At 37.8% G+C, this 72089-nt stretch overlaps 1 protein-coding gene across 2 annotated transcripts; it reads right to left on the bottom strand.

The window, feature by feature from the left end:
* Positions 1-49961: 49961 nt before the first annotated feature.
* On the bottom strand, positions 49962-63195 carry LOC129360506 (fibroblast growth factor 18-like). 2 transcript variants are annotated; one of them, XM_055030796.1, is made up of 5 exons: positions 61703-63195; positions 61477-61513; positions 58348-58516; positions 54924-55030; positions 49962-51669 (listed from the first exon to the last, which is right to left on the bottom strand). In XM_055030796.1, the coding sequence occupies exons 1-5, from the start codon at positions 61732-61734 to the stop codon at positions 51391-51393; spliced, it is 624 nt and encodes a 207-aa protein (XP_054886771.1). In that variant the 5' UTR covers positions 61735-63195; the 3' UTR covers positions 49962-51390. The 2 variants fall into 2 exon arrangements, with proteins under 2 accessions (XP_054886771.1, XP_054886769.1); XM_055030794.1 differs by having other exon boundaries at positions 49964-51669; positions 58339-58516.
* Positions 63196-72089: the final 8894 nt, after the last annotated feature.

Here is a 72089-nt window from a genome sequence, read left to right as displayed (position 1 = left end):
ATTTTGCTTCAAATTGTGAATTTCATTCTGTATGTAGAGTATTGTATATTTTTTTTTCTTGGGGCACAAAGTTCCTGGTATTATTTTTGAAGTTTACTATCTGTCTACTCTACCCACCTGTGCTTCACTGAAAATGGAACAAACATGTTTTAAACAAAAATGCTCCAGATGCAAGCACAAATGTCTGGTGGGATGTCCTTTTTCATTAGGATAATGAACAAGTTTCAATGTTCTAATGAATAATGAAATCAAGTGAACAATACCAGATACAGCAATAGTAATGTCACTGGAAGTACTTTACCTTGTTCTAATATGTACATTACCTACTTTGAAAGGTTTATGTGGTGGAAAACGTAGATCTTTAAATGTGGCATCTGACAAAATTCCTTATTTTTAAGGAGGTGATTTGTTTTTACTGCAGTCTTAGACTGCATTTGTTTCATTGATATAGTCCTTTACTTTCAGCTTATTTTAGGATTATTAATGGTAACCTCTTCCAACCTGCAATGTAGAACAACATCTTTACCAACAACAAAAATAGATATTTTCCTGCTTTGATCTGATGTTAAGATTAAAGCAGGAAACAAGAATTTTTCACTATTGTGAAAAGTGTAGAATGCATTTGTATTCTGGTTTTTCTTCCCGCTCTAATTTTGGGGTTTTTGTCCTACTGGAAGATAAAACTCCATCCCTAAATCAAGTCTTTTGAAGCCTCCAGTAGGTTTCCTTTTTGATGTGCCTTTTTCCCTGCTCCTCCAGTAGAAAACATCCCAAAAACACGAGCTTGCCATGACCATCGCAAAAAGTGAAGATGATGGTTACAGAGTGAAATGCAGCATTTTGCATGTGGGCCAAAAAGTTACATTTTGGTCTCATTTCATCATTGGACTTTCTTCCATATATTTGCTGACTCCTAAATGATTAATGTTTTGAAAAAGCTCTAGAATTTTACTCTTCTTTAAACTTCCCCACAACTTTTTCCCTGATCCGTCAGCTGTTCTCTGCCTGTGATGCTTTTCGTTCACTGTTGTTCTCCGACTCAGTGTTTTTCAATGTGGAGGCGGCATTCCCTTCGGTGGCCACCAGGGTGCGATAGGGAGACAACAGAAAGTTGGGAAAATAAGAAAATAAATGCAAATAGAACAACTTACTCTGATATACTTTTTAATGATACATTGTTGTTTTTTTTTTGTTTTTTTGTTTTTTTTTTTCAGAAAATCTAGTTCGTTTTTCTATCATTACTATACTTCACACAGTGAAATAACCTATTGGAATCTTTTTGATTGTGCAATTTATCAAGCTGGCATAGAAACTTGAAATCCCTGCGCTAATGAAACTCTGAGGTCTCCCCTCAATGGCTTATTGCAACTGAGGGTGCATTTAGTAAAGCTTGAGCAGTAAAGATGTTACCTACAAAAAATCTGACACACACAAAGTGGTACATTTGAAACACCCAGAGTGTGTCAGAAATCTGAACAAAGAATCTGTGAAGAATTAAATCAAGAACAACAAAACAAAAACAACCAAAACAAAACACAAAAACCCTGTACACTACCAGTGTGTCGCTATCTGTTAATTTTGAGCACGGACATCTGCCGTGGACAAATAACTCACTCATATGAGAAAAAAGACATCAAGGTCAGAATCTGAAATGATTTTACAATGCCATTTAGACTTAGACTTAGACTTAGACTTGACTTTATTGATCCCTTGGGAAGACTCCCTCAGGAAATTATAGTTACCAGCAGCTCACAGGCAAAAATGTGGCACACAGTAAGCATACACAAAAGAATACAAAAAAATACAAATTAAGTACAAAACAAAGAATATAAATACAACACAAAAGGCAATTATAGCAATTTGGTGGATAGATTGACCAGTGATATGGTATTGCACTGTATGGTTTGGCCTGATAAATATGGAGTTCACATTTGTAGAAAAACTACTCCTTCTTCCCTCTGTCCTGTGTCACCTCCGACCCCCAGTGAGGAGTTGTACAGTCTGAAGGCGTGGGGGACAAAGGAGTTCTTGAATCTATTGGTCCGGCACTTGGGAAGCAGCAGTCTGTCACTGAACAGGCTCCTCTGGCTGCTGATGACGGCGTGTAGAGGGTGGCTGCTATCGTCCATGATGTCCAGCAGTTTGTTCAGTGTCCTCGTCTCTGCCACCGTCACCAGAGAGTCCAACTTCATGCCGACCACAGAGCCGGCACGCCTGATCAGTTTGTCCAGTCTGGACGTGTCCTTCTTGGATGTGCTGCCTCCCCAGCACACCACGGTGTAGAAGAGGACACTGGCGATCACAGACTGGTAGAACATCCACAGCAGTTTGCTGCAGATGTTAAAGGACCGCAGTCTCCTCAGGAAGTACATCCTGCTCTGCACCTTCCCGTACAGGTAGCTGGTGTTTTTGACCAATCCAGTTTACTGTCCAGCCACAGCCCGAGGTACTTGTAGGCCCACGACCTCAACCGCCGTTCCCTCTAGTACGACTGGTCTCGGCTTTGGTCTGGACCTCCCAAAGTCTATAACCAGCTCCTTTGTCTTAGAGGTGTTGAGTTCCAGGTGGTTTGTGTGGCACCAGAGAGCAAAGTCCCTCACCAGACAGCGATATTCCTCCTCTCCGTCCGTCCCTGATACATCCGACTATGGCTGTGTCATCGGCATACTTCTGTATGTGACACAGCTCCGAGTTGTAGTGGAAGTCAGAGGAGTACAGGGTGAAGAGAAGAGGGGCCAGCACTGTGCCCGGAGGGGCTCCTGTGCTGCTGACCACAGTGTCAGACACGGTGTCCTTCAGCCTGACATACTGCGGCCTGTTGGTGAGGTAACTATGGATCCAGGTGACCAGGTGCGGGTCCACTCCCATGCTGTTTAGTTTATCCTGGAGCAGAAGGGGCTGGATTGTATTAAAGGCACTGGAGAAGTCCAAGAAAAGGATCCTCACTGTGCCACTGCCCTTATCCAGGTGGGAGTGGGCCCGGTGCAGCAGGTAGAGGATGGCATCCTCCACACCAACATCTGCCTGGTAGGCGAATTGCAGGAGGTCCTGAGCATGTTCCACCTGAGGTCTGAGGAGGCCGAGGAAGAGCCGCTCCAACGTCTTCATCAGGTGTGAAGTGAGTGCCACGGGCCGAAAGTCATTCAGCTCGCTGGGCCTGTTCTTCTTGGGCACTGGGACGATGCAGGATGTCTTCCAGAGGGTGGGCACTTCCCTTAGCTGCAGGCTGAGGTTGAAGATGTAGTGGCTCTCCCAGTTCAGCAGCGCAGGTCTTCAGCAGCCTTGGACACACCTGGTCCGGCCCTGCTGCTTTCCTGGACTTGAGCTTCCTCAGCTGTTCTCTGACCTGGTCTGTGGTGATGTGGGGTGGAGGTTGTGCTGAGGTGTGTGGGGGGTTGTCAGTGTTTTGTTGTCTGTGGGGAGGTGTGTGGTAAGGAGCAGAGGTGGCTGCAGTGAGAGAGGGGTTGGGGGGGCACAGACTGGTTGAACCTGTTGAAGAAGTTGTTCAGTTCGTTTGCCCCTCTCCATTGTTCCCTCAACGACTCTGGTCTTTGTGTTGAGGCCAGTGATGGTCCTCACACCTTCCCAGACCTCCCTCATGTTGTTCTCTCTCAGCTTCTGCTCCACCTTTCTCCTGTAGCTGTCTTTTGCTTCCCTCAGACACTGCTTCACCTCCTGCTGTGCTGCCTTCATGGCCTCCCTGTCTCCTCTCCTGAAGGCAACCTTCTTCTTGTTGAGGACAGTTTTGACTTCCCGCGTTACCCAAGGCTTGTTATTAGGGTAACAGCGGACAGTCTTAGCAGGGGATACCACATCTGCGCAGAAGTTCAGATAGTCCGTCAGGCAGTGTGTCAGCCCCTCTATGTCCTCGCCATGCGGGCTGAACAGTGCATCCCAGTCCGTGGTGTTATAACAGTCTCTCAGAGCACTCTCCATCCCGGGGACCACCTCCTGATGGAGCGAGCTGTTGTAGGCTGCTTTTGGACCAGGGGGTGTACAGTGGCTGTAGGTGAACAATGTTGTGATCTGACTTCCCTAGTGGGGGGAGGGGTGTTGCTCTGTATGCATCCCTCACATTGGCATACAGGAGGTCGATTGTCCTGTTATTCCTGGGGGGGCGTCAACAGCTTGGTGAAGTGGCCAAAGTAGAGTCCAAGGTCACATGGTTGAAGTCCCCAGAGATTATAATAAAAGCGTCAGGATGTTTTGTCTGTAGCCTTGCTGTGACAGAGTGGATTTTTTCACAGGCAGTGGTAGCGTCCGCTCTCGGTGGGATGTAAACGCAGATGATCACGTGACTGAACTCCCTAATTAATGTAATGAATCACCTGAGAATAGTGAAGAAACTTTTAATACTAGGCATGAAAACTGTCATTTGTCCTGGGTTCTTATGAAATTGTCAACACTCTTTCTGCTTTACATATATTATTAAAAATAGTAACTTATTTTTCTTATCTAATAATATTCTTTAAAATATAAGCTCCCCATTTCTCAAACCTCACTGAGAAGGCAATGGCTTGAAAGACTTTGCACACAGTTTTTTTTTGTTATTCTCCTTGTATGTTGAATATCAAGCAAATTTAAGTAATTCAAATTTAATTTCCATCCATCCATCGTCTGCCACTTATCCGGGGTCGGGTCACGGGGGTAGCAGCTTAAGAAGGGAGACCCAGACTTCCCTCTCCCCAGCCACTTCTTCCAACTCCTCCGGGAAAATCCCAAGGCGTTCCAAGACCAGCCGGGAGACATGGTCCCTCCAGCGTGTCCTGGGTCTTCCCCGGGGCCTTAATTTTGTGTCACATGTTTATACAAATGAGGACAATAAATATAGTTAAAATAAATACATAAAAATAGTTAAACCATTTTGAATAAAATATACAACAATATTATCAAAGATTAAAAATACAGCTTATGTGACAAAAGAAGAGGATGCAATGTTCTGACTGAACATGTCCTAATTTCTTAATTTACAACAGACTGAATCACTCAAAATCTATGAGCTTTTATTCAAAACAGATCTATTTTGTGTTTCTTGATCTTTTATTCTTCTTGCTTTCTTATACTTGATCATTTTCATTTCTTTCTCCATACTTCAAAATTCCATTGTTTTAAATTTGCAGTTGGTCTTTATTCTGGACAACAGAGGGCGATAAAGTCATACAATTCCTTTTGATGTTGGCAGTTTTTTCTTGTTATCCAAAATTATTTTTTGGAATGCAGCCAAAGCTATCACAATCTAATATACCATTTGAAACTAAAATGTGATCAAATGTGAGATTCTCCTTTAATATTGAAATTTATTGCAAGTTAAAATATGATGTAATTAACATTCTAGTACAGGGTTTTTTATGTGCATGCACATAACAACAGGACTATGACTGAATATTTTTGCTATGTTATTATTATTATTTTTTTTTTGCTTAATTTTTGTTGGAAACCTGTTTTCTTTAATCAGTTAAAGAATTATAAAATTCATTTAGCTGATACAAGCTTACTTAAGAAAGTCAAGGGTAAAGTTTCAGAATTATATCAAAATCGGAGAAGATATAGTAACCACATAGTATGTTTTGCAATGTGAATCTCCAAGCTATGTTGCACAGACATTATTGAGGAAATGAAGGAATATTACAATATTAAATTTATTTCAAACATTTTAAGGTAGAGTTTGATAAAATCTAAACCAAAAGTAATGTTTAATAAGTAAATCAAGGACATTAAAGTATGAACGAACATAAATGAAACACATTTTAGGAGTGCACAATAAGCTAAATGCAAACAAATCAGTTTATATATTCTTGTTGCCCACTTGAAACTAATATCAATTAAATTAGTTTGAAAAACTCAATGTCATGAATGAAAAAAAAAGACAGCCAAACATAGTTAAATTGGCTTTACTTGTATGATCTTTGTAGCAGTAACCCTTTTATTTTGAGGAGCACTTCTAACTCAAGTGTTTGAACTCCCAGAACGTTTTGGGGGTGGGGTGGGTTGATGGAGTACTTTCTTCCCTTCACTGAACAATGACCACCAAGAGTCTCTTGAAAAAAGAACTGAACCATCATCTCAGTGACCAGCAGCAGTTTGTTCTGTGGTCAGTTCTGTGGTTGCTCTGATTATCTTCCAAACGTAACTCTGCTTACATTTGTGTCAAAATGAAGTTAAAATGCAAAACCAACCTGCTACTAACCAAAGCAGCTCAATGTTTTGTGGAAGATTGACAATTACCCATACTTCCTATGTGTTTTTTGGTATTTGTGGGATTAAATAGTGGTTGGACGTGATATAAAATGGGTTTGTACTGAAACATTGGAAAGATTTGGTTCATTTTTCCAATAACTATATACCATCACCTTTTCACAGAAAGAATAGCAACAACAGCCAGCTTTGTGGAAAACAATATTTTTGAATGTTGAATTGAGAGTGTGCTTGGGTTTTGGCTGAGCTGCTTTTGAATTAGTCTGTGCCCTGTTTCAACAGGTCTTCTTATTGGTATTATATGTGGAGGTCCCCCTGATCCCTCCCAGAGGGCTTCCAACCTGTGGACCACCCAAACGCTGCAGACCGTGAACAGCAACTCGCCTCTCATTCATTCTTTTGTAATTTCCCAGAGTTACGGAATGACTGAAAAGTTAGCCTTATTCCAAATCATCCTGGTGACTCTGCAGCAACCGTCAAGGTTACATGCAAGAAATATGTTGAGAACATTAAGTCTTGCATGAATATTCTGAATGTTAGTGATTACAGAGACTAGATTTTCTGCAAAGTTCTGGACCAGTTTTGACTAATATAATTAAAGATTACAAAAAGAGAAAAATGTCACTTTATAATCAGTATTTTGTTTGCAGAAAAGAGTTGTATCATCTTGCACAAAGGGGTTTTATTCTCAGGATAAAATTTCTGTACAGGCTCCAAATCAGAGTCAGTCAATGTAAACCGATTGACAGACGAGACAGAAGCAATAAATTTTGGTTCATAGTGGCCTTTCGGAGTACGAGGAACTGTTGTGATCAGTCTCGCTTCACTGAGCCTTCACAGTCAGACCTTGTGTCCCGCTGCTGTCTGCCATTTCCTCTTGCCATGTAACATCTTATCTGCCGGGTCTGCGAGGTCACTGCTTATCTGATTGACAGAACTTTGACTCCAAACAATATCCAAATAACCAGAGGGCCTGGAGGATCACAGCAGCTAGTGGAGTCAGAACAAGCACTGAGAGAGGCGGCGAATGAGTAAAAGAGACGGGGAAAGATACCAAAAATAACTAAATCTTTTAATTTTTTTTACATCACGTAGTTATGCACACCCAATTTTATAGAGTGGCAGTTGTTTCCATCATCCTTCACTTCCATCAAAGATGATTACTTTATTTGATGGACCAAACACCTACCAAGACAGCAGAAATATGATCAATTTGAGGCTTTTCAGTCAGTGAATAATGAGGCAGAAAATAGTGCAATGTAAACTTATTTGCTATGTCGAAGTTGGATGTCAGTTATTATTCTGCCTAATTACTCCAAGTTTAAGGAAAAATATGTCAACGTGCATTAATTCAGATAAGCTGCAGAGCAGATAGAGACCCCATTTACCTCTCCGTCCTGGAAACCCTGTGCAAAAACTACCCCGCAATAGGAATCTACATTTTGCCATGCCAAAAGGAGGCCCCCGTCCTTCCTCCCTCTTCTTGCTCTCTCAGAGCAATCAGAGCATGCAGGGGTGGGCTGCAGCTTTTGTCTCCTTTGCTCCAGCAATTGGCCACCAAGTGGCAAGCAAATGATGAGAGCCTTCTTGGAACGGTTCCAGAGAAGTACAGCTTGTGCTGTTTGATAGGCAGGCATAATGAATGATGTAGTGCAAGCTCCTAGGCCTCTCCCTGGCACAAAAGTCTGACTATCACAATCCAAATTACTTCAAATGCTAGAAAAATGCACAGGAATTTGCTTCAATGAGGAAATTCTACCAAGTTTCTACCAAGTGCTTACAGTGTTGCAGAACTGCAGAGTATGCACCAACAAATCCAAAGAAACAACTAAAAGATGTGCAAAATCACAGCTGCTGAAATGCATTGGGTTATATAAACAGTTGTGTGAATTTATGAAGTTTCCATGTTAATTTATATGAGAAAGGCAGAATAATAAATGGAACAAAGGCAGAGCAAGTTTGGAGTCCTCAAAATTGCCAGAAGAGCACCCCATTGGCTTTAAAATTTGATCCCAAGCCTTTTTCCAGGCCAGAAGACACACACACACGCACGCACATGCACATCCACGCATACCCACACACACACACCTACACACATGCACATTTATATATATGTTCTCGAGAGTGATTTCAGGGTCTCCTCCTCATGGGAAATGCCCAGAAAACCTCCAAAGGAAGGCTCCCAGGAGGCAATCTGATCAGACTTCCAAATCTCCTCAACTGGCTCCCTCCAATATGGAGGAGCAATGGGTCAACTTCGAACTCCCTCTGGATGACAGAACTCCTTATCCGATCCCTTCAGCATGATTAAGATACCAGAAAACTGCTTTTTCTAAGCCCCTACTTCACCTGCCACTTGAGTCCATGTTTGCAGTTATTTTTTCAGGCTCCACCTGAAAAACTATATACAGTGCCTGATACTTACCATCGAGTGCCAGGTACTCAATGGTAAGCTTCCCACCACCTCTGGCTCCTAGACGAAATCTGGGAAAGGTTGGCCAAAATTGTAGTCTTACAAGACCAAGACGTTTGATTCCCGTGAGACCAATTTGTTTTGGGAGACCCAACCAGAGTCCAAAGGCCTAGACTACATTGGTCAGTGCTCAGTCTCCTAGAGTTGGCTATATTTTAGAGGGCCAATTTGAAAAGTGGCAAGGGAAATACACAACTGCATGATTTCAATGACATCAGTGTTCCTCAGGGAGCGTTTCTCTGCATGTTTGAAATGTGTCTCTGTTTCAAAAGACCTGATTCAAATAATTGTATGAACTCCTCTGCATGCCATCAAGTGCTGCAGAAGCCTGTGAACCACTCACTTGTTCAAGTCAGGTGTGTGGAAGAAGGGAAAGACCTAAAAACTTCAGGGCAATGGTCACTGGGGAGCAGAATTGAAATACAACCCTGAAAACAGGAATTTGTAGATTAAAAATTACAAAGCTTGTTGATGCTCCTGTCAACTTAAACAAAATAGCTTAAATTAAAAGGGAACTTTATCAGTGTAGTCTGGTAGGTTTGGTAAAACCATAGTTTCTTTATGAGGGATTACACCTTTCCCCAGATTAAAGTCTGGATTTTTCTTAAATTTTCCAGGATTTTGACACTGATATAAAATGTACTTAATATAATGATATATTCACATACTAAGCAGTGGTTCTAATAACCAATGAATCAATCAAATTTATTTGCATAGCACATTTCAGAATCCAGACGGTTCAAAGCGCTTCACTATTATGTGAAGATTCTTGTAAATGATAAATATTTGCATTTAAATGTTTCAAAACTGTATTTAACCTGGATTAAAACTGTAAAACTGGTTATAATATAAAAATAAAGTAAAATATAGAATGCATTGTGTCTGTCTGACTTTGTCTCTTCCAGACACACACATCTAACCAAACTCACCATAAGATAAGGTGATTTCATAAAGCACACACTCATAAAAACAAGTAAATTGTGTCATTTAAGCATAAGGGCACACAACATGCGGGAGAATTTGAGTGGCTTTTGTGAAGGCCTGGGCTCCTTTTGATTATTCATCTCTCACGTGATGTAATTAAAATATTACAGTGATATCCGAACCCATTCATGCAGGACCCTCTTGATCTCTCTTTGAAATTTAAAGCTCTTAGGCGCACTTGTTCCTCTTGTGTACTACACTATTTGCCCTGTTCCCTGTTATCACTGAGCCATCTTATCTTCACGGGCATTTAAGAGAATAAGGGTGGAAGAATAACAAACGAAGCAGAGAGGAAGTGGGATCTAACTCCCACAGAAGGATGCAGGCTGGGAGTACCACACCATTAAAAACACATTGAGATTAGACAGATTTACAGAATTGTCATTCTTGTATTTACAGATATCTATGAGGAAATAATGTAAGGCAAGAAATATAAATAAATAAAGTAATGTAGCTCTTTAGATTTGCTTAAATATGGCATGACTTTCTTTCAGATACTTGTGAGAGGCTTACTGTTTGTGATGAAATAATGACATCATAGTGATCAGAAATAAAGTATTCAAGAAGACGCAACTAACTGAAACTGATACATAGGAGAACCTGCCTGCTCAGGCCCAACATTCCCCATCAACCGGCTGCAATGGTATCCAACTTATACATGAATACCTGCAGCTGGCGGGCCCATGCGTAGGATCTTCCGGCTGATTTTTCAAGCTGAGTCCGAGGAGTCTCAGGAGAAAAACCTCAATCACCAGACACTTGCATGGGGCCTCTTTTTGAAGGCCTGATTCTAGGAACATGGGTGGGGAATTATTTTTCCAAAGCACCAAATGAGTAACATTGCCAGTTGATGAGGGCTGGGTCATTTGTTGAACTCAAATGTTTTGAAAAACAGATTCAATATCTAACTCTAAATACCAGTTTTATTTTTCTGCTGTGAACAGCAGTCACTCCATCAGAACTATAAAAAGCTGCGTACCAAACTCCATCAATTCATGGGCTACACCGGGTGCCTCTCTAAAGCAACATTTGGGCAAAACAAGGCGGAAACACTGGATAGGTTGCCTCTCCATTGTAGACATCCCAAACTGACAGTTATATATTATTTTATTGCAAATAAATAGTCGCAAATATTGGTTATAATAGACGCAACTCATCTGACTTTAAGATGTGGCGGCCAAGTAGGAGCGACTTGGAACATTCAGAAAGATACACATCAAAGCTCTACACTGATCCCAGAATTTGTATGTGCGTGCATGTGTATTTATGTGAGATAATGGAGGTCCTTTGATACCTAAGAGTGATTTGGTTTCAGCCTTCTGCTGCATTATTCTCCCGTTGGACGTAAAGGACTTTGATGAGAACCCAGAAGAGAAGACCCTTATTGCATGCACTTACTGTGTCAATATTGAAATTGTTTTGGATACTTCCCCCTCCCCCGTCTCATCATCTTCTCTTCCAGCCATGCAGGCGGTCTTTCATCTATCTCTGCTATCTTCTTCCGTAGCATGCGAGTGTTGAGATCATCAAGTCGGCAGGCCACCACCTCTTACAGCTGGAGGAAGCGCTTTATCTGCAAGATCAGTCTTGATGACGCTCAATGTTCACTCTCACTAACATAGGCAGGATAAGAAGATCAGTGTGGAGTTAACACAAAACTTTTATAACGTGAATTAAACAAATTAAAGCAACTTGACAGTAAACGAAAATCTGGTACTAATTATTTAGATGACACTGACAAATACAGCGCTAAGTTCATTAGACCCAGTTTGTTAGTTTTTCGACAACATAATGTCTTCAGGTTTTAATGAAATATCAGCATTATTTAGCATAACCACATATTTTCTTTATTTGTTCCCAGCAGTCAGTATCAAAAAGCAATGTTTGGTAATCCACACTGTGGCTCATTTCTCAGGTTGTCCCTTCAAAACCAAATGATTAGAAATTAAGACCTAAGAGGGACAAGAGCCAAGGAAGACATTTCCCTGTAATCCTGTATTGTTCTTAATCTTTGTAATCTAGTGGTATAGCCTCACCGTTGCTTGACGTTTATTTACTGTATGAAAAGAAATGGTGCCATCAATTATTGGTCTGCTAGTGCAATTGTTTACTTTTGCCAATCCCTGAGAACTGAGGCTCACTTTGAGAGATATAGATATCCCCTCTACTCTATTTACTCACCGCAGTCCAAGGTGTGCTGCCTTGCTTACCCTTGGCTTTGGGTTGGGGGTAGTCTGGCTGCTTTGGGGTCTGTGATGTAGGCTCAGGGATTAGCATGGATAGAGTTTTGGTGGCTCACAGGTTTAGGTTGTTTGTTCAGTGCTGAGATGTAGGAGCAGACATATTCTTTTCTATCAACCAGCACCAGTGGCTGCATAACTTCATAGCTGGTTTTTGTGATCGTTTATTACATTTAACAGGATCTCAAACTGGATCAAAAACAATCCGCTAACATCAATGAAAGTTTGGGGTTAATTGGGGTTGTTCTGATGTTAACATTATCAACCTCTGCATAGAATTCAACATCTAAAGTCCAAATACTCCACAGCTCTCACTTTCACATTTAATTTGTAGTTGATCTCCAACTTCAAATCAAATGGGGTTTTGTATAAGAACAAAATCTATGAAATCTAATGAGTTGATGAGTTTTGCTGTTAATGCTTCTGAACATAGCATATTTGTTGATACTGAATGGTTAAACTTGGGCAATTCAGTTTTCTACTTGTGTGTGACCTATGTGTTGTTTGACAAGTGCAAACAAATTTCCCATTGGGGAAAATAAAATTACTATTACCATATCTAAAGTGTTTTTTTTTCTGCTAAGTTAGCAGTTTCTGAATTAAAAATAAACTGTTTTAGATGTCAATTTTTATTCTGTGTTGTAATCTCACTTCTCTTTTTTGGTCATTTTTTTAATTTTATTTTGTCCCAGTTGCAAAACATCCAGAATGTTTCGTAGCTGGGAATGGCTCCTTCTCACTAGTCTGTCACTTTCTGTCAGGCAGAAAGATTAAAGAGATGCAACCAAAATTCCACCTTTGGCTCTGTTACCTGAACAGTGATCCAAACAAACATCTCAGCATCCTGCTGTTAGATGTTTTCTCTGATCCATGCACCATGTCATCTGTGTCTTTTTAAATTATATCAAAAACTGTTACTTTCTGTGATGTAAAACAGTCTGAATCAGACACAGATCAAAGATGCTGGAGTTTGAAGTCAGCCTCTGGACTGAAGTCAGACATGGTGCTTCTATTGTCTCCTTGTGTTCTTCCACTGTGCAACTTGGTCACAGCTGGTAAATGTGACATTTTGGCAAAGACACCCAGTCTAGAGCACACATTTCCCAGATAAGGAAGAATCATTGCTGGAGCCTTAAAGGTGGGTGGATCAAAGATATGATATGATGAAAAGCTATCCAAACCACATTGTTCTATGTGAGATAAGTGGACAAGGGGCTCTTTTAGAGGCTCCTATTACAGAGTTTCTATGTAAAGCGTCACTATGTACTGACTCATTGTGAAAATTGTGATTTCATAGCTATTTTTTAATTTATTTTTTTGCAGTACGTTAAGACAAATAGTGCTTTGTTGTAATTACTTTCCTATGAGGCCTGTTTCTCTCAGCCACTCTTCAAAATGGAAAAAACAGGATAACTTTCGATTCTAGTAATAAGTAATGATGATCTATGGCTACAGAGAGCAGTGGCTTTAGATAAATGGCAACAAGGAGAGCAATAACTCTTAAAACAACTACAGATGTGACAAGCTTTAAAAAGATGCATATTAATCTTAACACTACGGACAATGAGGAGGATTGTAGGTTGGTAAAATAAATCTCCAAAGCACATTGGTTGAAAACTCTAGCAGTGACTGGAAAAACAAGTCACCATAAGATGATATAAACTGTACATACAAATTGGTCATTCTGTAGGAGAAAAGTTGTTTCTGCCCTTTATCTGTAAAAGTAAACATCCCTACTGGGACTTTAACTAGAATATGTGCAACTGTTAAAAGGTCTAGCTTTTGGCAACAAATGTTTCAAGAGGGTGTCAGGTGAAACAATGGATAACCACCTCATGTCTGGTGCTAAGTATGATGGAGAATTTGATTCTTCCAGAGGCCCTATAATTCTTATTTATCTACATAGAATGGTAAACCTTAGTGGAAAACTAAATGTGGATCAACTTTGGACCTTTTGGTAGATTGATGATCCAAACCAGAAAATCAACAGTTAAGTGGTTCCTCAACCTTCTTCGAAGAGCCTCCCACTCTCTAAGATTTGAATCTTGAACATATTTGGTAAGCGGCAGAAAAAAAGAGCTTAAGAAAAGAGCCTGGCAGGACCCCCAAAAAAACCAAGAGATTGTGTTCAAAGATCCTTAGTGGGAGGTCCAACCTTGCTGAATGTTATTTGAGAAGTCTGAATGCTCTCTGGCTAAAGAGGATAATAGAAGTTATTAGTGCACAGGCGTGGCACCTGTGGCATTGTTACAATCAATTATTTCTGAATGGGATCTCATTTTTCCAAATATTCTCAAATTAAAGACTTGACTTTTCTAAGCTTTTTCAGTGCAACATAAAGCTATAGAATATTTATCAGTGGAGAGCCAGCTCATGCATTATCCCTTACATCATGGATTTGCTCTTGTAACAGTGATACAAATAAACAGTAATATTTGTCTCAGGTCAGTGAGCTCTACAGCTACAGCAGATGGTCAAACTGATTGTTTGTTCTCTAACAATATTCCAAATTTTAGTTAAAAAAAGAGCACATTTATTTCCTCAAACAATGAGCAACAGAAATTAGTTCTGCAACAAATCTGAACAAACAGTAACGAAAGGTTACAGGTGAGTGCTTATGCAACACGTCATTACTTTGCCTCCAGAAAAGCGCAGTTATGCAATTCTGATGAATTTGGAATGGCTGTAAGTCATTAATCAAACTGAAAGGCACTTCGATTCACCTGCAGTGATTCACTATAAGGCCATGGAGTTTGTTTCGGTTTAGCTAATAAACAAAAAACATACGGAGTTTTGCAAAAGTCTTCATAAATCCTCAACTTTTTCCTAGATTGCTATGTTGCAACCACAAACTTCATTAACTTTTTGTTGAGATTTTATGTCATAAATCATCACAAAATACAGTGCTGAAGAGAAAGGAAGTCATTCTATAGTTTTTTAAAATTTTTACCAATAAAAATCTAAAATGCATCACTGTCTTATCTTGCTACCCTTTCATTGTGTGATAGTCAGTTATGTAAAATCTCAGTAAAATACAAAGTATTTAATTGAAAAGTGACAAAATGTGGAAAAATATCAGAGGCATAAATATTTTTTTCAAGTTTCTGTGAAGCATAATTTGTGTGTTTTAAAAATACAAGTGTCCTTACACAGATACACGTGATTAATGGGATAACCCAGGTGGTGTTGCTCCAGTGTTGCTGTTTCGGAGGTCTCCTTGTGGTCAAGATCTTTTCCAAATGTGGCCCCTACTCTTTACAGATAATGACAAAAAACAATCCACATTAACTCATCCCTAATTAACCAAACCTAAAACAGGCTGCAGTCTTTTTTAATCAAAAACCCCCAATCAGTGCTTCGTAACATTGATAAGAAGGAGGTAAATCTTGTCAGCTCTGCACTCCACCATCTGTAGGTGGTCTAATCATCTCAGCTCCTTACCAGGACTCATCTTAACCAATTTTTGGTGGGACTTCAGTTTAGTTTGTTTTACGTATACACAGATACACATCCCACATATGTGGTGCTGGTAATCCAAGAAGACGAATCAGAAAAGCCTCCAGGGCTCAGCCTGGCAGACCAAAGAGATGAAGTCATTCGACAGAACCTCATTTTCTCTAAAATTGCACCTCTGATCAGCGCGGCCTTTCCAGCAACAATTACAATGACCCCAAGTCCTCATTAGTAAATAGTGTGTAGGAGGGGGAAAAAAGGGACAAAGACTGCCTGCTTATGAAGAACAGGAAGTTTTATTAAAGAGAGTTGCTTTGTTTTTACATCCCTCCTCTGTGTCCCCCGTCATCTCATAAGGCTTCTTCTCAACATCTCATTTTGATTAGAGAAATTCAGCATCATGTGGAGCTTCTCTAATGATGGGAGTGCTTGATTAATGCAGAAGTCATGTCAATTTTCCCACAAGAAGTCAAGTTGAATGTCTAACAAATGGAGACATGTTTAACAAATGCACAAATCTAATAGTATTAAAATGACCAAACCAAGAACAAAAATGTGCCTTTTTAAAGACTCAAAGTGCAAATGTCATCATAGTATAGAGGCAGAAAACTTGAAACTGGTAAAACTATGACACATTAATAAATGTCAGAAACCACATTGTTTTTATTGGTAATTTCAAAGTAAAATAATATTTTGAGTATCACCTATTAAACAGAAATGTACTACATAGGAATCATGATATAAAGTCTCACAAAAATTAAGACAAGATTGATTCTTGACAAAAACTCTCTAATTTTACCAGAAATAAAAAGATTATGACTGTTGGGCTGCTTACCAGAAACAGAAAAAGGAGTTGGCGTCTGTAGAAATATGAGTGAACACTAAGGTAGTTCGCAGCGATGGGAATGGATTTGTACCCACATCATCGTCATCAAAATAATTTGAAACTTAGATTTAAAAGAGAAAATAACCCAAAGCTGAGGGAAGAGAACACAACACACTACAGCTGAAACTATTAGCTCATACAGGAAGTCAACAGTCAGACCACTGAGGCGACTGTGGATGTTGTTTAAGAGCATAAAGCGTATCAGTCCACGATATATAAGGCAATATAAGGCAGTTTTGTGAGTTAGCCACTCTTGGGTGTCATAGTAACAATGCTTGCGAGAACTAAAGCAGAAATGTTTTGCATTTCTGCTTCTATAAAAATCCCTTCTCACCCACCGCGGGTGGTTCTTATCCTCTGAGCTCGGGTCCTCTACCAGAGGCCTGGGAGCTTGAGGGTCCTGCAGTATCTTGGCTGTGCCAAGGACTGCTGCACATTTCTGGACTGAGATGTCTGATGTTGTTCCTGGGATCTGTTGTAGCCATTGATCCAGTTTGGGGGTTACTGCCCCGAGGGCCCCGATGACCACAGGCACCACTGTGGTCTTCACCTTCCAGGCCCTCTCCAGTTCCTCCAGTTTCTCGTGCTTCTTTTTCCTGATGTTGCAATCGCTTGGTATTGCTACATCTACCACAACGGCTTCCCTCTGTTGTTTATCCACTATGACAATGTCTGGTTGGTTCGCCATTACCATTCTGTCTGTCTGGATCTGCAAGTCCCACAGGATCTTAGCTCTGGCATTCTCCACCAACTCTGGTGTATATATATATATATATACACCAGCATTCTCCACAACTCTGGTGTATATATATATATATATATATATATATATATATATATATATTATATATATATATATATATATATATATATATTAGACAATAAACTGAATACATATGGGAAGAAAAATATGTCAAAATGTCTACTTTAAATATTTTTTCATGACTAATTTATATGTTTCTTTGTTTCCTTACAGAACCTAATGAAAACAAGGTTCAAAGGGATCACACTTCTACTTAACAAGCTGTGCAGGCCCTCACACGAGGCCCCCATGAGGTTGCAGTATTCCTTTCTCTAATAAAATACTTGCACTTAATGGAACCAGAGATTTAACTGAGCTAACTATAATAAGTGGACCTCCTGGTTTTCAATCTACCTCCATTTGAAGGTAAAACTTCTAATTTTAGGAAGATCTGCAAAGCATCAAAGGTGTTGTCTAACTCACGTCCTGATTGGAGAAATATATGGCTCATAGGGCGAGTGTGAGGTGATCTGTTAGGATGGACTTTTTGGCTCTATAGGAGCATGGATGGGGGCCCACCAAGTCAGAGCTGGAAACAGTTATAATTCACTCACAGTGCTCGAGGCCAAACAGCTCCCCGCTAGAGTCAGAATGATCTATGAGCATCTGAGAGCCACACACACACACTTGTAAATGTACACTTCACTAATTGGGACTGCAGCAGTGGGGGGTGTTAAATCATCATGTAAGTCACCTGTTCTTTTTTCTCCTTTTTGTTTTTAGGTTTAAATGAAAGTACTTTTACCTTCTTCTAGATTAGGTTTCAGCTTAGTGATCAAATTGGGGTTTTCTGCCTAAATTTGAAGCTATAACTTACGGGGAAGAAAACAATATTAAGTACCAAATAGAAACAAAATAACTATCTGGTGTTTCAATTTAGTTAATTTCTATTTTTAATAAATCTGCAAAAGTTATTCTCTCTCATAACTGTTAGGACCCTAACTTGAAATTGACACAGATATGTAAAATTGCTCGTGACCTTTCAAGTTTTTCACATTTTGTCACACAAAATAGAGCCAAATTGTTAAATTATAATACATATTTAAAATTTCCCACAAGATTTCTGGAAAGTGTGGTGTGGCTTTTTTTTCACCCCTCCGAAGTGAGAACTTGTACAGCCAAACACCTTTTAATGCTATTGCTTCTGCAATAGCATTAGATTTGTACTTTGACTGAGCCATTCCTGAATCAAATAAATACTAGTGAGCAAACAAGAGCAGGTTCTCGGGATAACTGTTCAATATCACTTAAGGAAACCACTTGGGTCAAGATGTTTCTTATTTTACTGAATTTTTCACACTTGGAATACAGATCATATTAACATAAAGAACCTTTCACTTCTCCTTTCATCTTATAAGCTAGCTCTTGGAAAGTTTACAAAGTCAAAATTGATTACTATAGAGATTTATCCCTTCTCCATGCTGAGTTCTTGATGTCTGAAGTTAGCCTCTACCTAAGCTACGCCCCAAAGAGAGTGGATGGATGGATGGATGGAGATGGATGGATGGATGGATGGATGGAGGATGGATGGATGGATGGATGGATGGATGGATGGATGGATGGATGGATGGATGGATGGATGGATGGATGGATGGATGGATGGATGGATGGATGGATCACATCTAATCAGAGCTCTTTCACGTTTGCTGCACCCTCTCCATGCGATGTGGTAATTTTTCAGGTGCTAATTGTTAAAGCTTTGTTTCTTTTTGGTTTTCTTTTTGCCAGTCTTTCAAAATGCCAGAGTTGTCCATATATGCTGAGCTTTGGGTCTCTGCAGCTCTTCTAGAGGTGCCTTATTTGTTTCTGCTGGTCTCCTTGTTGCCTTTTGGTTCAGGTGGATTGGGAGGTCTTAGTTCATTTGTCATCATCCCATTCTTGTTTCCTCTTCAAATTTTGGAATGAATGGTTCTTGGACCTTGGGCTCTCCCAACTCTGTCTTTTCTGCCTTCTGTGTTGGTCTGTCTTCATTATGTTGTTTCTTCATTTAGCTTCTCTGGTGAAACTCATAGAATTTCACATAAAAATTGGTTTCTATGTATTTATATATTGTTTACATTTTTTTTTCATTTGTTTCTCTTTACAAATAATTGTCATTGAAATACTTATGTAATTTCTACAATGTATTTGCAATTTTAACTGTAGCAATTTTAGAACTGCATATTTCAAATATGTATCTTTCTGAGTTTTAGTTTTGTTTTTTAACTGTCATTGAGGCTAGATTTAGTTTTACTACATTGTGACTATACACATTAAGATTGGATCTTTTTAATTTGTAAATTGTTTACAACTACCTTTGTCCAAAAGTGAAAATCCTCACATCGTCTTCACTGCCCTGTAGTTCACCTCAACATCATTTGAAAACCGTTCTCCAAAAAGCCTGACCTAAATAAGAGAACCTGTCAAACACAGCATGCTTCCATTTATCTCCAATGTGCAAAATTGACACCATACCTCGGCTGCCACATCAAGAATGGGTGGGAATGGAATAAATATTTGACGTGTGTTAAGGAAAATATTAACATATTTCTGCAGTGATCCTGACCTGGCTTCCACGCTCATCAATGCGAAATAGAAACTCTCATCATTTGTTTAGATGACGATGAATCTAATGTCCAAGCGGTGCTTTTTGATGTCAAACGTTTTTGTTATACTGCAGAAACAGTTAATGCAGGCCATATCTGAGCTCAACAAAAGTGACAAAACATGCTGGAGAAGCTGTTCAAACTGAAATAACCTGAAGGAGCACGGCAGAGAACAGGCAGAGGTTTCTCCTGACAACTTTGATTTGCTGAGCAGGTGAAACAGACATGGAGGAAGAATGGCAAAAAAAGAACCTGGCATCTAACAAAAATTATAGTTGAAAACATCAAATCAGGAATTGGAAAGATTATTTACTTAACTCATACAATTCAAAGAGAGCCGACCTAAGACATTGGCAAACTAAACTGCTGCTTAGGGTCATCAAATAGAGTAAACCTTTAAGTTTCCTAAGACATGTTCAGTTGATTGATAGTTCTTTACGGCAATGTATTGTGTCTTATAAACATTCAACATCTCTCAACAAGTTATTTCTGTTTCTGTGTCGCTGCTTGATGGAACAGAAGTCCTCTGACAGTAACACGCCAAATGTTCAAAGTTGATTTATTTTTTTCCCACAGTGGAACGTGTACTCTATGTTTCAGTAACTCATCCTCTTCAGCATGTAAAGCTGGTCAAATGTCACAGGCTGGCATAGCTTTTCTGCTACTTTGAATTGCTTTTATTCTTTTCTTTGCACCAGACACATCATTTGACTGGTGCGCCGATCAGGTGTCTTACACAAGCCGGTGCTTGCTCCCTGACACACGTTGAAGCCGAGCTGCCAGCAGAGACTGTGGTGCTGTCACTGCAGACACCTGAATAAAAAATGTTGCAAATAGCTTGCAAGCAGAATATGTGCTGGCTCGTTGGGAGAGTTGTGGGGCTTTTGTGGTTCAACAAGAGGCAACTTAATCCAAATAGGTAGGGGAGGCGTGGTAAGGGTCTGCATGCACAAACTCACAGAAGAATTTGGACCTGAAAATGTGTGGGTAAGATGTAATTTATGATTACTAACTGCAATGTCTTTATAAGTATGTGTACTTTTATTGTAGTGGTCTCCCCTTGGATGTCATTGGTGCATCATGGATATTAATTGATGATAAAAGTTGTATCAACAGATTGTAATAGCTAACTTAATAAGTTAGTAAGTTTAATCCAGATTGACTACATGATGCTTAATAGCAATGTTTTCAAGTGTTTAGAAATATTAGCTGTGTAAAAATAAATCTTTTAAGTTAAAAGTTGGCTAGATTTTAAATAGCCAGGTCCAGCTTTACCTGATCATAAAGGTCACCTCAAATAGACATCTGTTTTCATACAATTAAACCTTCCTTGAAAAACACCAAGGTACATGGTGTTACTATCCACAAGTTTATGTTTTCACATCATATCACTTTTTATTTCTTCATATCCCACTGTATCGTATTAAAGCTCTCAAATCACAGGTTTTTGTTCTAAATGTCAAGAAATTGTTCTAGTGTTTTGTTGTATTTCTTTTATTAAAAAGTTAACTGTTTATTTTCTCCTGCTTCCTCCCTGAATCTTGGGGCCTGTTTGTACTTTCATTTGGCTGTTTAAAGTAACAGTAAATAAGTGAACATTATTGCCTTTCAATTTTTTGGACCATCTAAAATGATCAAATATTGCTTTGATTGCAGCAAAGCAATCCAAGAAGGATGTAGACATATTGCAGTTGTTAATTAAAATGAATACATTAAGCTTTTCAGAAACATCACTTTAAAAACACTTTAACAACATACCACATGTTGCATTGTGGAGCTAAGCTAGGTGACTCTTTGGGAGAATGGTAAATTTACTGAAGTCATAAACTGCATATCTAGTCTTAATGACCAATCAAAGCACCTTACACTCAGGCCATATTCATCCAATCGCATTTACAAATATACACTTTCATACACCGATAAGTAGCCAGTTAAGTTAAGTGCCTTATCTTCTGTGATGCTGAGAGAAGTTGGAATCAAACCAACCATTTTTGGATTGCAAGGCAACTACTCTTCCCTCTGATCCACCTAAAAGAACAGTATAAGTCTTATTTTGAGTTTTAATACAAACCAGCTGGCAATATTATTTATCTTTATTGACCACAGACAGCAACTGTGCATTATGGTGAGTTCATAGTGAAATATTTAATGTTCTAATGTCATTTCTATCATTTGACTTTAACGTGTTGGTGTTCTGACAGTGTCTGCGAAGAGTTTTTTTTCTAAATAAATGCATGTTAGGTTGAAAGTGATTCTCAACTGACCTTACCTGAGTGTGTCCGCTGTTTGTGGAGACCTCTGCAGGATATATACCCCTTCTTGCTCTGGCTGGGATTGGTTCCAGCCGCCCAGTGAGTAAAATAATGAAATCAGCAATCTGTTTTTGGGAAGATCTCACTGCTACACCCACAGCAGGTCCACTGCTTCTTCAGAGAACAAACATTAGTCGGACACTTTGGAAAGATGATATCTAGTGCCACCCAAGGACCATAACAAATGACTCAGTATTTGTGAGCATCAAAGCTGAATAGTGCAATATGGTGTCTGACCTGCGAGGTCGCTGGTCTCCATGACATCAGATCCAGTATCACGTCATGGTCACCCTCAGCCCCCGTGTGTTAATTAACACCAGACAGAGGGATTACGGACAAATCTCAGGGCATTACCAGTCATCACAGAAAAGCTCAGTTTGTTTGCAGATGTAGTTCAGAGCATAAAAACATATTGTAGAAATTAGAGGGAAGAAAACCCAAGGGATACATATAATTATCAAAAAACAGGTAAATTTAGCTCAGGAGTTTGGTTATCTGGTACATCATTGTTGATTACTGCAGCAAACCAATCCAAAGTTTTTTTGTTTTTTCTTTCCCACACAATAAATTACTCCTTGAAGAGTCATCAACCTTTATGAGATGGGCAGGCCCACAGCAGAGCCTTAAAAGCTTGTACATAAAAATAGACAATGTTTGTCTTGCTGCCTCAAATGGACACAGCAAAGAGCAGCAGAGAGCAAAGCAGCATGAGCGAAGTGAAAAGGTGAAAAGCAGATACAATTGATTCATGGAATATCTCTCTCTGAACAGTGACCATTGAGTCCTCCCTCTGCTTTTAAACATGAATTAATGCTGATTCTAGGCGTATTTCAAGTCTGCATGTTATGCTTCAACTCACCGGTTCATTGGAATTTTTTTGGGGTGTGAGAATCTGGTTGTAATGGGCATTCCTGTGCAGCAACTTTACCATTTCCCAGCAATCAATCAAAGCAAAGGCTACAACAGTCTTCATGCAAACACAGTAGTAAGAATGTTTTGTTTTTCTTTTGCATGAAACATCCATGAAGATAAGACAGCAGAAGATCTGAAATTGTATATGCATAAAACATTTGTGACCTCTTTCATATCAAAATCTATAAATTTGGGAACTGAAGACTACTCAAGGTCAGCCTGAGAGATGAAATTATGGAGGCTGGATATATATTTTTTTAAACACAAGATAAGAAGTCAAATAGGACCTATGGATTTTCTTAGGCGGAGAATTTCTCCAAGTTATCTTAAGTTGTATGTCATGTTGTGCTCAACAAGGGGGAGAAAAACACCAAGTTACAGATTTAACTCCTTGTGATGATTCTTTAATTAAAGAAAAGATTTGAACACAGAAACTCTCCAAAGTCTAAACTGAAATGCTGTTATCTTCGACATCTAAATTTTATTTTCATCAGTTGCAATAACTGGATTGCATAAATGCCTTTAAATAAATGTTTTTGCAACACTTTTGCGATAGTTTCAGTATTCAGTCTGAATGAAACCAGATGTCATTCAAGGCAATATAACTAAAATGAAAAATGTTCAGTTTTCTTTTCCCAACATTTGCTCATTTCAGTTACCTTTCAGTTTACAGATGGATTACAAAGGATTCAGACAGGAGGAAGGCACAGGTGTAACTGCATCATTATGCTCACTACATGACACAGTGAAGAGTCACCAGTAACGGGAGAAATAGTGGGACAGTAGAGAATTGCAAAATAAACAAATACATTCTCCCAAAAACTTGTGGAAGAATCTGTAAAGATCTGATCAAATTAAAGATAAACTTTGGTGAATAATTTTTAAAATATGTATGAACACAACAGTCACAACGAAACATGAGCACCAAGCTGTTAGGTTCTGATTTATTTGGACAGTACCAAGATTCTTATCAAGGTGGGAGAAGGTAAATTTGCAAATTCTGGTCAGGTTTTACCTTTTGTTGTCAGCTGGAAAGCAGATGATGAAAAAGGATTTTATTTATTTTTTGCATCAGTGAGTTTTTGGATGATTGATCAGAATGAACAACAGAATGACTTCAGACATGAAATTAAATGTTTTTGAAATGACAGAGCGATTCCAGAAGTAAATCTGAGAGATGATCAGCTGGCTCACCTGAAGTGAGCTATGCACAAAAATTATCCTCACAATCTAAGTGGGTAAATATCATCAAGTCAAAATAGGGGAGACTGAAAGACTCCAACTAAATAAAGAGTGATGTGAAAATTTTAATCAAAAAGTGCTTTGACAAAGAATGAATTTAAAGACTTGCACATTCATGAAATCATAAAATGATTAATTTAATTCATTGAATTTAATATCAGAATAATTTTGCTTTGTTTTTCAGATAAATTGTTTGACAAAATATAACATATAAAATTACAGTTTTTGTGATTTGATCATCACAATCAAAACAGAAAAGACCAATGAGTCAGAGTTTTGATGGTTGGTGTAAACAAATGTTATTTGATCAATTCAATAATAATGCCATCACAAAGATTTTTCTTTATTGTCCAGTAGATACAGCTTGTTGGCATGGGGACAGAAGTCCAAAGAAGATTTGAGTTTATTTTAAGCCTTATTTAGCAATTTTGTGTTTTGAAACAAAAAACAGCATTTAAAAAAAATACTATTCAGGTCTATAATAGAAAAAAAAAAACATGCTTTAATTTAGTTCTGGTCTCCTTATCGCTTTGTGTTCCTGACCTGAACAATGACGCTGGTGTGGTCCTTTTTGGTTTTGGTGGATAATTGGGTCCAAAACATGTCAACATGCAGATATGTGAATGTCTTCAGTATTTGAAGAAAATGTAAATGCTGTATGTGCTTAGTCTGGGTTATGAGCAACAACTGCATCGTTGTGTCTCTACAAAAAAAGTAAATGAATGTACAAAAGTGTAAATGGAATAAAAACAATACAAGGAAAAGCAATTCTTTAACGGTTCAGCTCATAATAAGACACACTTTATAAAAATATAAATTGAAAGCATTGTAAATAAGGAAAAAAGGTTATGTTCTGGTATAGTTTACAGTTGTTCAATCTTTTTTTCATGTCCAGTTGATGGATTGAATTGATGTTTGAGGAGATGTTCAAATATATTGTTTTAGAACACAATCCTGCTTCACACTTATCTGAAGACTTTCTCCCTGATCGGTCTGATCTGCTGCGCTCCCTGGTCGCATGATGCTGTTTATTACTAAGGCTTTCTAACAAACTCTGAGGTCTTCAGATAACAACTGTATTCATACATAAAGCAAATTTGACAATTGGACTTTATGTAAAATTTGGTGGTTCCTGAAAGCATCTGGTTACACAGGATTTTATTTAGGGGTGTAATAAGTGAATTGGGTTGTATATAAGTCCATACTCCATGTTTTAGATTTATTTTCCTACAGAAAAATCTAATAAAATTAATTGACGATTGTGGTTATTGTGAGACAACAGTGTGGAAGGCTGTGAATACTTTTGCAAACCCCTGTATGTGGTTCTCTTTTCATATAAATGGTCATTTCAACCCACACCAAGTTCTTTTGTTGAACAGATTATTATGACACAGTTCTGTGAGGTTGTTTGAAAGAGACCTGATCATTACTTAATGTTTGAGTGCAGCTGAATATTTAATTTATTGTTTGACAATGACATTGCACATACATGTCGTTGACTTTCTGAAACAAATGTGCCATACTTTCCGTCAGATCATGTCCGACCCAAATTAAAAAGGGAGGTGGATGATGTTGTCAGACAAAACAAGAGGGCGTTCACTGCCATGTTGCACACACATTCAGCTAATCAGGAACTGCCCTGCTTGGAGACATTGTGTCCACTGAATGCATCCAGTGATAAGGTCACCAAATTAACTAAAGCTGGAATCAAGACTTAAGCTTTTTCTAATCCGTGACTAACAAGATCAGACGGTTTCCATTCAACATACAGGTTGATGGAAGAATCACCCTCAGCCCAACAACACAAACAGAAAACATTCACATTTTTACATAGGTGCATGCTTCAATGTTAGTATAGCAACAATAAACATTTTATTTGCCGAAATATCTTATTTGAGTTAGTTAAACAAAGTCTCACAATTTGCATCTTACTCTTATCTTTACCCAAGGGTTGTCCATGTGATAGCTGTCATGTTTAAAGAAATTTACAATAACCATATTAACACAGCATCCAGAATTTAAAGGAAAATAAGGTGTGATTTTATTTCATTGAAAGGTCCAAATCAAGGTCCATGGACCAAATCTGGGCCCCTGTTTATGTGGCCCTCAAGACTCCATAGAACACCACATTTTCAATTATTGCATATTTGAACATTATTTGAAAAGCTAGTGTGAAAAGATGCAGCTAACCATATGACTGCGAGTACTAATGTGCCTCAGAAATGTTTCTGATGATTCATACCCTCTTCGTCTGTAACAGTGGAACTAAAAATTCAAACATTTGTTTGGGTCATTCTCCCACTCTTAAAGAAATGAAGGATGGATAAAAATATAATTCCATTTAAGGTGTCAAGGTTAATGTTCCCACATGTTTTTAGACATGTTTCATCAACTAATCTAATATGCCTCCACATAGATCATATGTCTGAACACATCAAAAAGCACAGAAAGGCAAATCTGTGGGTGTAAGAAGAAAACGATCACCATGCAAAACAACTCTGCTGCCTTTCCGAAAGCAAGGGAAACCTTGTCTCTGGAAGGTTCCGTACACGAGGTACAGAGGAGAAAACCACACAGGCGAAAGAGACAAACTGGAGAGGAAGAAGAATACAAGTACTGCCTCCTTCTCCTTGCTCATTGATCCAGCACAGGGAGCACAAAAGCTCCTGTTTATTGGAGTGTTGTGGAATCCGACCGGTTTCATTAATGAGAAAGAATCACTGGGGAAATGATTTGGCTAAAAAACACCAACATGACAGTATGACAGATGCAAATACTATAGAAATCAGCAAACAGAACGCTGTATTTGTAAACTGATGAAAGATGGCTGAAATCAGTTTCATAAAATATTTACATTTGGTTTACCAATGTGTAATTTATGCTAAATTACTGCCTGTCTTAATTTCTCAATCTCAAACTGAACTTCTATTTAAAGATTTTATATTAAAATTGAGAAAATATAGTACTGTACAATCAAGATTTCTCACAAGTTAAAAACATGTCATTTTTTATAGTTAAAGGAAGAAATTTTGAGTGAAAGGTCAAAATTCACACACTATGGCATTAAATTGGTTCTTAGACTTTGGTAATCCAAATTGGTTCTTACATAGAAATAGCTAAAACGTGCCTCTACCATCAGAGTCTGAAAATACAATAAGGTGGATGAGAAGATTGCATCCAGGTGTGGAGGCAACACTCAGACACCCGCACCTCGAATGCCTCAAGCACATTCACTGCAAGCCATGACTGCATGGCTTAAAAAATGAAAAATAAAAAATAAAAAAACTCCTGTGTGCAATAACTAATTATTAAAAGTCAGTCTTATCTACCTGTATTGTGGTTGTTCAGTTTTATTATGTATTGATTTGATCTCTGTGTTCCAATATGTTATTGCAAACCAAGTGTGTGTCCAACTTTTTTTTATGTTTCTATGAAAATATATAGAAAATTTTGGAGTTTTTTATTTGATGTCTTTCTTTTTCTCTTCACCAATGTGCAAACAACCACAGATGCAAATAACAAATGAAAAAAAAATGGGAGATATTTATTCAAGCAAAGACTGAATTAGACAAGTTTATTAAATAGTTTTCAATATGTCATATGTACATGACATCAGTTCCATCAGGTGCAGTGGAAAAAACCCAAAATATCTCCACTGATGTCATAAAAAAGAAAATCATAGTAAAGGAAAAAAATACAGTTTAAAGATGGTGTCAAAGTAAAATAAAGCATACAATGACATATAAGATGTTAGTTCAAGTCTAACATCATACACTAACAATAAGTTATCAACAAAATATCAGTTTAATATCACAGGAAAAACTCTGCCTTTCCCTGACATTTAACCCCATCAAAATATTTTAGGAGCGCAGAGTTTAGGCGATAGTGGATGTTACCATTATGTTACTAATCAATCCCACATATGAGATTTGTAAGATGTTTGATTAAACAAAAATGGATTAGGCTCGGAGCAGGACTTCTTAATCCACCTAACAACCATGATGTAAATCAACATCCCTAATATCCATAATAATTTGAATGATCCAGGCTCAACTTCACAACCTTTTATCTATGAGTCATTCCAACCTTATTTCTGTCTGCCTCATTTTTACATCCTGGTGTCAGGATTTTATTTTTTATTTATTTTTTGGGCATTTTATTTTTTCTCCTATAGACCTGACTTTGTAAAACTGTTTCATTAATTTTCTTGCTTGAGATTATTTTCTCCAATCACTTGTGGGGTTTGACAACAGGGACCTCAGTGGTACAGTACACATTTTCTTTCGATCACATCTCTGATATCTTTTGTGACAAACCTGCTAAGACTTGTACTGCTGCTGGTCCAGCTGGTACACTTTGTACCAAAACATAATCTATTATTCTTCAGCTTTAATTCTGCCTCCTGCTATTTGCTTTGTGTCTCACTTTCTAGTTAAAATCCTCTCACAAAACTCCTGTCACTTAATCACACATCAAAGACATTTCTGTTTGATCACAGAGAATCAAATCATATCAAAATATCATTGCTGTCACCAGCTCTGTTGTTATTAAGACTTACGGCTGTGTTGTCGAGCCACTTTGCATATTTTTGATGGAGTGTGGCCAAGTGAAACAGCCATTGTGACATCAGATAGTATTGGCTATAGTCTCTCTGCCATTCAGCATTAACTACCACTTCAGGGATAAAGCAAAATGTACCTGTTGTTTCTAAGTATGCATGTGGGTACAGCTTCATAAAACTGTTAAAAGAGATGCCTTTACTTGCAGCTTTATTTGTTTAAAACCAGTTTTGTTGAATCTGTTGAGATCATTGCCACATTTAAAAACCCTACTTGTGTCCAAATACCGACCTCTTTTCTATCTGTTTGAAGTTAAATTGAAGAAATTAGACATAATTCTTCTTTATTTTCCATCCACTTTGTGAAATATAGCAGTCACTAGCAGTGAAACAACCTTGGGATGATATTACTCGTTTCCTTTAGGCTTTTTCAAGTCCCTTGCTCTGATCCTGCCACATCAACAGATGATGGCAGAGAGGACATGCTCCAAAACAAACTTATAGTTGTGCAACTTTTTGCTGAAAACTCTGAACAAGAAAAACTTCTTCAAGAAGCGCATTCTGCTTTGTTCCATCTTGTAGATGTCTTCGATGTTGCCTACATAAAGACTGACTTTTTCCTCCACGTCCACTTCTCACGTGAGTGAAATAATTTTTGACATATTCCTGATTCTACTGAAATCTACAATCCTTTCCTTTGTTTTCTTCACACTCAGAATTAAAATATTGCTCAGCCATCTCTCTGGACTCAGCATCTTGTCCATCTGTAATAATCTAAGTATTTATGTAGACGACAGGATCTGGATTGTACTGGAAGTCTGAGGTTTGCTGAGTGAAAATGGAAGGTAAGTACACTGTGGTGCTCCTGTGCTGCTGGTTATATACACAGTCCTTTGGTGTCACAAATAGTTTTGTTTGTCAGATAATCATTGATCCAGATATTAGTTGAGGCCTCCAGTTGTGTCTGCCTAAATTTTTGACAAAGAAAATTTGGCTGAATTGTGTTAAACACTATAAAGAAATCAAAGAACATGATCGTCACATGATCGCTGCCTGCTTTGTCCAGATAAAAGTACAGTAGGCCTACTATTTTTCTTATTTTAAATTTGTCCTTATTTTACATTCTTTTTTTCCTTCTTTTATTTTTTTAACCTTTTGTTTGAGTCTGCCATTAACGTGTTGCGGTTTCACCTTAATTTCCCCCAGTGGGATGATGAAGATTATATCTGCTCATGCATTTGCATCATTTTCATTTCACAAAATGATAACTTACATGGGTGATAGATGTGGATATGTCCAGTCAATTTGTTTTAGCTGATAAAACTTTAAAGTCTAAAATTGTTTTTTATAAGAAATTGAACCCCACAGCCCAGATTCTCTCTATGCCTGCTTCCTCAAGGGTGATCAGAGTTTTTATATCAAACAGTCATATATTGTACAAACATTACATCAGACAACTTTAAAATTATAACAACAAACTTTGTCAAAGTTATTTCATTTCTGCTTTCAAACGCGAATGTTGAAATATCTTCTTTTCCACAGCTGATAATTTGAACTAAACTTCATTAGCTGCAGATAGAAACCCAACTCTAGTGGGCCCAATAAAAGACAAACATTATTAGGGTAACACACATAGGATAAGTTGTGTTTAAGACCAAGACATTTTCTTTAACAACCTCTTGGCACTTCTAAAAGCATTCCACTTATTTAGTTCCTCCTCCGCTCATCCATAAAAATCTGATAAAATAACCAGACTTAAACATTTTGTGAGCAACTGGACATATTTCTTTTTTTGTGTGTGTAAGTCATGCAGTGTATATGCCCTCTCCAAGGTCTCCCTTAAATGCAAACCAGACATTTATTAGTTTAAGAATATCTGTGGGAAAAGACACGACACCACAGAGGACCACACTCTAAACAAAGGATCAGAAATCTGTGAAGGTGCTTCGAGAGTATTTTTGCTCTCCAGACAGGAGTTGACACAGGCACACATCTGCAATGCCTTTTTGACACTGTCAAGTGATACTTTTAGAAGCAATGTTATAGCTATGCTAATAATTATAGCAAAGGATTTGTGTGAAAATATTTCAAAATACATTCTTGCTGATCAGAGCAAGATGAAAAATGCCCCAACTGGAAACATATTTTTAAATATATTTTCTTATTTCTCTACTTATTTATCCTTATCATCATACTCATATATTTACATTCCAACAACTAGATAAAATAGCTTTGGATTCTGTCATGGACTGCACAGTGGTTTAGTTGTAGCACTATTGTCTTGTAGCAAAAAGGTCCTGGATTCATATTCCTGGCCTGGAATCATTTTGCATGAACTGTGCATGTTCTGGGTTCTCTCCAGGTACTCCAGCATCCTCACACAATCCAAAAACATGACTATGTTGTCTCTCTAAATTGCCCCTTGGTGTGTGTGCTTTGTTGATTGTCCTGTGTGTTTCTGTATTGACCGGTGATTGACTGGTGACCTGTCCAGGCAGAAGAAAATGTAATTGGCCAAGCAAATTTAATGCTCACCTGTCCTGATACATATCTTTAGCAAGTTTTTTCTTTCTTTTTCTTTTTCTAGCCAATTTTCAAGCCTTGTCTGGACCAAGACTCAGCAAAGTGTCAGTTATGCTGTTGTAACATACATGGACTTAGGTGCTTTCCCATCGAGGAACCTTTTTTTCTTGTTGTCTTTGCCCTAAAGGGACCTTTGAAGGTTTAAGTTAGAGCTGTTTTCTTTGGGTCTTTTGAGGTTTTTGGCACAATAATTATTAATCTTAATAATTTCATGTCCTAACAATTCAACTCTGAAGTTGTAAACCTATAAGGACAGTTATGGTGAAAAAAGTGATGATCTGAATCATTGGATGTCGAGGCCAATGATCAACAGGAGGGCAAAAGTTCACGGTAAATGCTTGGTTCTGTCTTGACTATTGAGAGTTTGAGTTTTTGTTTTTATTTATTTTGGGATTCATCATTATTTTTTTCATATTTAGTTCTGTTTTTAGTCATTTGGGCCTTGCCCTTTTTGAGTTTCTTAATGTTGTGGTTTTATTATCAGTGCATTTTGTTTTCTACTCCTATGTTAGTGGTAGACTTTTTTTTGTAATTAGTTCAGCTCTCTCTAGGCTTTGTTTCAGATCTCTCTTGTTACCAATGTTTGTCTCCTGGAATACAATAGTAAATTATTTAAAGCTGCAAGTACACACATCTCCCGGATGTTCAAAATATCTTGCTCTAAGCTCTTTCACTTTGAAAACATTGTCTGATCAATGCATTGGAGCTACTAGTCCCATTTTCCAGGTTTGCATGTAGAGAAGAAAACATAGATATACTGAATTATAAGATGCCAACTTTATTTTCTTTAGACTGACCTTTTGGCTGTAGGTGTATCTGTACAATTGATTACTTCCTTGTAAACTCCTTGTAATTCTAATAAATCCAATATGAAATTTTATCTGGAGATGCGGAAGAAAAGATGCAACCAGTTCACAAAAAAAAGTAGATCTTATCTGCTATCTCATGTCTTCTGCAGCCTTTCCTGACAGCTTGGTCAAATCATTGTGTTTTGAGGATGCCCGTGCCCATTTACAACAGGAGCTACCGTAATCTGATCATAGATAATCTGAGGATAGTCTGTGAGATCATACATCACAACCAAATAACAACAGCTTCAAGTTCTCTGAAGCCTCACACACCAGTGAACTCTGTGCAAAGAAAAACTCTCTGACAGGCAATCAGTCACTATCTGTTTAACCTTTACATGACAAAGCAACAAATTGCCTTTGAATTGCTTGTTGCGGGTGAAACCCCAGCTTCAGGGGAGAGTTTTTCTCCCCTCTTAGGGCAATGAATCATAAAAATGTGACAAATATCCCTTGACATTGCTTTTGGAGCTGATTAATGAGTGTAGCTATAGTCACAGTGGAAAGTCCCATACAGACAAGTTTGAAGGTTTCTGTTGAGCACAGGAATGATGGAGAAAAAAATCTCTTCATGTGTGTTCTGGCGTTAAATGCAGGTTAACTGAGTGATGTACAAGCAAGCTGCCCCCCCATCTGAACTATAAAATTAACTTTAAAGGACTTATTGACTGCACCGAAATCAAGAATATCACTTTCAATCACTCATCCTTGCAGTACAGGTATTAACCTACATTTGCAGAGATTATGAGACACTTGGACAGGTTGTTATATATAAGCAACAAACTGTAATTTTGCCTTGCCAATTACATATTCTTGTCATTGACAGCTCTCTTTCCAACACTTACTTGCTCCCCAAAACATTCCACTCTGAATAGCTATCAAAAATCAACAAGGATTTCTTTGATTGGAAACAAAATGTTTTGTCACATTGAGAGCTAATACAACACAGCAAGTTTATATTTGGACAGTTAAAACTAAAAATTAAATGCAGCATAAAAAGAGGCAGAAATTCAAAAAAAGTTGTGCAATTTGCTCTATTTCTTGCAAATGCTGTTGGCATTTTTCTGCACCACAGACATGGAGGCCATTACACTGAACATAGTCCCATCAAATCCTACATATGTGGGCAATTTGCTCCTAGTTTCGAGTGACATTACTGTTGTCTTCTTTACTCATGCAGATGGAGGGAAATAATGATTTTACATCAAGCTCCAGGTACTCTCCAAAATGTTAGGAATATGATGTGACTGTATTAGAGTTATCACTCTTGGGATTGTGATTCTTAAGCAGTTGCTCATGCATCTTATGCAAAATGCACAAATTGATAGAACTATTTGTTCCTTTAGCTGACTCAGCAACAGAAAGCTAAATTTATGAGACTATTCAACTGTGTTTGAGCTATACTGCAAGTATAATTAGTGATTTATTGCTCCTCACTCACATTGTACAAAGATGACATAGGATTTTGTAGCTTACTTATTTGATCAGAGTAATCATCTGCAAAACCAGCAACATCACTGGGAAATAGGCTCAGTTCTTCCTTCAATTTGTGTTGTAGGTGTATGTTGTATTGCTTCCATAAAATCTGTCTACTGCTGACTTTTACAGAATGTGACAACAGTATTATTTTCATAAAAATGCATTATATCTCACATTCCAGTATCTTATCAGGTAGAGTAATATCTTAGAAGAAGTGACTTCTGTGTGTCCATTTTATTGACCTGCACAAATTTAATGCATAAGAAGCTTTGTGTGAGAAGTTGTGAAACGTCTGTCTATTTATCCATTCATCTAGTTTCTATACCTGTAATTCTCAAACAGTGGGATCTGGTTCTTGTATAGAGTGTACCAAAAATATGATTTAACCTTCCCTTACTTTCTGCTGTCATCATAACTGGTTTTGTTAAAGCTAGGAAGGAGTTTTCAGAATTAGCCCTGTATTTGGAAAACATGGGTATTCAGAATTACACAAAATGTTGAGGTGTGACAGCACTTTATTTTGCAGGATGTCTTAGTAATTCATTGACATACATCCTCATATTCCCCAAATCATAAAAAAATATTTTCTCTCAACGTAAACACATCACCTGGTGCTTGAGGAAGCAAAGTTATTTTAAGAGTTTCAGTCATTACAGATATAATATTGTATGTTTTTGTCTAATCCTATCTCTGCAAAAGCTGCTGTTCAGTCATGAACCTTTGTGCTCTCCTCAAATAAAGAAAAATTCTACCTCTGGTATTATATAATTCACCTTTAGGCATTTTACCAGCCCATCTTGTACAGTTTAGCAGGAGAAGTTGTAGATGTGATGCACTTAAGAATTACTTCATCTAAGTGAAATGTCACTGGTATTTCTGGAGTCTGCGCCTGAGATAGTAACCATGACTTCATATGGAACTGTTTGGAAATAACCTTTACATATTTTTTTATCTCCCACCAGTTTATTTTATTTGTCACCTGTAGGAACACTTTCATCTGGATTTTATTCAGTCACACATTCCAACTGTACTACATTTTAAAAAAAAGGTTTATCATGCTTGCCATTCTTTTACAGTTATTCTCCTCCCTTTCAAAGCCTAAAATTCTCAGATAGACCACACAGATTATTTGGGAGCATCAGACCAGAATGATGCAGGAATCATCCAGAGATGCAGTTGTAACAAATGGCAAAAAGAACATGAGAGACATCACACTCCGAGCGGAGAAAATGTGTTCTTATTGTTTTTGTCTCAAGACTATTTTAGAGTTCTGAAAGGATCTTCCCAACTGATCCAAATATTTACTGCTTACATTTTTTCTCATATTAATTAGGTTGTATGTCTTAAAAAGCTGTTATTTAATATGTTGGATTATACTGCTGTCATTTATTGTTGTATGTATTCCAAAATAATACATTTTGATCAATTACATGCAGAATTTGTATTACAAAACTAAGTGCAAAAAAGGGCAATGTGTGGGCTGGTGTTCATTTAAAACAAGGAATAGGCAAGAAATGAAATGTCCTTTATTTTTGGAAAAAAAGAAATGGCCAAAATCCTTGAACTCAAAGAGCTCAGCAGGGCCCAATGTTTTTACAGAAACCTTTGGAACAACTACTTATCAAACTATGCAAAATATCAACTCCCAGTCAACATATCAACCACAAACATATAGGCATTTTACATCTTAGATACACTCATATTAGTGCATAAATATAAAATGGATGGACAATTTGGGATAGTTTCAAACATTTATTATCAATGAAAATGCCCCCTCGACTGTGATACCTCAAAATAAAAAACAACCATTTGCTTTAGAAATTCAATAAACAACAGGACACTTGCATTCCCCTGGATATCATATAAAGAGTTCAAAGGTTTGTTGCATTAAGAACAGGCAGAGCATCGTGGAAAAGGTTAAAACAAGTTAAGGTTATAAAACATCAATTAAAAGCTGTTTTCGATCCATCAAACCCAAGACTGGAAATTGTACGGCACAACTGCATATCTACCAAGACATGTGGCAATGTACATGTCTTGGCCACACGTAGATGGCAGCCTCTTAAAGACACCTTTCAGAGGCTGCCAGAGAAATTGGTTAGAGGTTCACCTTATAGCACAAAGAATAGTTTATATCAAAGTACATTTGTATAACATGCAACATGTGGTAAGACATTGATGCCCACAGACTCTCTCAATGGAATCTAACTGAGACTTGAAAAAGAAAAAGAAATTCTACAGAAATTTCAGTGAAGACTTTAAGCTTTTATTGTGCTGAGTGGGGAATTCTACAAACTAATGCCCAACAAGATTAAATAAAAATGCATGCCACACTGTTTGACTTTACTTCTATTTAGTGTTGGGCTTTCATAAAAGTTTCCAAGTTTGTAGTTAGAACATAAAAATTATTGAATCTGAATGCTTTCCAAAGCATCTTATCCAAGTCCTGTATTTGAATGAATAAAATATTGCGATGTAAAAGCAAAATCAATAACAATCATCTTCTTGTTCTTCTTTCTGTCACTTATGAAATATTTTCTCTAGTCAATCAATTGTGTGATTACAGGGCACTTAAAACTGTAATACTGTTGTGTGTTTTGTAAAGCTTCCAGCTGTACATAAGAAAATAGACATTCTTTCCATATTCGTCTTGTGATTCTGTTTCACTGCTCCTAAATAGCTAAAATAACTGTTGTCCCAATGCAAGAGCCTGCGTGATTTCAGCATTGTTGGGGAATTTCCCCTCAGAAGCCTAATATTGCAGAGTGTTGTCGAGACCGCACAAAGACTTGCAGGGCTTCGGAATAGGTAGACAGTTTTCCAGATGGCTCGACTGCTGCAACAACAAACACTGAAATTCCCTCCTTTATCTTGCAATCTAGCACTACACATATGCAGCCCAAAGGAACACGATGTTTTTCTTTCTATGCTCGATAAAAAAATTATCATGCACAAGAAGATTTGTTATTTTGACAACATGCTCTCAACAATTGCTGTTTGAATTAGTAACAAGCACAAAAAGAATTAGCCCATACTTAAGTTATTCTAAAAAATATATATTGCGTGTCAGCGTATTTTTTTAGGACATCAAATGCACAGTGAACCTTCAATAACAATAAGACATCTCTAATCACCTAAAGGTGTGTGGGCTGGAGCAGGTATGCATCTTTCAATTGCCAGACTGACTCTCACTGACTGGAGATGGAGGTCACTGTTTTATAACCGACAAGTAATTAATCAATCCACTGGAGAAGGCCAGAAGCAGCTGAGTTGTTCCACTGCACAATTGCAAAAAAAAATCTTCAAGCAAGAGCATTGTTTCATGTGAAACTGTGCGTATCTCTCTTTGAAAAAAACATAACAAAAATATATATATTAATATACAAAGAGCAACAAAAACAACAACAGAAAATTTAACTTTCTTACTTCACATTGAGGCAAGTCAGTGTAAGTAATAAAATCCTGTCCCTGATCATGGGTCCAAAGATACTAGCATCAAGATAAACATTTGAATACAAATTATATTACAAAAATGGTTAAGGTCAAACTGTAAAAAGAAAATGGCTGCTTATCATTGCCTTTACATTTGTGAGACCTCATAAGTAGGAAAAGATGATTTTATCTGTTAGAAAAACAAAAATATGTATAGTAGCAGTCCATGCTCAGTGCCTTGTGGGACTTCATGGGGATTTGATGATCAGCAGTTGTCTATTTTTAAAATCTAATTTCCCTCTACACACTCTACACTACTTCACTAAAAAAAATTGTCTGTTTTGTCAGTGATTCTTGCAGCTAGCTGTTGAGCAGTGTGCAGCAACAGGTTAGGGAGCAGTTATGGATTAATCTGTCATTCCAGTTCTTTTTCTAATATATCATTAAAGGCCCTTTTACTCTGATATTTATGTAGAAATTCACCAACAATGTGATGAGAAGTGATTGAAATGAAAAACTATAAAAATATCTATACATAAATGAGATTCTTCCCTAACGTCCATACAAAGTGCTTTCTCTCTTGACTGCCTTTCACTCCAAAACCTGTTCTTGGAATGTTTGATAACTCCCATATTTACACAATTCAGCATGACAATACAGTTTTCTCCTGAACCACTCAGTACTGATGAAAGCAGCAGACTCTCTCTCTATACAAGTCTTCCCAGACTTCGTCCAGCCGTGGCAAAGTGCTGTTGGCAGTGTGTGTTTCTGCGATCGCTGGTGTTGATACGTTTCATTAGGAGGTAACTCTAGCTGCTCATATCTTGGTTTCATCCTAACAGAGTCTCCCGAGAGTGTGCTGGAAAACAAAGGCGGCAGGGTCTTTTGTGGGGTACACTTAGGACAGGTTCAGTTTACAGTAAACACACAGGCAGGGGTGTCACAGAGGTCACATATGAGTATTCATGAGTGGGTGCAGAGGCTTTTGTCGCAGTTCTGCTGAAGAGTTCAGAAGTATTTAGTGATAAAATTGAAATGTTAAACAAATTTGATAATTGGATGTTTTTTGGTTGAGTAAGTTTAACCCGCAACATTCTTGCTCTTGAAATTCACAATGGATAAGTTCCTTTGACTATAAACAATAAACATAAAAATGGGGAAAACCAAACCTGCTATAGTTTAAGCAAATTTTTAACATGGATTATTGCAAATATATTTTACTTTTTATCTGGTTTATTTGAGATGCTCTATTTATCCTAGTTATTTTAATTAATAGTGCTGTAAGTTTTACATAAAACCTTTTCTCTGATTTTTCATTCCACTGTACTGCAGAAGTGCCTTACTGGAATGAGATCTGGTGACTCTTGCTTTCCAGGAAGAAAGTCTTAGGTTCAAATTGCGATCCGAGGTCTTCCTTACAGAGCTTGCATGTTCTCCCCATCCATATACATATTTTCTCTGGGTACTCCAGTTTCCTCCCACAGTCCAGAAACATGTTAGGTCAACTGGTTTCTCTGAATGACATTTAAATGTGAGTGTGTGCAAATATTATTGTTTGTCCTGGACGTCTTTTGCTGTTTTATGGACTTTGAAACTGTTCAGGATGTTTCTCGAGTCTTGCCCAATGACTGCTGATGATAGGCACCAGAGATGCTGAAAGGACAACCATATATAGACAAGTGAAGGCTGGATAGATGAAGGAACATATTTAAGATGATCTCAGCACTGTGTAATTGTTCATTATTGTGCTGGAAGAATTGGGTATTTTGTCTTTGGTCTCTGCAAACCAGTATTTGGTTTGAATTTCAGCAAGATGTCTTCTCCATTTCTAGATGCTTCTAAGTGCAGGTCATGAGTTTGAGTCAATCACTATTTGTGTTAACAGAAAATGTAAACTAATAAAGTGGTGTGGGAGTATATTTTCACATACTCTGTAAGAATATTTCTAGAAGGCCTTCTAGATGTTTCTATTAAGAAATTCTGCTGTTTATTAATAGATAAGAACCTGCAGAAATTTAAGTCGTGTGCAATTCTGTTTTATTCATACAAGTAAAATAAGTCAACACAATCATTGCTCTTGCAGTGACCTCCGACCTATCCAAAGCAAGTATGTTAATTGGTGGCTGACCAGTCATCATGAAATCAATTACTCTGAGAGACTCACTTGGTGTTTACCAGTTGCCACCTTGACCCTGACTCATTTAACAAATATTAGCTGTGCCTTAAAAGGCACTGGCTCTGATCTGTATATGTCTGTTCACTTGTTATAATGTGTCAAGAAACATCAGCCAATAAAGATTAAGGTAAAGACTTAGTGGTTAGGCTTGGAACTAGTTATAGGCTGGTAGAATGGTTAGAATGGAGTTTGTTGAAGATCAATGAAAGGCCATCCAGTGTCCCATGAAACAGGAGAAGTAGGACTTTGTGTGTGCTGGAGTGTTTGCATTTGTACCTTTTCTGACACAGAGGTCAACCAGTCAACTAGGTGCTGAGGGAACCATTTTTCACAGGCTTTGATTTGCCTGTGAGTAACTTGGCAAGTATGCTTTCAAAGTCCAGTAGTCTGCGGTCCCAACAGACCACCACAATGGAGGTAATCCCCTCTATCACAGCCAGCGCAAACACATTAGCCGCGCAACATCAACACTGCGCTCAAGAGTCTCATTGACAAATCCTCCTTGGTTTCTCAATGAAATTCAGATGAGAGGCCGCAATGTTCCTTTCCCAGTAAACAAGGAGCTCAAATGTTGGTTGTCTAAGTCTGAAAACTGCAAAGTCCAGTTTGTGTATAACACTTTTTTAATTGCCATATTGAATCAATGAAACACAGAAACCTATGCAAAATTCTTCCTTCAAATGTGTGATAGTCAAACAAGATTTTAAACCTTCATGTCAGTCCAACAGTTCTACTTGAGAGTGCAACATTTTCTCAACTTGTACTGTATTTTTCTTGCACCAACTGCTTCTGGATGTTTGCATACTGGAGTTTCTTTTGGACTGGGCCATGATTTAGATGTTCTCTACTAAATTAAAAATAATATATTTTCTGAAAAGTTTCCAAAAAGTGTTTTTGCCAAGTTTCATATTTTCTGTGGAGTTGCTGGTGCTAAAGAACCACACACAAGTCATTCATTGTATTATTCTACCCATGGTTAATCAGTGTTGGTAGATGTTTTCATGGATTGTTCATGGAAGATAAAATGCATGCCATATAAAACATGCTATAAGTTATTAGTGTTTTGATTCTTTTTGTGTTCCCTTTCTGATTATTTTCTCTCCAACCTGATGCTATTTTATTTAGCACCAACTTTCTGCAATAACTTTCATTTATATCAGACAGTTATTGTGATCGAGTATACAGACAGCAGATCAGCATAATCTTCAGTGTAAGTAACTACATGCAATAATGCAAAATGTTTCACAGGTTTATATGGGATTGGTACTGGTTCCAGGAACCGCTATACTAACTCTGAGAACTAATCTGTTTCCCAAAGCAGACATAACTAGGATCGTTGTATACTGTAGGTAAGATAGTGACTGCTGACAACCATTTCACAGATTAGACAGACATCTTCTGCCGCTCAAAGAAAAACACTGGCATGTCTTGGAGTGCCGCGTGCAAGTGAAAGGTGGGAAGAAGGTGAGGGGAGTAACAGAAACATATAATTGGTAAGTCACATTATTGCTTGGATTTTCTTGACTGGTCTTGAAATAAAATCCAGAGTCCTCAGCACCCGAGACAAAGACAAGACTGAGACCAAATGCAGCCGAGTACGAGACGACACCATCAAAAAATGGTCCCGAGTCCGGTCTCAAGTACTACAACACTGATCCTAACCCTATTGATCACATAGGAAAAAAATCTGCTAAAAGCCAATTAAGCCAGTAAAATATGCCAGGATTGAGGAAGCAATGGTTTAAATCTAATAATTGTCCTATGAAATGTTTTTATTACAAAGGTGTAACCCAAAAATGCATTTCATGAAGGGCGAAACCCAAAGAGCTCTCTTTGCAACCTTGCTGTTGTTCACTCTGCTGCTGTTCCACAGAACACCACTAGGTCAATAATATGGAAGTGAAAATAATATGATTTCTCCCATAAACCAATTTCTGTTGAGAAGTTTGCAGCAGAAGGTTTGGAGAAGGCGAGGAGAACATGATACGATCGAATGAGGGTGGATGTTTCAGTATGACAATGCGAAACACAGCCAACGAAACGCTCAGCTGGTTTCAGAGAAAGCTCTGAGACGTTCAGATTACATGAAAGAGCCAGTCAAACTCTTCAAAATATGATGTTTCTGTGAAGAAATGAACCAAAATCACATCTGAACAATGCATGTGACTAGTTTGGCTACACCGGAGGTGTAATTTGCTTTACCAGTTAAGGTTTTCCCATAAATAATTTCAGTAGCTATGTTCAGTAGTTATTTGATTTTACCAGGGTTCTTTAAGTCTCCATGATGTGTGTATTGTGGGAGGAATGGTTCTTTTGAACTTTCCAGCATACACCACCAAAAAAATAAAGACATTGAACGGGACCAGACCAGACACCTTCCCAACTCTCACTGTCAGCTTTCCTGATAATTTTTACTACGTATCTTAAAATTTCTCAAGCATAATCAATGGAAGCAGATTGGCAGTTCTGAGTTTTTCCAAGTAAAAACAGCCACTTGCTTCTCTCCTTCATACCTCTGAAGTTACTAAATGTCTTAGGCCAAGAGGTTGGAGATCACCACACTTTGCTGCATGTCATTTAATCCTTGGACTTAATTTACTTTGATTTCTTTGTGTCAATTACTTACGTTGTTTTCATCATCTTGTTTACACTTATTTTCAACAGTACCATTCAAATGCATTTTAAGTGAAAAATGTTGACGTCTTCAATAATTGACTTTTCTGGCGTATCTGACACAGGCAAGAGAACAGAGAAAACCTGGGTTTTCCCCTGAGACCAGCTTATTAAGGCTTCAAACATCCCTCTTTGTTGTGAGGAAGTAAAGTTTTGGATTTTTCTGAAAGGCAACAACGAACCTGTCCTTTCTGACTTTCAACCGCTGTGTCAATCATTCATCTGAAAAGCGGAACAGCAACATGTCTAGAAGCAACGTGGACATTGAATTTTTGATGTGTTTAGAGAGGCACAATAGTTAGTGGGCATTGGGCCTTCAGGCCCCCGTTGGGGATGTGGGCTCCCAAGTGAGAGCGCTGTAGACTCCCAGCTGTTTTATGCAACATGCTGAACAGTAGGGGGTCGCCCTGTGTTTGTTTAAAACTAACAGGAGTCCCATTAAAGCCCTGACTCCCCTCATTTAGGACTGCCATCGGGACACAAAGGACAGCCCTGGGAAGCGGCACGTTGCAAGGGACACCAATTATCAAGGCGAGGACACAGACCGGCTTGTTCGTGCTCAAGGACATGTCAACTCATTGGACGACCCCCTCCGTCAAACCCATTAACCAGAGCGCACAGAGAGGCATCTTAATTGGTGTTGGGCAAACAGATTTTGTCACAAAGTTGCAAAGGAAGCTAAGTAGCTGAATGTTCACATTGTCTAACCCCTGACCTGGGCTTCAGGGGCCGTTCAGAGACATCATTATGCTCCATTACTTTGAGCAATCGTCTCAGGCTCATCCTATACCCCAGCGGGAGAATCCAGGACAGCAATTAAAAGCAATATTCCAGCAATAAAGATGGCATAAATACAAAGTGAGCTCTTTTCTCTCTGTCCAGTGATATTATAGTGGCGAGGGGCAAGATTTGGCACAGACAGTAGCTGGTAGGGTCCTTTGGTTGGATCCAGTCACTGGGTGTCATCTCAATCTTTTTCTTACATTGAAGCTGTTCCTTCTTCTCAGCGCAATCCCCTCGCTGGACCCCCGGATCCCCTGTACTTCCCACCCTTTCTGGCTCTTTCATTCTGTTTTAAATGAGATTTTGTTTGAGGGAATCACTTGACATCATTAGTTTTGGAGAGTGGCCACCATGGCAGGGTTGCTTGTCTTGGCTCATGAAAACATATGTCAGATTAGCAGCAGAGGACTTGTTTTTTGACCTCAGGTGAAAGGTCTGCACTGTTTTCTTTTTGTTATTTCACTTTGGTTTAATGCTCTTCTTCCTCTCTTCTCCATTATTGGTTATTAGCAGCTGATTATTCTGTCTTCAAGTTTAATCTGTACAAACAGCAGCTTTTTATCTCTATTGTGGTACCCATAAAAATGTGTTCATGGTATGGCAAGAGCCATTTTAACTTAACTTAACAAACTCTTCTTTTGCCACTTGCCCTGGACAAGATCATCAAAAATGTCCGTGTTGTAATGTCTCAAGAAATATTTAAAATCTTAATTAATCTTACAAATGAAAATGAAAGGTTTAGGATGGCAACATCAATGAATGCAAACGCTTTAATGAACTGTTTCAGTCAGAGAGAACGTCTTGCAGTGTCCTGGGACGGGTCCTTGTTTTTCTTGCTGAGACTGATTATCGCACTCACAGAGGCTATTTATAGACTCTTACAATTTTGGATTACCCTGTGGGTCATTTCTGAGATCAAAGTAAATCATTTTGGTTTAATTACAGCCCATGTTTATCAAAGCCTGAATTCATACACTGCAGACTGAGGAGAAAAGTTGTGCTTCAAAATTTGGCACTCTGGAACTGGTGTTTCTAGCTCAGTGTAATCTCAGTCAACATGTCCTGTACTGGTGCAGAAAAAAAAAGACATTCTTGAAGAACTGCCACTGTTTCCCTTTGGTAATTTGCCAAACCATCAAAATTAGGAATGTCCTAACTTTGTGCATCAAAAAACACTCTCCAAAAGCCTTACAATCACTGGATGTGTAGCCATGATAGATACGTCTTGAAAGCAATTTTTTATTTGCATTCAAAGCATTTAACCAAATGAGAATTACATTTGGTAAAATATTTGAGAAAAGCCTTGGTTTTGCTTTGTTTGCTTTGAGGTTATTCATTTAGTCACTTTGCCCATTGAGACTCTTTGGTTTGCCAATGATGCATCATAGAACCTACTGCCAATTATGTTGTAGTACTCTAATTCCACTGGTTGTAAACCCTTGAACATGCCTGACAGCTGACGTTATTAAGTTTGAAAGCCTCACATTGATTGCCCTACATACAAAATGTGTTGTTATTGTGGCCAAGCAACTCAATCTTTGTCCCTTTTGACCAACAAGAAGGCATACAGTTTCCCATGTGGTTTTCCATCTGCAGCTTGCAGTCGGGCTCCAAGGTGTTAACTTTAAGGCATGTCGCCAAGTTTTGCAAAGTCCTAGACATAAACCATTCATTTTTTCAGGTATGTTGTAGAAGGGATGCATCCAAGACTTGCAGGACAGTGACACTCAGGTACTGGAGTTGTTGACCCCTGCATCAGAGTAAAGGTCAATCAAGCAATCCCGTTTATGTTGGCAAAGAAACTGCCAGCAGTAGTCATTCAAAAACACCAAGAGGAAGTTGAGAAGTTTTGCAATCAGAAAGTGCAGAACAAATTCAAACTTGTACACTTAATTTTATTGTTGTTTGTTGCATAATCATTCCATTCTGGTACAAGACGGCTCCAAACTAACTAATGAAAGCTCAAATTGAATACATTTCTGCCTATTTTGATAACTGTATTTTGTTTCAATGTAATTTATCTAACTTGACTGTTTGCTTGTGGGATTTATTTCTGTTGCCATGATTTGTCATATTTCAGAAAAAGAGGAAAAGGTGTGTTTTTATTTGGAAATCCTTGTGTGCTATTTCCTTTACGCCAGGTTCTTCTCACTTTATGCTTTTCTTTATGCAAAACTATTACAAATTTTGACAAAAAGTGGAGTTGTTCTGATTATAAGTAGGATGCATGACTGAAGAGAAAGAATAAAATTGTGGAGCATGCAAGAAAACGAGGTGGAGCTCCTGTTGAGTTGCAACATGCTGATGTCATTTTTGTTCAGTCTCTCACTTTTTTCATTTTATGTAACATAGCTCTGAATTCTGACTCATGCACTGACCTAAACAATGAAAACTGCCATTTGAATGTCTGACTACTGAACGTTTAGGAGAGCTTAATGCTTCTATTAATTTTCCATTCTTTGATTGCACCATTTATTATTTAAAGAAAAAAAAAACTTCTATTGTGTGCTAGTTTTACCATTACTGGAAAAAGGCGTCAGAACCTAAAAATGTGGCCTTGATAGAATCAAGCAGCTTCTGCCTATTGGTGGGAAAGTGCTGATTAATTGTGTCGTAGCCCTGTGAGAAAGTACGCCCAGCGCAAAGCACTAATTATGGGCCCTGCCTGGCTGAGAGAAAAGGGGACAAAACTCTCAACAAAGACTCATCTCATATCTCAAGACAATGAGGGGCCAAAAGAATAGGAGAAAGGAGAAGTTAATGAGCTGTGTCACCTGGCATCTGTTGATGCTGGGACCAGGGCTGACGTATGAGTGTTTGTGAAAGAGACAATCTTTTTGCGTTTGTGTTTATGTGTCATTTTATGGTTTTCCCTTTATTATAAATTATTATATTTATTATGTTTATATTACAGACAGATGAAGGAATAAAAGACCTATGATTTTTCCCCCATATCACATTAGTGAAGAGGTTCATGTTATTGAATATTGTAGTGATGCATGTCTTATAAGTTTTTTTTTTTTTTTTTTTTTTATCTCTTCCTCTCTATGTGTCTCTGACTTTTAAATACATCAAATATTTAAAATGCTATCAAACTTGTTTTAAAGCTGAAGCTGGGGCAAGAAAATAGGAGTCTGAATAAATTTAATAAAATATTTAAAGGGTGCACTCCTTTAAATTAATTATCCATTGTCTTGTTTAATTTAATATAAAGGCAGACAACTTTCCAGGTCACTTGTTAATCAAGCTCCATTTGTTGTTATTATTCTATTTTTTTTTTTTTTTACTTTAACCACAGATTTGTACAAAATATATTAATGTAATGATAAGATGAATGGAACTATGAAAATAAATATGGTGCCATACAAAAGCTATGATATTGAAGTTTTTTCAGTTTCTTTCACGTTGCAGCTATTATATTCTATTGAGATTTTATGAGATAGACCACAACATAACGTGCATTGCTGGAAGAAAAAGAACATTCTGTTTTTAAAAGTAAAATTATAAATACACGCGCCTGTTTTAAGAAGAGCTTAGAGGTTTGTTAGGGAACATTAATGTCGAAAGAGCATCATAAAACCAAATATCACAGCAGAAAGGTAAAGGAGAAAGTCAAAAGAAGATTAAAACAATAAAAAGAAATTGTCAATTAGACAAACTCCATCTACATTTCTGGTCTTTCTGGAAGAATAGCCAGAAGAAAGCCATTTGCATGTGGTAACAGGTCATGCAGGATACATAATAAACATGTGAAAGGAGGTGCTCTGGTCAGCGTAACCTGAAAACAGTGAAACATGATGACCTCAGCACCAAGCTGTGGGGATGAATTCCTTCAATAGGAATAGACGTAGGTAAAAAAATCAGATTTTAATGACAGATAGAGAAAACCATGCACATGCACTGCTTTGTGTTGGTCTGTTTCATAAAATCCCTATATATATATATATATATATATATATATATATATATATATATATATATATATATATATATATATATATATATATATATATATATATATAATATTGTTGAAACTTCAATAATAGTGGAAACTCTCTAGAGAGACAGAGAAAGAAATTGTTGCAAAAGTTGAAACAGAAAACAAGTCCAGTTAAATTCAATTAAAAGACTTAAAATTGTTTTGTGTTTGCATCTTTGTAAAAACATTTTAGTGACATGTACAAAGATATAAATAAAATAATTACTACGTAAAATTAGTATTTAATTGAAGTGTCTGCTTAATGGGGTTACAGTTATGTTACCTTGTATTTTGTGGCATTTCATTTAGTTTAAAATTTAATTGTAAAAAGTAGTTGTTGTTTTTTTCAGTTTAAATCCAGTATTTGTTCTTCTTTAAAACAATAGTTTGTTTTACGTCATTATATCATTGTTGTTGGAAAGATACCAAATTATCTTCTGATTCTGTAAAAATAAAAATCTACGAAAAGTTTTGTTGTTGTCGCTTTGCTTGACTTTGACTTTGCATGTTGTTCAGAGGAAAACAGAAGAGGTCTGGCTTTGCATAAAGTGTACGTACAGTAAGCACATTTGTAATCCTGGAAAAACACAACTCAGCCATTTATGTAAAAAAATACTTTGAGCATCACAGAGTGTTTCTCATGTGGAATCCAGTCATAAAAGGCAACCAGTCAGCTGTGGTCAGCATTTAGGGTAAGTTAGACGGGTGGTAGCAGCAATGTTGTTTAGACAGTCAATGACGTGACTTGAGACTACATTCAGCAGCACGAGGTATAGAGTAGCTAGAACTTTGTTTTGTTTGGCTTCATATTTTTAATTTTTTCTTTACAGACAATTCCAGTTACGTTCACAGAGACAAAGCTTGTTTTATGTCTCAAAGTATGTACTTTTCTGTTGACAGGGCTAATTGTTAAGTGTGTGGCTGCTGAGCTCCAGGCCAAAGAAACCACTTTGTTGTTGTTGCACTAAAACTTGTAGAACTTATTCAGAACCACAAGTTTTTTTTTTCTCTCCATATTGACACAGCCCTGGTCATACTGTACCCATTGTGCAAAGTTTCAGCATGCAGCGATCTTTCTAATAATAGAATAAAACCTACTTGGCAAGCAGGACTGCTTTTAAAGATTCCACCTCCTTTCAGAAGGAGGCTAAGCTTTGTAAAAGGGAATTCTATGTTTCGTTTTGAAGTTATTGGTCCACTTCCAAGACCATCCAGCCTCCAATGATCAAAGGTTGAATCAGAGAAAAGCCTAGCGGGAGGCTTATGCAAAAATGCCATCTCCTTATTGCGGATGGGGTGACATGTTTTAAACCATTGGCACTCGTTTAAATGTCAATATACCCAGATGCTGTTTGGTTGTGCTTGGTCAAGTTTGAAGTATGCAGTACGAGGGGTAAAAAGAAAGAAAAGCCTCATTCTCACATAACTAGAGTTTGTAAAGTTGGATTAATTAGATTCCTCAACTTGTTAAACGGTGTTTTAACTAAACATCAGACGCAAAAGTCATAAACTGTAGAGATTTTCAGTAGCTAGAAATAAATTAAAAGTACTTATTTGTATTGCCCAAACAAATAGGATATATTTTTATTTACAGGGGAGCAAAGATGGTAAGTATAGATTATTATTGTATTATACTACATAATAATATATTATATAGTATTATATTATATTACAATATGTACATAAATATTGTTTATCATGAATTTAAGAGAGCAAAGAAAAAACTTTGATAATTTACAATTAATTATTTATATTACCAAGCTTTCCTTTTGTTCCTTCGAAGAGCCTCATATTGACACCGAGTATTTGTGTTCAAACACCAAATATGCATTAATACACTCAGTGGAAAGTATATTGGCACTACTGTAGAAGCAAACATCCTTCGTCTTTCTTAGTTCAGCCCTTGAAGTTACGTCAAACCAGTACCAAAGAAAATAAGTGATGGCTCCAAGATTGGTTGGTCTGCAAACACTAGTCAGTAACGATCAGGTTACTTTGTAGTAACCTGATCTTTAGAATATCTGAAGTCTGCTCTACAGAAAAATCCATGAATGAGTCGATCTTTCATGACACGATTCACAGAAATATCTGCACATAGTGAATCAAGAACAGGTGTACTTGTCACTCCATCTTGGCCCTGGTGTTATATGATCGTCATACAATGGCATTTATGGTATTTATGTCAAAAATAACATTGTAACTGTTGCAATGTTGAATCAGGTACACATGTACCTAAAAACCTATTTTAACAAACTATTTGCCTGAAACAATGTCAAAGAGGACCAATATTTTTTTTATTTAATTCAGAAGCATCCCACTTGAAGCTAATGAGTGACCCAGATCTGGCCACTCACAACAAACTATTCTGGAAGCCCCCTCCTGCCGTTTTTATTATTATCATTTCTCACGCAAAGTACAAAAAGAAAAACAAAAAAATAACACGACATCCAGTCAAGTTTAAACCACATGAAGTATTCTACAAAATCCCCCAGTCCTCTTACAGCAAACCCCTGAAGACAAAGAGTGTTCAGCGTGGATCCATTACGTTAATGGTGCATCACCGGGTCACACGTCGAGCACTCTGTTTCCACCTTTAAAAGCAGGTCAGACATTTGAAATCCCATGACAGAATGGGGAATCTCTGGATCTGCTGGAGGTGACTACCAGAGTGGAGCGAAGAAGGGGGGCCCTGATAAGATCGCAAGGAATTTAAACACGAGTATTTTTCCCCCTTCAAAGCCTCCATCTTTCAGTCTGACAGTAACTGTAAACATCATTCCTGCACACAGCATTATGAGATGTGCTACTCTGCATTCCTTCAGCACTTTAAAAAACATCCAAAAGACTCCACAATAGTGTCAGTTTTTGCATTCAAAGAGCATTGCACTTGCATAAAAAGTTATATCTTACATGCTATTTGTCTAAGGAACTTTTTCTTTTATTGCAAAAAAATATCCTGTTTGTGTTTCATTCCGTTTTTGTCATTTTAACAGAAACTAGACACTGAAATACTACCTTCTCATCCAATGATGACTTTTGCAGATGTAACCCTATCAACATTGCAGTAAAATCACCAGATTTGTGAACTCTCAGAGGCCTTTGTGGTGATATAAAAAGCTCTGAGAGATGTTGCAATATTTTTTTTAAAGAGATGACCTTAAAAGCAGACCTCACACTCCTGAGTTTGTATATAAAAATGCATACCTTGGCAGTATGTGGAGAAGGGAATGTACGCTATGTTGAACCACCTTCTACCTGCAGCATTCATCTTTCAAAGACTGTCATACTCAGTGGGTACATAGTCAAAAATATTCTTAAACTGAGACATGAAAGTATTTATATTTAATAAACACAAACTTTTTTTAAATACAGTCCTCATTTTATTAAAAGAGGCCAAATAAAACTCACATTTTATTTACAAAAGGAGACAATAAATATCTTAATAATAGTCATAAAATTATTTTTTGCTTAGATTTGTTTAAAAAAAACATAAATGTGTCATGTTGTTAGTAGCAACTCATACAAAAAGACCTGCCAGGGGTCAGGTAAATACAAACTACTGGTGAAAAAACCTGGAGTTTGTTGTCGGTGAGAAGCAAAGTGTTTTCCCTTTTTATGATTCAGACATGACATCTGGCTGAAAGGATTCTCTGAATCCTGTCATCTCAGTATTTGAGAAGAAGCTTTAATCATCAGATGGAGGTTTATAGAATAATGTAGGATAATGCACAGATTTTCTGTCTGTGGATGATTGGTATGCTTTTTTTCCAAAAGCATCTTCAAGTGAGCGAAAGAAAAGAAGAAGAGCTGAGTTTAAGGTCAAAGTTGAGATTAACTGAACACAAACAAAAGAGGTAGAGGAAGTCATTGTCAGCCCCAAAAGGCTGGCAAGCTCTCAGTTTAGGAATAAAAGGAATCCATATTTGAAACAGTTTTAACACATGTGATGAAGAGTTAATAGAAACAGACAAAAGGGATTAACAACCTTCCCCACGTGTGTTGAAGCTGGAAGACAGTGTGGAATTACGCTGTTTTTTCTGTTTGTACTGTGTCCTTTCAGTGTTTAAACAAGACTAAAATCACAACGGGTGTTGGACTCGTCAAAGCACGTTGCGTTTCAGCTGAATCGCAGGCTGCATGGAAATGTCATGAAGATCTCACTGGGGACTGCGAGGTTTCAGCGCATTCCAGGAGCCACAAGTGACTTTTAGGGATGAAAGACATATGGAAAGAACGTAGAGGACAAGAGACTTGTAAAATATTGCACTCAAAGCTACACAGTTATCCCGGCAGCGCGGTGTCACCTGCCGCCTCTCTCCGTTTCATCTCCATGGTGTCTAATTCCAGTGGAAAGTATGGGATCCGCGTTGTCAGGGGTAACACAAACAAAAACCGACAGGTATTCCAATAAATCTCTAGTTGGCTGATTTTTATAACATTGCGTCAGCTCCTGCTTCAGCTCCCATTGTCAAAAAGAAAGTATGCCTTCAGCTTGCAGTTCAAACGTGGCTGAGGACAGCAGCGACACGAGTTCTCTCAGAGGTCCTTGAGTTTATCCGGTATAAATAACATGACAGAAACATTAGCACAAAGACATCAACCCAGGAGAATCCAAGAGTCAGGAAATATTCAGTCATCCTGAAATACAAAAATAAAACATCTTTGACTTTTTGTTCTTTTAGTTTGTCTTTCTGTTACAGAAGCAGAGTCTTTAAGGTGATTCTTTTAAGAAGCTTGAGATTTTCAGTTTCTGTTTCCTCCTGTGAGGACATCTAGTGCTTTCCCAACGGTCCCGTCAGTTCCTCTTGGGGTTGGTTTTTAACCGCCGAGCCCTTCGTGTCCGCTTAGTTACTGTGGTGAAACGGAACTCCTCCAACGGGTCCACTCGACCCTTCGGCTGGCGCTTCATGAAGTGGACTTCCTGTTGCCTCTGCGTGGTGCGTGAGCCTTTCTTGGGCCGGCCCTTCCGGTTGAAGCCAAGGTACCATCCTTTGTACTTGGCCGATACAAGAGCCGTGTAGTTGTTCTCCAGGAATTCCTCGACAAAGACACACTCTTGCCTCCTTCCATCAGGCTGAAGAACAGAAAATGGACAACATCAATAACACAGAAACACCAAATATTTTTCAGTTATGCCTATTTTAGCATGAGTGTGTTATTAATTTTGTGAGCACAAAGTTAATCAGGTGAAGATGCTGGCTTTGACAGTGTTTTTTTTTATTCTTTATTTGGCATAACATTTCCAATGATATTTTTGGGTGTGTTGAATAAATATCTCTTCTCTATATAAACTTGTGGTGAATGGTTAGCCATACTAGTTAGCTTCATCTGTAACTAATTTTATTACTTGAGGTAGCTATATTCCTGCATTTGAGAAGGTAACCTTGAAACAATGAAATGTGAAAATTAAACACGTTTCCATAATTGATATGGCCAGTAATCACCAGACACAACACTAAAAATATACTTCAAAACTAAAAACTCTTTTTCCACAACTAAAGATTTCTGGAAAACAGGAATACACTTAGATAAAAATTAGAGGAAATGCTTTGATGAAATCTATCTGTTGTTTTCTGTCAGGCTCTGAAATACATCTATGAGAAAACTCTCAGTTTGGTTTCATCTAAAAGGTTTCTTACATTTAATTCTTTAAATGGCATAAAGTAAAAGAAATAACTTTTTAAAGAGAACTGCAATTGGCTTAAATTGCTAACTTCTTGCCTTTCTCGATTGGTTCATCTCTAAATATTACTGTGACAATTGATTAGGACCACTGATGACAAGAATCTTACTCTATATATGCGTAAGTTTGAGCTAAAATGGAATCATTTTGTGCTTTTGTCATAGTTTTTTTTCTTTTAACCACATTTACAGTATAAAAAACAAAATTTCTGTTTCCCCAAGATAGCAGCTGAAAATAACTAACAGTTTAGTTTAAATGTCAACAACCATGTTTGGATCTGTGACCTTATTTGTTTGCCATTTGTTGGACCTACAAAAAGTTTTCTGAGGTTTTATTGGACGTAATGTCATCGAATAGAAATCAGCCAGATGGCACCAACAAAACCTTTATTGAACCTTAATTAAAATACATTTAAATTAGTTTTGACAATAAACACAGATACTAATAAACATTTGGGCAAACTTTATGTAAAAAAAAAAATTAAAAATCAAAATTTCCTTGAGAGTGCAAAAGCTTGCTCAAGGTCACATTGTTACACAGACACATATGCTTTTGTGGAAGACCGTTATTGATGAAACTATCAGGTCATTTTAAAAAGTACAGAAATGCAAACACAAGAAGATTACAGATACAAAGATTACCTGGCAGACAGCAGATTGCAATATTATATAAGAATCACTGCATTTGACAATTTGTTTTTTTGTTAATGTTGTTAGGAATCTATTAATGACAGTTTAAAAGTTTATGTTGGGAGGAAGAATTTAACTTAGAATATCTGGGTGGCGGATTATGAGCATGAATTAATTCAGGTTTAAACTCTGGACAAGCTGTGCTACATAGTGTAATATAAAAAACACTGTTTTGTGACACTGCGCAGAATTTCAACTGTAGTATTTTCTTCATGAGATGCTGCTCTAGAAAATAGGTAATTATGCACTGAGGCCAGAGTCAGTATAGCATTATAAGGCTATTATTATCATTTTAAATGTCTCAGGTAAGTTATTCTGATATTGAGACTTGACAGAAAAATGCTAAATTATATTTAATTTGTATTTCAACTGTTAAAGCAGATCATCTCATAATCAGAACAATCTAAAATTCACTTTAAGCACATTAGCTGTGACATGCTAACAGTCAGCAATCTGTTATTAATGACTTTTTTATATCAGGACATTGTTTCCAAGAGAGATAAATATTTTCAAAATCAGTAAAGATTTTTAGTAATAGGTAATAGAAAGCCAAATAATCTGTGAAAACCTATTTAAAATAAAAACATATTTGCTACAATATACAGGAACATATTGTGATTTATTCTCTTCCTGCAAGAGAGTGAGAGAGAGCAAAACTTTAAGAAGACAATAGGAAGGATGGAGGGAGTACAAGATGTTTCTTTTTATCCTTTTGGGTTTTTCAAGTTCTGTTACAAAACAGTCTGCAAGTCAATATGTTTCAGAGTTAAAGAAAGTTTCTGCTTCTTTCTACAGAAAATACACAGAGAGAATGTTATTTTTGTAATGCTAACTATGCCAACCACTTCATATTCACTCTATTTTTATTTTTGAGATTAACAGTAAAACTCTGCTTCACATTGGCTCTCCTGTCGAGAAGGGGAAGTGACTTCCCTTCTCGTCCCAATATAAATGATAAATAACGGCTCATGGCAGGGTTCTTCATCTTCTTATATTAATAATTTGAAAAGATGTGTAAAAACTCAGAATCAGAAATTGAATTGAATACTGGTAAATCCAATAGATTTCTATGGGCAATCCTATTGTATGCAAGTTTATTTGACTGATTGACAATCAATCAAATAAACTTGAATCAATCAAGTTTATTTGTAGAGCACATTTCAGCAACAAGGCCATTCAAAGTGCTTTACATCATAAAATGATAGATCCACTTCATGCTTATTTGTACTGAAAAGGTTTTATAGTGAGTTATAAATGTGTCATGAAATCAAATATTAGTTTAATGGAATAATAAAAATTAAGAAAAGTTGTTACATATTTACATAGGCAGAAAATGACATTTACTGCAGGATATGCTGGATAATTGTTTGCATTCCAGCAGATCCTGCAGTAAATGTGTAAATAAATATAACTGTGGACACTCTCCTCATTACTATGAAAAAGCAATTCATTTGACTTACATTTTCTAAAACTCATCCCGTTTACATGTATAGAAAAAATGAGCTAAATATACAAGCAGTCTGAGTTATTAAAGGAACCAAACTATGTGTCTCTGAGGATAAACTTTTTGAACTATTTTTACAAATCTAAATGGTTCTCTGTGGTCACATGCAGTCATCTTGTTCTAATGGCCACCTGGTGTGACTAAGTGATAGAATTGCAACAAAATTCCTCTTAAGTGACCATTAGTCTCTGGATGCATTGTGGTGATTGCAGTCAGTAATTGACTGATCGAGTGTCAAAGGAGTTGGCCGATTACGCAATGGAAGAATGGCTTTGAGCTATCAAAGGGGTTTTGTTCGGTTGTCCAAAAACACAAGGAGAAAAACGATATGAGCTCCTACTAAATTCAAATAGGGTTAAAGGCTAGGTCTAAAATACAGGTTCTAATATTAAGGTGTTGCCAAATTAATCTTTAGAAAATATTCCAAAATAACTAAACTCACTCATACTCACCCTTCCGACAATTTTGCCCTTGTCGTTCATGCAAATATAATGTTCACTTTCTTTTCCTTTTATTCGAACGTGACTTCCGAATGTTTCTGTCTCCACAACAAGAAGGGCTGGAAAAGAAAAGACACAATAGACTTAGTAAGAGTCACTGAATATCTTCTAGTACAAACTTTCTTCCTGTACATTTGTTCTCGCAAGACAAAAAAACAACTTTACATGCATTGTAGGTTTTTCTTAAATGTAACTTCCAAATATTGAGTGATTCAGTTAAAAATGCACAACGGGTAATTCTTCATTCATTATTAAAAAGTCACTAAGATTCCAGGCATTAGTAGGAATCTACTCTTGGTAAAAAATACCAAAGCTATTTGAACTGAGAAGCTTTGGCAAAAATAATGACCAGTCCCACCAACAGGTCTCTGTCATGACTTGACATGGCAATAATGCGCTCTAAAGATGTATCCTGACGGCTCCTTTATTCTTCCAAGCCCCCGACACCCTGCTCCTGCTCCCATCCAACATGCTCACCCCTGCAAGGTCACCTTTGTCTGCACTCGCCCTCAGACCAGCAAAGAAATCTGCCAAACGTTTGTGGAACAGTCATGTGCCCCTCAGGATTAGGTTTCAAGTTCCCTTTAGTTTGTGCTCACTCAATCAAAAAGTTAAGATGATCCATTTGTTTAACACACAGGGCCATTCAGTAGCGCTCAAGGGAGCAGGGGAAGAATAGTGGAAGGGAATGGGATGGGCAGAAGTAACTCCCACCCTAAAATCAAACCTTGAGAGAAAAGGTGGGAAGTAGGTGACCTCTGAAAAGTTTGGGAGGGGATAGCAATTCCCTCTCCTGTGGTACCACCTTGGTTTTATAATTAGATAGATTAGTTTGGACCTCTTGAGCTGCACTTAAAAAAAGCTAAATCCAATCTGTTTTCAACTTTTTCTTTCCTCTCTTGAGACATTGAATTTTGCAAATTCAATGTCTGTAACCCATCCAAGTTTGTATTGGATTGGATTCTAAGCATATCAGTGACAGTGTCATCATAATAAAATTGAAATATTTTGGCTTTGTACTTGTATAGCATCTTATCAAGTCCAAAGGACCCCAAAGGGCTTAACACAACAATCATTCACCCATTCCAAGTTACTGAATAGTAGCCCCAGCTGCTCTGGGGCAGATCTAACAGAAGTGAGGCTGCCATGCACCAGTGCCACTAGACTGTCTGTCCCCCACCAGCAGGCAAGCTGGGTAAGTGTCTTGCCTAAGGACACAATGAATGAGGCGGGTGAAGTAGGGATCAAACCATCAACCCCCCCAATTGCGGGGCAAACTCCTATTACAATCGCCATTTCCCCTTTTATAAACTTTATTGTTATCAGTACCACTAACTAAGTGTTACATAATCACAATCTTAATCCAAACATGTTTATAAAATGAGAGGAGCACATCAATTATTTGGCTAAACAAAATTAAAATTTGCACAACTTAACAGTGAAGTACTACTGCCCTTAAAATCCTCCATTTAAGAGATTGCAAAACATAAGAATCTGCTTTTATTTTTATTTTTGAATTGCAGTTTGAGTGGGAGTTTTGTTCCATTTTCCTAAGGATGTCAAGCTAAAATTAGACAAATTTGAGTGAGGTGTGATCAAAACATGAGAGACAAATGCTGAGCAGACTGGATGCCAGTGAGTGAAAGAAAATATTAATCTCTTTTCGGACTATTTTTTATGCTTTTGGTGCATTGCGACAATATGAAAAATGATAGTTACAGCCCTATGTTGACTTCAATAGATAGATGTCTGTCTAAAAAGTTAAACAGAAATTGTGTTTTTCTTCCACGTTGCAACATTTATCAATTAGACTTATGTTTTTATATTACACTGCCCACTTTTAGAGGACAACCGATATCAGTTACGATGGACAGATGTGGAAGAGGTGTGTTTTGGTTTTTTAAAAGTAATACATATGATATACTAGTACCTGTGATGGATTATAATTCTTGTACTTCAGATGTACAAATATGAGATCTGAAGTCAAAGGTCTGCAACCAAGTTTGGTATGTCTGTTTTTTTTTTTCTTTTTTTTGGGCCTTTTGCCACCAGACTACAATCTTTCAAAGTGAACATTACTAGTGAGTGCAAAGGAGTTCACAGGTGCCAGGTACTGCAGCTGGATGGGGAGGAGGTGGTGAGGGACGGGGAAGAGGGGGAGAGAATTGGCAAAGGCTCATGGGAAACATTGGATCTGCTTCCACTCAAGCTCTAACAAGCAGTGAGGAAACTTCGCCTGCGCGCATCTGCAACTGAACACACTGACTCAGAGGCATTCAAGACCGGCAATTTTGGAGCTGTGAGTCAGCTGTTATGAGAAAAAAATATCTGCAGGGAAGCGCGGCACAGGCTACATCAAAGAGTGCTTTACTGACCATCAATTTAGCCATCCGCCATATTTGATCTGCAGTAATGAAAAAGCATGTGCAGAGCTAAGTGGTGAGATTTAAGGTGGATAATTCATTTCAGACCAAAATCCTCCAGCAGCATTTTTTGTGGTTGTTATGTTTAAATGCTTAACAGTTTCAAGTATAAAAGATCTATCATCTCTACTGCTTAAATAACCAATACTGAACCTTCACCTGAAAGAGGCAAAGAGCAACTTTTCCTCATGAAAGAAATATCACATTCATCAAAACGTTGATGGAAAAAAAATGAACAAAGATCAATACCTTCTGGGTGAGATATCAAGAAAAAAAACAACAGATATTTTCCAGAGATGCGACTGACCAACTTTTCTTGGTTTTATTGGAAGTCCAATCAGCCATTTTTTCAAGGTCAGTAACAGATAAAAGACAAAATGTATGCTACATGTTCCTTTACAGACTCAGTGCTTTTGAATCCAACATAGCATGATGGCTTCATAAGATCATTAACATCTATGCATTAAAGCAAATTTCTTTATCCGTTATCTGATTCTTTCTGTGAAACTCCAGGAGGTGAATCAAGTACAGGCTGTTTTTTGATGAACATATGGACTGAAAGTTATGAATATTAGTTTAGATTAATTTGATAAACATTAAGAGAAATCAAGATTTTTTCAGCATAGATCTGCCAGTCACTGATCAGAGCCAATATCTGTCTGATTGATTTGGTGTGTCTTTGATATTTGTCATCATAGAGATCCTCAGCAAGGCTGGTAATTTCAGCAGGTTTTCATCCATCCTCATTCACTATTGACTGTCTTCCAAAACCAACTCCTCCTGCACTAGGCAAACAGAAAACAACCTCAGAACAATGAAGAGCAAATAGCCTAAAGGGTCAGAGTCAAGGAGTTTCTAGAAGCACCAAAACTTTTATTCTGGCTGGATTTGCGATCTCAGACTAGCTAAAGTGTCAAGTGAGATGCACAGAAATTCTCCCATACCATACTTGCCCCCATCATCTCCGTTGGCATTGATTTTCTTCCCCAGGATCTGGACGTGTTTGCCTGTGGTCCTGCTGTAGAGCTGGTAGATCCGGACCTGCTTTCGGCTCAGGTCATCTGGGTTCCTCGTGTGGTTTTCAATGTAAAACCTGAAATCGGCAGTGCTCTGCTGCGATTCCTGCACAAGAGGAAATGTACAACGAGACTGTCAAAACACAGATGTTGACAGTAATATGTGCTGTTGGTTTTATGGCCTCTATGTCAAAAGAAAAGTGCTTTAGGGTGTAAAAACCAAGATAACAACATAGAAATTTGTAGCTGCAGAGATTTATTGTTTCTCCTCTTTAAGGTGGCACATTTTATTTGCAATGCATTTACAAGAAGCTAACCACATTAGCACACACTCAAGTGGAGAGTGTATTTGAGTGAAACTCCAACAGAACAAGTGCAAAGCCTGCAGAGAGGCCTTGTTTGTGAGCACTGGGGCACAGTATATAGTGTGCCTCAGGCAGTATTGAGAAACCTGTACTTCATTTCCACAAGCAACCAAGCCACTAGCAATTATACACCTGAAGCATCCAGACCTGTTGCACTATCATCAAACAAATATCTGCCTGGAGGCCAAATAGGGTCCATAAATTAGAAAATGCAGCAGGCGGGGGACATGAGCGAGGAAGAAAGAAGTACCTTAAACCACAAAGACTCTCTTGTTGGAGATGTTTTAATCAAATTGCAAAAATCTCCCTTCTGCCTCTCACCATCTTGATGTTTCTGAGTTACCTAAGACCTGACATAAAGATGTGGGAAAATATTTGGCAGCATGACAGAAAAGCAACTGTGACCCAACATGTGGAAGAGAGAGAGGAAACGTATACTTTCAGAAGCCTTGGAATCTCGGATCACGCCGTGATCCCATCTCCCCAGCTGTATATGGTGTGGTAATTGCACAGTAATGGCTTTTTATGTGGCGGATCTCAGGTGGGTAATTATATACAGATTACATACTCAGAGTGCCTGTTGATTTAACTTCAGTGAATTGATGACATTTAGCAAAAACACAAGGTGAAACATTAACCTCCGGAGAACAAATCCTTTACATCAGACAGGAAACATAAACAACTTCTTCAAATCCAAATGCAAACTGATTTAGGCTCCTGGTGTCCTTCATCCTCATTCAGATGTTTTCTTATCTCTAAAATGCCTTGTTTAAGCTTTGATATACACAAACTACCACAAATAAAGCCTCAAGAACAACCATTCTTAAAACTTAAAAACAACATAGTTGAGAGTATAATATTGATTTTGACAATTATAAAAATTGCTTCTTACAGCGACCATTGTCTTCTGTATTTTAGATTCTTTGAAATCACTTCGATACAAACAACAATTGGACAGAATGTGACAACAACAGCCTCCACAAGAAAATCCCAAACTTTGCCATAAAGATTCACATTTTGCAGAGTAAAGCACATGTTTGGACTTGGACCGAAACAATAAATCTTGATATAAATATATATATATATGCTTCCAAACAGAAAGTCCTGCTTTGCTGCTTTCTCTCAGCATGTTGGTGAAGCTAACAGCCACAACGGCTAGACAAATGAGGGGAGAAGGTGTCACTACTGCAACAGCCAAAGATGTTGCATTCCAATTTCGACTGAGACATGTTTCCAACTGCAAGCACTTCATGCCAAAGTCTCCACAAATCAAAGCTGTTCATCAGCGTGATCTGTTGTCAAACATGAACCTCAAAGCTGAGGAGTGAAAAAAGAGCTACCACACAACAAAACATAGCTTCGCTGAGCTGCTGAGGGATTTATCCCAAATCTTCCCCTCTCTAAACAAATACAAAGGTGTGCTCGGTAGACAGTTGGATTTCATCTCAATGGAGAGGCAAGCCTAAGCACATGGCTGAGGTGAATGCTCGCGACAATAGTTTTTATCACTCCGTCTCCTTCCTGCAAAGATGCAGCATGAAAACGGATATTGTCTCCACATCAAAAAGTCTGGCCGTCGCCTTCACGGAGGAAGCTCAGTTGTTGCATCCATCTAAGATATGCCATGCTATCTACAGAACACACACACACATACACACGCATGCAGGCAGGTACTGAAGCACACACTCATGCTGGTGATGCCCTCACTTCCAACCGTGGTTCATCTCCTATGTTTTCCTACAGAATGTTACTGAGAGCTCAACAATGAGAATAATCTTCTGCCTTTTTCCTATACCAAAAAATAACTAGACTGCTTATTATTTTATCCATGATTCAATATGTTGAAGCAATAACATTGCATGCTGATGTCCTGTTAGAACCTGAAAATGACTCAAATTGTGCATAAGTTCTTGTGCTTCTTTCTTTCTTTAAGAGAATAACCAAACTTGAACATGCAATAAAACAATTTAGAGGAAACAAACAGACAAGAATGTTATTCATCAAGTATTTGCTGCGTTTTTTATTTGAAACGTTGTTAAATGTCTGTTTTTATGAGTTCCACGCTATTTGTTTTATTTAATAAATTTGGTATCTTTAAAACGAGAAAAACATGGATTTTTATTTAAAACAATCAAAAACGACACACAATGAACTGATAAATAGTTTCATACGGGAAAGGTGGAGGTGGGGGGTAAAAGGGCTGCGGCTGAATCAAAGCCAACGCAGTCAATTAGCTGAGTGGATGTCTGCAAATCGTTATGGTTCAAAGTAAGACGAAACTAGTAAAAACAAGGCAACAAACGCCAAACGAGTCATCTGTTCAAACTGCAAATTTCAACCCCAGGCACCTACATGTTTACAACCCAGCTGTTGCTGTGAATTAGTGAAAAATGCTACTTGAATCCCCAACTGCAAACAAGAACGTTAAATATTTACGACTTTTATAATTAAACCTATTATAAACGGTTCGCTTTTGCGATTTTTAATGCAAACAGATTACATTTAGTAAAGTTATTGATATATACTAACTTAATTAAAAAAATGTGAGTTTTTTTTCCACATCTGTGTTGATTCTAATTTGTAGCGTTTTATGTTACGGTAAACGGGATGAAAGCAGCACATGGCCATTCTTCTATCATGACTCAAATAAAAAAAGCTGCACATGAACATGCAAAAAAATATAAAAGGAGAGTAAACGTACCTGCAGCTGGAAGTAGAAAACCAGAAAGTGTAAACACCTAGGAGGAGAGAAAGGGGAGTGAATCACACGGGCAATTACATGGAAAATAAACGCAGCCTACCTGGATGACAGCAATGCACAAATATGAAGTTTTTGGCGACTTCTATTGGTAAGAATGCATGAGTTTATGCAAAAAAATAAAAATAAATAAATAATAAAAAAGCAAGGAGAGATGTGGAGCGCTTACAGGTAGAGGAACCTCGAAGGCAGCACGGACATCTTGGCTTTCAGAAAGACGGCTCAAATACACCTGCTTCACGCACTCAGAGCCCCGGGAAAGGTTGGCGGGATCGCCTCCTTCTCTGTCTCTCTCTGGCTTTCGCTCCGCTGCGCGTCTTTTTACGCACACAACTCCGGCGGTAAGCAGGAGACTGAATCCCAATGTAAGGATATATGCAGCAGGAAAGGCACGGAGTACAACATTGGGCGCTTCCTTGTTGGGGGAACTATCCCAAAGATTAACTTCTCAGATCAGGTCCTCAGAGTATCAAAAGTTCACCTTAAACTGGAGCCAAGCTGCGACGTCTCAAAAAATTCCCCTTACTTAAAAAAATATCCTTTGAGCTTCTGCTCCTCCAGAGATCACAGGCTCTTCATCTTGGTCCGTACCTGTGGGGGATTTCTACACCTTGCAAGGCACATTTTATTCTGACATTGTAGGAATGTTAGGGGGGAAAATCAAATAAAGCGGTCCTCAAAAAACAAGGCAAGCAGATAAACTTATCCAGGTGAAATTAAAATTCAAAAAATCTCGCAGTGACAGTAAAAGTCGTAGATCCCTGGAGAGGCTGGTGATAGCGCAGCGCTGCCTGCCTGCTGCCTGCCTGTCAGCGGTGTTTGTGCGACTGCGGCTGGAGATTTGGGCACAGAGAGGCTTTTTTGTTGTTGGTGGGTGGAAACATGTCAGCGGTTTGCACCTGATAGGGTAATCGCAGAGAGACCATCAGCTTTAGAGATTTTTTTTTCTCCTGGTGGGCAAAGCGCAAGGAGATAGTTTAACTTTTTTTTTTTTTTAAGTAGGATTTCCTTTTCTTCACAAACTTAATAAAAGAAGAAGAAATTAGACCTTAACAGAGTCAGCACTGATAATCTAATTTAAAGATGAGTCTTAATCTACTTCATTATGCAAATTGTGTACTTTTTTAAATAATTAATGGCTATGAATATAATTCCCTTTTTTCTGACACCCGCAGTAGTTTTAATTAACTTGATTGTTGAGGTGCCTTTGCTCTTCCAGGAACAGAAACTGGTCCTGTCTCTCTCCTTTCTGTGCGCTTTTTAAATCAGTGTGGGTTTGTGGATTGGACCTGCTCCGCCAGACACCATTCAAATGCATTTTTTTCTCTCTTCAATTATGTGCCATAACGTAACCGATATTTAAATAAAAGAGAAGTGTGAATGTGTTTACGAGTGCTACAGAGCTGGCAGCGTTGAAGTGAGGCTGCAACTTAAACAAAAGAGACAGAGAGGGGGGGGGAGAGAGAGAAACAACTTTGTGGTTCGGTTTTATTGTCCCATTAAAACTGGATCCCCGGGATTCCTTATGCATTGACATTTAAAATGATTCTAAATGGTTACATATACTTCCCATGCGTGGGGTTTTCATAGGGTCTTCTTCTGCTGGTTTGGTGGGAAATTAAGAGAAAAGCCCCAGCTACTGATTTACATGACACGTTAAAAAATACATCACAAAAACTTGAAAAAAATTAATGAATCTTACTGATAAAGTCAAGCTGAGATTATAAAATGAATCTGAGATTTTTTTTTCTCAATGTGATCCTGTCTGCAATGCACTGTAATAATCCTTGTAACACAACTGAACACAGCTAATTTAGTCTCTCTGCCCCTAGGAGGGAAACCACAGAAAGTGCAGTAAATAGTAATTATTCAAAAGGTTATTTGAATGATGGTTGCACAAATATGAGGTTGTTAGTGTTTGATCAAATCCAGCTTACATTAGTTGCTGCTCACCCCTCACAAAGATTTCTCTGCTTATAAAATACACCTGAAGAGTGATTTACAGACAGGATGATTAGAAGCAATCAGCAGAGGGTCTGAATTACTAGTCATGTCTTCACTGCATGTTTGGGACAAATTTCTCCAACCACAACTGAAGAGTTAGAGAGAACTGCGGAAGGTATATGAGTTGCTCACATGTGAGTCAGAGGAAGGAGAAGAGGGACCCAGATGCGGGGCAAATGTTTTCCCTCCTGGTAAAAATGTGTAAGATGCCCTAAAATAAAAATAGATTTTCTTTTACCACAATCTCACACTAAAATGATGGTAATTAAATGTATTGGTACCCCTGCTGTTCAATCTGTTCAAAGACCTTTTTGAGAATGAACAGCAATTTGCAATTCTAAGAATTCTAAGACTTGTAATTCCAATGTATGCCGTGTAGGCATCCTAAAATATTTTGTAGGATGCTATATCAAGTGGGATGCATGTCAGGTCTTCTTGTTAATTATATATTTATAATTAGTTTAACAGGCCTCAAAAAGGAGGCCGAAAGAGAAGTATTGGGAGAGGCTGGGATCATTACATTAGACTTTAGTGACATTTAGCAATAGTATCACAACTGCATAGTTTCCTAATTTTAGTCTGCATAATTGGAACACATAGAGAGAAAGGTGAAATATTCTTGTTTATGCTATCTTTAGATTGTCCAGAGTCCTTATATACTTTCTGCTGTGCAGCTCAGCCCGAAGCTTTTCCACAGGATTTCTGTGGACTCAGATGGGGATGGAAGAAGGTTGTTTTTTGTGTCTGTTTAATCATGTCAATATTAATCTGTCCTCCTGTGCTAGACTCTCCTAAAAGGTCCAATGGTGATCTATTTACATTTTTCTGGCAGTCTAACAAGGTTCTCAGTGGGTTTTGAAAGAGAAACAGCCCACATCATCACAGCTCCTCCACTGTATTTAAATGCTTGACAGTAGGTATCAGGTTCTTTTGCATATATTTACCCGTTGTTTTGTAGCAGATACTCCAGATACTTTCATCTGACCAAACCACCCAGTTCAGGTAAAAACCTGAGCAATGTTTGTTATTGTAGGACTTAAAGGGATTTTTTGGGCATCCCTCCCCAACAACCAGCTGGGATTTACAGTTGTCACGGAAAATTTATGACACTAAGATGCTCCTCTTATTTTTTAGCCTACTGGCCAGTGGCTGAGAAAAATGTCTCTTTATCATGTCATACTTGCACTTATTTTGTAGAAAGTTCTCAATTACTATTTAGAAGTTCCTAAAAATAAATAATTGTTTCAAAAACCCTAATGTAAGCATGAAATAGATGCTTGAGTTACATTTATCATAGTCGGTTGTTTATTGGTAACAATAACTCTGCTTGTATTTTTTCTTTTTTTAACTGCTAAATTTTCAGATACTCAGATGAAACATAAACTAATTTTTTCAGTGTAGAACTATGCTACTGCCAAAATAGATCCATGTATTTTGCATATGTTTTCTGGTGGTGCCAATGTGAAGCTAAAGAAGAGAAGAGAAGCATGATTTTTCCATTCTTTTTAAGACTTGCTTTTATCATTTTCTCAGTCTTGAGAGATTGGGGAATAGCTGCTGGATACAAGCCAAGTGTCTGATGGTTCTGGCATTCACTCCTCTGCTGTAATAGTTGCTTTGGCAGCTGACCAATCAGGAGCCAGAGCTAGGGGTTTATTCCAAAGACATGAACTAAGATTTAGAGTAAAAGAAGCAAAGTAAATACTTTTCTGACCTTCTTGCTGATCCTTATTTGATTCATTGGATTCCTGATCAAAATTTTACTTGTTTTTCGTCTTTTCCTGTAAGACTGTCTGAAAAAACCAAACTAGGCAAAGAGAGACTGAAGTTATGGTCAAATTCAAAACACAGGTGTATCTTGATGAATTATATTATCAGGAAGTATATTTAATTAAATCATTTAATAAAGTACATGATATAGATTTATTGAATACAGACTGAGCTTTTCAGTTTTCTGTTAATTGTGATACTAAAGGAAACACAATATTCAGTTTCTCTGAAAGTTACAACAGCAATTTTCTACCTCAAGCATCTTGGACTTCACCTCTTTATTCGTCCTCCAGCCACGAGGGCACTGATTTCTGAATGAAATGAAAAATGTTCTTCTATTTGGAAAGGGGTCTTTGGACACTTCTATGTTTAATGGCTCTCAATGCTTTGACTGTAGTCCATAAATCTGCTCCACAGGTATCAGTGGGTTTTGCTTCATGATCCTTTCAAAGGTGCTATTATTCTCATTACATATGCAACATTTTATATTTCCTCCACTCTATTTTTTTTTCCTTAATATGCTTGAAAACATTTTTGTTTCTTTGATGGTGACCTTTTCTGATTTATGTTTCTTATGGAAGTTATCAAAAACTGTCTGATGGACAAATCACTAACATGGTTTTAAACAGCATTTCTATGTTAGAATTTTTTTTAATTTTCATTCTACATTTTCACGTTTTATGAGAAACTGAATTTTAGATTTTGGCTACAGAACAATCAAAGTTAACAGAAGTGATGTTTTAAAAATATTAACCTTGGGTGTAATAAATCTATGAAATCTACACTTTGCTTTTTGAATTATTTTACAGAACCATAATTCAAATTGATAGAATCAGTCATGTCATTTTGAAATTTTTGTTGCCACACATAAACAATAAGTTGTATTTCTTTGATAAGAACTTTAAATTAACTTACCTGTACGAATAAAACTCAACTTTTGTTGAGGCCTCAGGAAATTGGTCTTATTTGGAAGAAATGACCCTTTAAATTTAAAAAGCCTGGTTATATTTATTTTCACACTGCCAGTTTGGAAACAAAGCTGCTTCCCGAATTTAATTGAAGCAGAGGCAAAAGAGAAAGATGAAGAAACCTGATAAATCAGGGAGAATCAATCAAATCCTGGATGGAGAAGCATAACAAGAAAGGGCTTTGTGAATGAGGAGCTGTTTCAGTCCAGTTCTTGAGGATTGGAGGAGGGTGGGGTTGGGTATGTGGAGAAGAATTGGGATAAGGTTACCCACACAGATTAGCCAACAAGAGTGAGGGAGTGAGAAAACCTAGCAAGAAAGTTAGAAGTCTTAGTTTACCTGGCTCACTTTGCTACCCAACCTATGAAAGTGCTTTTAAATGACCTGAAAGCAATTTGCCTTCAATGATTCTTTTTAATTTCTCTTACAAAAAGCAAATTTGAGCCAGAACTGCAACGTGGCGAATGATGTTACTCCCAGAGCCCTTTCAAGCCTTTGAATTTGAACCGCTTCCGTGCACTTATGCGTGTCTGTCTGCAGCGGCGGGACTGTGGGAATGTCACCGGGGATATCTCATTGAAGCTAAAGGAGGAGGCATCTGAGGGCGGGCGAGCGCTCAGCAGTTCAAAGGACCCTAGCAGGCATTTAGGGCTTGACAAAAGAACTTGGCAGATCAGTAAGTGAAGCCCAATGTACTACATTAGTGTCAGGACCCCCTCTGCGTCCCTCCCACTTTGCACTTTCATCTCTGACACGGACATATTGACTCAAAGAAGAGGAGGGGGTGTCAGGGTCGGGGAGGGAAGGCTTGGTGGCTGCGGTGTGTGTCCCATTCAATTCCCAAGGTGAAGCGACTGATGCGGAGGGGTCACCACCCAGAAGCCTCTCTTTTTTAACAAGAAGTCACAGCTCGACAAGCATGTGAGACTTAAATGGAATGATCCTCTTCCTCTCATCTCCCTCAAAATCAGCCTCACCCCACTTGTGAAGGCCGGCCCCACCCCGCCGCTTCAAACACACACTCAGACACCCCTTTTTCACACCGCTGATCATGTCCTTCTGCCAGCTACCCGAAGTCAAACGGCTAACATGGATCCAGGTCGTGATGGGGTCGCAACACCTCGGCTTTATGGAGGGTGACGGAGAAAGGAGCCAGAGATGGAAGGGAGGGAGCTACCTCAGGGACCCTTCAAAGATCACCTGAAGAAAGAGGGAGGAGGCGGAAAGAAGCAGGAAGTGTTTTTAATTTGTCCCCCCTGTCACACATTGTTTGCACGGAGTCATTAGCGCTCAGTTAAGTTTGCCTTGAAGGGAGGAGACCAGAGGATGAAAATTAAAGCCCTGCTCCTCAACAAATCATCCGAACACCAGAGTACACGTCAAGCATACTAATGTTTCCATTAGCTCCAGTTGCCTGTTTGACATTAATGCTGATCTGCTCCATCTCGGTCCAACAGGGAGTCTACAGTTGTCCGAAAACATAAACAAAAGTTTCGGCTCCCTTGTTGCTAGTTGCAAACATGTGCAATAACTTAATGTGACTGCTTGCGTTTTGAAGACCTCACTAAAACTATTCATTCTTGGACAAAATCCCTGGCCGTTGCTAAGCACAAAAGAAGGTGCCAAAATGTGTCACAGTGTTACAACTGAATAACAATCAGCCCAAAGACCTCATGTGTTCCAAAATTCTGGCCCACATCTGACAGATAAATGTCAACTCCCTTGGTCAAGAAGAGGTAATCGAAGAAAAAAAAAGTCCTGTTGCTGTGTGTAGACGTGTCGAACCAGACAAGTGCTTAAATAGTATAATAAGCCTTCAGAAATGGGTGGATTAGTGGTGAAATTTTGGGAAGTGGAATGATGTAAGTGTTTTTTGTCAGCTCTTTTTTCCCCCTTACTTGAATGACCCTGTAATTGTTTTCTTGGATGACCGTGATTACCAAATTAAGGGGCTTGTTGTTTGTAATGTGGCATGAAATTGCTGTGAGAGTCACAAACTGGCCAGAATACTTGACTCATTCACACAAAACATTATTATTATTTGACAGTTATTGAAAACACTCAGACGCTTGATTCTTGGTGGATGTTCATGGGCGCCATCAATGAGGTGAAGGCTCAAAGTAAATTAAAAATTAGCGAGAAAATAGCTTTGAAAAGGCGATGCTTCAGAATCAAAAGAAGCCCACCAGGAGCGTGACCTGAGCCCACCCATTGAATTTGATGAGGACTTTGATTTCTAGGCCATTACCTCCATGCTAGGGGTGAGAAATACTGAGTGGGTGTTCAAAACAGGAACCTGTCAGGCTAACTTTCATCTGATTGCTGAGCTGTCTGAAGAGCTGCTCCTCAGGTGCAAACTCAAAGGGTATGGGTTTTAAAAACAAGGTGAAGAACAGGACACTTCTTGGCCAAAACCAACAATTTAAATTATCAAATGATATTTGGCGACTTCCATGACAAGGCATTGAAAGGCACTGAAATTCTGTATAAAACAATGTGGGTAATATAGCTAATTACAATATTGTTCTGAGGTAGCTTACAGTCTAATTGCTTACTTTAAATAAAATGAAGGTCTTTAATGTGCCACTTGAATTGATCCAACAAATAAGCATTTTTATCTTTGTTTTTTTCAGTGTAAACCTTTGCAACACATGGTTGCAAAGGTTTACACTGAAAAAAACAAAGATAAATTTTTTTTATTGCATTGTTGTGTGCTGTGTTGCAAACCAACTTGTTTTTGAAAGAACATGCAATATTACGGGAAAAATCAGTTAATGTTGCAAGTTGTCTGGTACCTGGAGTACAATTTCTGACCACTACAGTGCAGTCTTTCAAATTTCAGATCTGATTTAAGCAGAATTGCGTAAGGAGAGAAGTAACATAAGACCCTCCCCATCTTAATAGTTGAAACACCAAATACACGTTAATACGCGCCCTTATGAGCATCTTAGCATTACCACAGGAGCTAACATCTACAAATAGGGCCAAAGAAAATGAATGCAGCTCCTGGATTGGATGCTTTGCAAACACTAGCCCGTAATTTATCAAGTTGATATTTCAATTTCCAAAGCTAATCGACTAATAGATACATTCTTCGAAAATAATGTGGAGTTATGTGACAAAATAGGCAGTTTGTGAATATTGAACCGTGCAGGTCAATTTAATTCAAGTGAGTGCATGTACTATATAATATAGCATGTTCTTGAGTAGAAAAAGTGAAGTCAATCTGTTCCATACATTTCATTTGGAAAATCAAAGACACTTCCTTCCATGTGTGATGTTTTGGAAAAACCAAAGGAAATCAGCAAAATATCAAAAGAAATGTAAAATTTCAGATTTATCATCAAGTAAAATTTCTCCATGCCTGAAGGTGTCACTTTCATCTGGAGATGTCTAATCATCTCACCATTTAGGACGGAGACAACTACACTGTCTCAAAGAAGAATGTCTATTGCTATAAAATATGCTTATTACAGATTTACTGTAGTACATTTTTCTTTTCAAATGCACTTGGGGACAAATATCTTAATTTTGAGAGACATGCCTGGAGGTATGGCAAAAGTAAAATTGAAGTGTTTAGCCACAATGTCTATTGGTACATTTGGAGGAAAAAATAAGAAGCTTGGGATCCTGGGAAAAACATCCCAACTGCAACGTACAGGAGAGGTGGCATTATGCTGTGTGTTTTGCTGTGAGATGGACCAATGACTTCACAAACCAGATGATATAACAAGGAAAGAATATTTCACAATGGGTCTTCCAAATGGATAATGACCATAATCATCTCATCATTTAAGGACAGTCAAGCCTAATACTAGAGGAATGTATATAACCTGCTGACCTTAAAGAAAGTAAGCAGCCAATCCCAGAGCTGTAATTATTTTCCTTGGTGCTAATTGGCTGTTCCCCTAAGATAGGAAATAAGGATAAGTGTGAATAATAGGTTCTGGAATAGAGCTGAAACATCTTCCACTGCATGCATTAATAGAAATTAAAGTATATTTCGTTTTAATAAAAAAATAAAAAAGTTATCTATTTTAGAGCTGTCTCAAGTATTTACAGATTTAAACTATTTATGAGTGTAGCTGTGATGTCTATTTAAAATATGACGCATTATGGGTTTTAATCAGAACCTAAGGTGTCAATTTTAAAAATGAGTGACAGAGCCTTTCACATTTAAGCTGAAACTGCTCACTATCCTACACTGACTGAAGTGCAGTTGCAGCCTTGCGTCTGTTCCCGGTCAAGAAAGAACCTGGAGCAGTGGAGGAGCTGCTACGCTAGCCTGAACCTGCAGTTCCACTCATCCTAATCGTTGAGGCCAATCCATTCCCCTGTCTAGCACCTCTTCAGAGGCCACTTGCTCCTTTGTTCTGACAATACACAAACGACCATTCAAATGGAGGCACTCTGTAATCAGTGAAATACTAGCCTCTGGGCTTTGTAGAATAGAAAAAAGGGAGGGAAAGAGAGAGCTACATAGAAAGAAAGGAGAGGGAGAAAATCCATCCATGACCAATCAACTCTAACTACCTGTCTGGCTTTTTAGCTGCAGATGTTATTTGGGAAAGGGGGAAAAAATGTGCCCATTCCAGATGTAAGATGTACAAAGGCAAGACAGGCTGGTACCTCCACCCACTGACATAAAAATAAAGGCTGGACCCTTCCACACCCAGGCATGTTTGATATGGCTGATGTTTTTTCTTTTGCCCACGTGGTTTCTGTCAAATAAATATGTCATGTATTACATCACCTCAAAACCAAATGAGAGATAAAATGGAATCTGACAGAAGTAGCCTAGTCTCACTCTCAAAATAAGCCCAGGATGTGCTAAACATTTCAGACGGGAAAATAATGACTCTCAGAAATTTAATAGGTTTGTAAGGTGATAATAAATTACTCTTGTTGTTGGAATTAGAGCTTTTAATTCAGAATCTTTTGGACAATTTAATTTGAAAAAAAAAAGAGAAATTAATGTACTATATTTGTACATTAAAGCAATGAGAGTGGTTTTACTTCAAAGCTCAAAGCTAATAACAATTTAGAAAGCCGTGTTGACTTGGCAGATGTACTGTAGTTTTGAACTGAAAGAGGAACCCGTAGTACAAGGAGAATGCCCACAAATGAATTGGGAGAACATGGAAACTACGCCAATTAGAGATTTGAACCCAGGTCCTTTCTGCTATAAGCTGGCACTGAACCACCATGCATTTAAATTGTGGGGTAAGTTAAATGCATGGTCAAAGCATGGTAGTTACAGCATTATGCTCTGGGGATGCTATAGAATGAAAAGGAAAGATGATTGGCATTGATGGAAAAATGGACCAAGATATATTCCAGATTGAACAGTTTAAAAAAGTTATGTTTTTCTTCCTCTTAAATTATGATGATAAATTATATTTCCAATAATTTTTACCTTTAATCATCATAAAGGAACCAAAATAAGTCACATCACTGCATTTTTATTTGACTTTTCTTCTGAGGCTTTGGGAGCATTTTTACTTCAGCATTGCATCTTAAAGATAAAATAGAAACCTTTGCTATTTTTGAGCGATACTGAGAATATGTTGGAGAAGTTGGGAGAGGTGTCATGTGAAACGGCATGCAAGGTGCATAGCAGCCTCAGAGAGCTCGGGGCAGAAGTCATTACAGATATCAGCCTTTTGATGTAAAAGGGACTGACAAATTACCTTGTTGAACCACAATATTCTAAGTGAGGCATATCTGTCAAATATCTGATGAAAATGCCCCCCCAGGCTTCTGTTGAGCTGATCTTGGACTGATAGTGAAGAAAATGCATGGAAATTAATGCAG

This window comes from Poeciliopsis prolifica, unplaced genomic scaffold (assembly GCF_027474105.1).
Source record: "Poeciliopsis prolifica strain line A6 unplaced genomic scaffold, Auburn_PproV2 SCAFFOLD006, whole genome shotgun sequence".
Lineage (NCBI taxonomy): Eukaryota > Metazoa > Chordata > Actinopteri > Cyprinodontiformes > Poeciliidae > Poeciliopsis > Poeciliopsis prolifica.
Note: the sequence above shows the minus strand (reverse complement) of the source record. Positions and strands in the feature narration are given on the sequence as shown.

Coding starts and splice junctions, on each gene's coding strand:
- LOC129360506 (XM_055030794.1), bottom strand. CDS start 61,734: ATGTCCGTGCTGCCTTCGAGGTTCCTCTACCT. Junction 61,514..61,702: donor CCTTCGAGGTTCCTCTACCT/GTAAGCGCTCCA, acceptor CTCTCCTCCTAG/GTGTTTACACTTTCTGGTTT. Junction 55,031..58,338: donor AGATGATGGGGGCAAGTATG/GTATGGGAGAAT, acceptor TTTCTTTTCCAG/CCCTTCTTGTTGTGGAGACA.